Here is a 72,089-nt window from a genome sequence, read left to right on the forward strand (position 1 = left end):
TTGTATAACTGAGGGCATATAATTTATGTTTAGCTAAGGGAAAATCTTCTTGAGGGCTTCCAGGAAAGGGTTTACTGCTTACATTTGTGTGTGTGTGTGTGTGTGTGTGATTGCATGCATACACACATAGATACACATACAAGTATATATGTGCCTCTTTCTCTCTTGTATAAGGCAGTGATATGTGGAATTATGGCAGTTATCTTCAGATGACAGAATATGAGAGAACAAGTCTTAAGGATGGTGGATCCAAGATGTTCTACGTATCTTTCTAAGGACGCGTGATGCACTGATGACCCACTACACTCATGGAGGACTCACATACTTCAGATGACTCATTACATGAAAGCTGGCTTGTGGTTATAAACTCTATAGATATTTCTCTTTGCTCTTGACCTGATTTCATATTCAAGCAAGCTTCTTTATTGCTGTTCTCTTCTGCATGGTGGAGTTTCTTTTCAATTTTATTCTATGGTTGTAGTTCTTTGTGATTATGGCTTTTTGTTTGAGCTATAAAAGTTTATTTGTAGTCAAAATCATTGTACTACTGAGGGTTTTAATTGTATTCCTTCTGAAATCTTTAGTGCTCTTAACTCTGCTTTCTGGCTTAGAATCAATACTTCCAAGACTCCCACAGCTCCAAGGAAGAATTGATATAACAGAGCTTTATGGGAAACAGCAGCAGAAGGAAAATTTCACTTTGAATCACTGGTCCTGACAACTGGGTGCCTGAATGTCACCTAAATTACACAAAATCTTTTCTTTTTTTTTTTACGGAGTCTTGCTCCGTCACCAGGCTGGAATGCAGTGGTGCTATCTCGGCTCACAGCCACGTCCACCTCCCGGGTTCAACTGATTCTCCTGCCTCAGCCTCCTGAGTAGCTGGGATTCTAGGCATGCGCCACCATGCCCAGCTAATTTTTGTGTTTTTAGTAGAGATGGGGTTTTACCACGTTGGCCAGGGTGGTCTTGATCTCTGACCTCGTGATCCACCCGTCTCAGCCTCCCAATATTTTGTTAATCAACATTGGGCTATATTATATTGGGTAATGCTGGGGACATTACCATCAACCCCAAGACTTTAATAACAAATAAAATATTAAAATTAGGCTATAAAACAATTACATAGAAATGTTCCTCTTTGTAAGTGGAGGACTCTGCTTCACAGCATCATTTAGAAATCCAGGTTAATGAAAACTCTGGAATCTTTAATATATGGCTTCCCAGGTGGCTCTGGGCTTTGACATTGAGTCTGTAGTCAGAAGATGGGAGAAAAGGGTTGTATAGGGGAGATTTTTATGAACCACACATGAAATTGACACATATTATTTCTGGTTCCATTGTATTGGTTTGAAGTCAGTTGGAAAGCAGCCACACTTAATGGAAAAGGAGGCTGGAGGATGCTGTCTAGTATCTGCCCAGAAATATGAGGAAATATATTTGTGATTAATTAAGAAATATTTACACCATCTTCTGAAGATTTTCACTAAAGAGTAAGGCCAAAATAAAAGCCCCTCTTTAACAAGCTGCAGCCAGATATATGATCACAAGTATTTATAAAATCTTAAATCCTAGTGCTGTAACAAAAAGACTTCCAGAAGTTTGTAATAACCATCATTTTTAGCAAGCCAGATTTTCAATACCCATGTTTTCAGGTCCCTCTGAGAAAGAGAAAATGGATATTTTAGAATAATAATGTGTAGAAATTACAAATGAACCTATCAAGATTTTCCAAGCACCTTATTGCAAGAGAAAAATATAGAATACATAAGGAGGGTATTAATGCAGAAATAACATTTCTGTGCTGACCTTGTGAAGGAAAAGTCTTCTCAGCTAAGTTTTGAAAGAAGAGTAGAAGATATTCACAAGCAAAAGACAGCAACATAAGCAAAGGAAGGCCATGGTGTATTTTAAGAATACAAGAAGTTAAGTATGACTATAGTGCAAGATGGAGCAAGGTATGGAATTTACAGAGACTCTGGATCTTGAGGAAGAGACACTTAACTGTGAATCAAAATTAGTGTTCTCTCTTTCATGGAATAGAATTGTTGCTGAGAAGTGGCTGTCTAGCCTGGGACTGTATTTCCTTGCATAGAGGTGTGGCCACGTGACTGAATTCTAGACAATTAGAATGTGAGAAGAAACAAGGGTTTAAGTTCTAAGCAAGAATTTTTAATAGGTGAGCCTTCACTGCTATTTTCCATCCATTGGTTTGATGCAGAAGATGATGAGCTCTTAAGGGATGGCTGAACTGCAAAACAAAGAATCCCTCCACCCTGAAATTCCACATGAATAGAAATTGTCCATTAGCCAGAAACTCTCACCTTGATAGTCATATAAGGGATAAACAAATTCTGTTGGAAAATTTGTTATAGCAACTAGCACTATCCAAACTAATAATCCTGGAAAGATTGAAAAGGAGTCGTTGGTATAAGGCCGTATACCATAGAGAGGACATTGGCTTTTATCTTGGAGGATAGATTGAAAAATGATATAATTTTAAGTATCATAAAGACACTATTAAGCTCTTGTTTTAAAAAGACTAAATTAGTGACAGTGTGAAGAATGATTTGTATGATAGGAGAAACAAACAGCTAGATCATTTTAGTTACAATTCAAAATCAAAATAATGTAATCCTGAACTAAAATAGTGAGGTGGTGTTAAGTAAAATTAAAAAGGAGGGAGGTCTCTAAGGAATTTTTAAAAAAGAATAGACAATGCTTGGCCACTCAATCGATTTGGGGGAGAGGAAGGAAGAGAATTATCTTAAGAATGTTTCCACCTTGGGCAATTGATGGTACCTGTATATATATGAGGGATTGCAGAAGAAGATTTGGGGGAACAGTCTGGTTACATTAATTTAGTTTGAGAGGCTTATGGGACATCAAAGTGGGAAAAACTGATAGCTTCTTCAGATAATCTTGCTTACCTCTTAGGAGTGAAACAGCTATATGCACAGTAATTGAACCCATGGATTAGATAGATCAACACTGCTGAAATGTTATTGCATGAAGAGGAAGTTCAAGTATGGGAAATGGGGACACTCGTGTTTAAAGATCATGAGTTTGTTAATCTTTCCTAAAGCAAATGAAAGAGAAGACCAAGAAAGATGTGTAAGACAGCAATGTGGTTTTTATGAAACTAAAATATGACAGACTTACATAAGGAAGTGATGAATGGTGTCACAAATTGAAAGGAAATAAAAGAATTTGGAGCTGTGGTCGTCAAGTCCTGCCTCACAGTTCACATAGTATCATGTCCTTTTGTTTTTACCTAGTGACAGTGAAAGAATACTTACATATACCTTGTGGTAAAACACAATGTCTGATTGACTATGCTCCCCATCCTCCCAGTTCCATGAAGGAAAAAATGTCAATAATCAGAAGATATATCCCACAATGTTATGCCACAATCTGAAGCCTACTGGGCAGATGCTATCTGAATGGAAAGAAAGTAGGAACTCACAGTGTAGTTTCTGGTTTTACTAATGTAGTTACCATGTTTTCTTCAGGCAGGGGAGAGAAAGAGAGCATTCTTTTAGCCAGCAGGAAGGGGGTGAGCGTGCTGCTGCCTCCGGTTTCTCTGGGAGGAGGCACAGGCTGAATCTATCTATGAGGCTAGCCAGTTGCAGCTATGGTTTTATCAAGCACCACCTGATGAACTTGACTGCTTCATTTATTCACTTTGCAAACAATTACCACTTACCACAAATCCAAACCTCCCAAACCAAACAAAATGGTTAGATTTACGGCCTAAAGGTTTCTACTTATTTAGCCAATTGTTGAGTGACCATCTTAAGAGACAAATATTATAGAAATTGAAGCACACACAGAAAAGAATTTTCATAGATTTCTTCTCACTTTTAGTTCAATATTTAAAAGTTTACTTGAGCTCTAACAATTAAAAGGCCATTACCAATTACAGAAAGGTCAATTTTATTTAAATGGTGGGGGTAGAAACTATATTTCAGTTGTTTGCAGAATAAAAGGGAAGATAATGAAATACAGCAATACATTTCGATTTTTTTTTAAAGTTACTTCAATTACTGTTAACCAAGCTTACTCAAAAAACATTATAGGCAAATATCATGATCACTAACCATAATATGTAATGAAAACCTAAACTTCACCGTGAATCCATTGAACTCTACATTTATTAATTGGAAACATAAATTTTCCTGGAGGTATCACAAGCAAAAACAAGGAAAGAGACATTTTAATATAAAGTTCTGAGACCACTTTGAAACCCTATTAACTGAAGATCCTAAGATTCAGATATAAGGTGTATTTGTCAGGGCTCTTCAGAGAATCAGGACCAACAGGAAGCATACAGGTGATAGAAAGGATTTATTGTGAGGGATTGGCTACTGGGATTATGGAGGCTGAGAAGCTCCATAATTTGCCATCTGGAAGCTGGAGACACACAAAAAAACCAGTAGTGTAGTTCCGATCCAAGCCTGAAGGCCTAAGAATCAAGGAAGCCAGTGGTGTGGGTTCCAGAGTCTAAATGCCTGAGAACAACAAATGCTGATGTCTGAGGGCAGGGGAAGATGCATGCCCTAGCAGAAGAAGAGAGGGCAAAATCATCTCTTCCTTTGCCTTTTTCTTCGATTTCATCTGTCCTTCAGTGGATTGGATATTGCCTACTCACTTTGGTGAGACAGACCTTTACTCAGTCTGCTAATGCAAACAATAATCTCTTTGGGGAACGCCCTCACAGTCTATAAGAGATAGAAAAAAAACAATTTGTTTTTCCTATTCTCACCCACTACTCAGCACTCACTTTCTGACAATGGATGTTTGTGTATTTTTCTTCACATGCCAAAAGGACACCAACTGGGTATCCTATAATTCAATTTAGTTCTTACACTGTCTACCTGGAGTTAGAGTCAGATCCTACAGGTTAAGGGATCAGTCCCCCAAAAATGTCGCCCCCACTTCTGATGCCAATCACGAGGAATAAATTGTCACTTATACTTCTTACCAACAGGCTATAAATTGGGTTCTCATGACCCATTCCTAGGTTTGACTAATTTGCTAGGATGGCTCAGAAAACTCAGAGAAATACTGCCATTTACTGATTTATTATATAAATGAAGGATATGATAAAGGATACAGATGAACATATGAAGACATGCACAGGGTGAGGTCTGGGGTAGGGAGAATGGAGTTCCCATAACCTCTCTGAGTGTGTTACCCTCTAGGTTCCTACATGGATTCAGCAATCCTGAAGCTCCCCAAACCCAGTCCTTTTTTTGGTGGCTTCATTATGTAGGCATGATTCACTAAATCATAGGCTGTTGCTTATCTACTCAACTTTCAGCCTCTCTCCCTGTGTTCCCAGGGGTTGGGACTTTAAAGTTCCAACCTTCTAATTACATGGTTGTCTCTCTTGATAACCGCTTGCTCCTGAGGCTATCTGGGAGCTCATCAACAGTTATCTCACTAGAACAAGAAATATTCCTATCATACAGTAAATTTCAAGGGATTAATGAGGGTGTCTGCATCAAGAACCTGGATCAAAGACAAAAAATCTAGCAAAGGATGCATCTAACACTCCCATTGTTCAAGAAATTAAGAGAGTTTTAGGAGTTCTGTGCTGAAACCTAGGGGCAGACACCAAATATATATTTCTTATTACCTCATGATATCACAAATCACACTCAGAAATAATGTTCAACAAGCTATTGGGCATTTCTTGGCCCAGTCAGTTTGACACATACAATTAACCATCACAAAAGGGTTCATACTTCTGAAGTACAAACATTTGCTTATTCAGTCAGAGGCTGAGATTAGATGTGAAATTCATACTCCTTTATGAATGCTAAATTTAAACAAAGTAAAATATCACAAAAACCCAAAAAGGGTCAATAATGCCCTTAGTTCTTTAAAATCATTATGAATCTGTCATATATAAATCTAACCTGAGTTCAATATAGGTAACATATTACATAAGGTCTATAGATAAACATCACAATTACTTATACTCTATCTTGTTTGCCCCTTGCTTGCTGTGTCCTCTGATCACTTTACTCTTTATTTGTAACACCTACACCCAGGTCACCAGTGGAATCAAAATTGAAAACAAACAGTAACATGTGGCAACCACATATGGTTTCTTAGATGTTAGCTCTCCTTTCACAAGTTCGGTACTGGTGGTTGTCCAAAATTTTATCTATATTTTAGAAGGGTAATATTTTAATCTTGAATTTTCCAGTAATGATAGCTGCTAGTTATTTCTTTTGTGATATAAGAAAGTAATTACTAATGTTTATTGCAGGTTTGAAAATTCAGATGGTGACCTGAATTCATCTGCAAACTAATATAATACAAATTTATACCAAAGCAGGAATTTCATTTATAGATTGAGTCATTTATCTGCAAAGAGATAATCATAAAGAAAAAATTTTTCATAGCTAGCTTGATAAATATAATGTTACTTCAAAGAAAGTAACTTTCACTTGTTAGTCTGGCAAGCAGATTAAAACCTTTCCTTCACTGGGTACTGAATGTCTAATTCATTCCTTTGCAAATTGGAGTATTACCAGGTTAAATTTAGTCTGGGCTATAGTAGTTGAGAAATTCAACAATTCACAATAGATGGTTATAGATTTCATAATGCTCATAATTGTAATAAAATTTAAAAACCGGAAATAAATATCCATCAGTTTTCTATTTTTTTAACTTCTGAATCATTTCATGAAGATAAATTTCCAGGTGGGTTTCTGGGTCATAGTGCGTGAACATTTTGATACGCTTTATCATCTTGTCAAAATGCTTTCCAAAAGAATTTTATCACATTTGCTTTTACATGAACATTGATTTATATATCTACTTCTAGGATAATATGCATGAAAAATAAGATGTTTTTATTCATGAAGGCTGATGTGTGCTTAGATTATTAAGCTTTAAATTAGATGGCTAAAATGATTTTGAAGAATAGTTTTGATAAATATAGTCTCTATGTATTTGTAAGCGTATCTATATAATTTTTTAAATAATGAACTTAATTTAAAATTCTTCCTTACAAACATGAGGGCAAGGAACACCTGGCCCACCCAGGGTGGAGAACTACTTAAGGCATTCTTAAACCACAAACAATAGCATGAGCAATCTGTGCCTTAAGGACATGCTCCTGCTGCAGATAACTAGCCCAACCCATCCCTTTATTTTGGCCCATCCGTTTGTTTCCCGTAAGGAATACTTTTAGTAGATCTTATGACTAGCTTGCTGTCAATAAATACATGCGTAAATCTCTGAGACTGTCAGCTCTGAAGGCTGTGAGACCCCTGATTTCCCACTCCACACTCTATATTTCTCTGTGTGTGGTGTCTTTAATTCCTCTAGCACCACTGGGTTAGGGTCTCCATGACCAAGCTGGTCTCGGCATACAAATATTATTTTCATATGTATAATATTAATACCAGGAAATAATAATAGCATGAAGAATTTGAAAAGGAAAATCACAAATAAAGTACTCTATATAGACGTCATTTACATAAGATGTTACTTAAAGTGAGAAATTAAGATAGCAACTTTCCAGTGATTTGCCTTCTAGTTTGTACTGTCTTAACATACTCAAAATGAAGTAGTAGGATGAAAAATAAAGAAGACTTTATTTATTGTGACTTAGTAGAAGACTCACAGTGTTCAGAATATGTTAATGCTCGTAAGGGACCAGTATAATAGTGACATGAAGGACAGAAACAGCAAACTGCCAAATCGAGGTGATGATTGTAGGGCAATATATCATACACTTAAGCTTTTCTTGAAGCTGCTTGCTATAGTTTGGATGTTTTTCCCCCAAAACTCATGTTGAAATTTAATCTCTAATGTTGGAGGTGGGGCGACAATGAGGTGCTTGGGTCATGGCAGTTGATCCTATGTGAATGGGCTTTGTGCCATCCTTGCAGTAATGAGTGAATTCTCACTCTGCACTTCCCTCCTCTCTCTCTTGCTTCTTCTCTCATCATGTGATCCCTAGAAACACTGGCTCCCCTTCCCCTTCTGCCACGAGTGGCAGCAGCCTGTAGCCCTCACCAGAAACAGATGCTGGCACCATGCTTTTTTTGCAACGTGCAGAACAGTAAGACAAATAAACATTTTTTTAAATATATAAATTACTCAGTCTCAAGTATTCTTTCATAGCAATGCAGTGGACTAAGTGATTTCTAAATCTGGATATTTCTAGAATCTTTGTGTTCAAACCAATGCTAGGCCTTTTAGGTCAATTTTATTTTTAAATTGCGAAATTGTTAATTTGGCAAGGAAGTATGTAGAGTTAGTGACATATATATAAATAGAAGGCTAATTCTACAGATTATTGTCTTCTTAATTACCTTTTTTATTTTATAAAAGTTCTATATATTACAAAGTCATAATAAATATAACTTTTATAAAATACACAAATAACAAGAATTTCTAAAACCTTACTACATATTAACCTCTCAAACATAATGTTCTTCTTTCCAGTCTTCTCTGTGTGTGCAGTTCTATTTGTATTTTTAATAAAATCGCTTCAGACTGTTGATACAATTTACTTTCCTACTTTCCAATTATACATGACAATTGGATCCCTACAAATGTATTTCAAGGTTTGCAAATTATTTCTTCTAATAATTATATCATAGTATATTTAAACATTATTATTATATATAACATGGTGAGCAACCTTATACATCAAATATATGAGCACCTAGAATTATTTGGGTGAGTTAAAGTCCTAGGAATAAAATCATTAGGTAATCAGTCCTATTTGTTGTTGCTAACAAGTAGTGGTACAAAATGGAACTAGTGTACATGGAGAATGAGGAGTCTGGTATCTATTTTATCCATACAGGCTTGCAGATAGAATGCAGAAATAAATATGCAACAAACAAGCTTTCTGTAATTCAGCAGTTAGTTTGGCAGTACAAAAGTTGTCAGAATCAAAATGGATCAGTAATGATTCCATTAGGAAAATCCTGACAAATAAAGCCTGGAAAGGCCATGAAGAGAAGGTTCTCATGCTTACATGCCTGATAGGAAAAAAGACTCTACAAAGCCACAACCTTGCACAAAGGCCACCACAACCTTACACAAAAAGTCCTTCTGCAAGAACGTCTGCCCAGCAACTGCCTGTACAACCTCAGATTGGTATCACCCATCTTATTGATCTTTGTAGCCAATGATAATTTTTAAAAAATAATTAGGTAATCCTAATTTTTTCCGTTAAAAACCTTTGTCTTTCTTTATATTCCTGAATATGAGCATGGTGTACTACGGTAGGGATACTCTAATTGTAATGCTGTATTCTCAAATAAACATCTTGTCTTTTAGAGAGCCTCTCTCTTTGCTATTTATGTTGACAGCAGTGCTACTAGTTTTAGGTAAAATATTTTATGGCATAGTCTGGGCTGATATTTAGCAGTTATGTGCCTGAATGCAAGTTATACAAATTGGTTGACACTTATATTAGTGGGTTTTTTTTTGTGTGTGTCATTTTTATTGCTGCTCTAACAAATTACCACTGATTTAGCAGCATGTAACAACGCAAATTTGTTGCCTCACACTTCTGTATGTCAGAAATCTGGGTAGGCTTGAGTGGTGTATTAGTCAGGGTTCTCTAGAGGGACAGACCTAATAGGGTATATGTATATATATGAGAAGGACTTTATTGAGATGAATTGACTCACATGATAACAAAGTAAAGTCCCATGATAGGTCATCTGCAAGTTAAGGAGTAAGGAAACCATTGGTGGATCAGTCCGAGTCCCAAAATCTCAAACATAAGGAAGCTGATAGTGCAGGCTTCAGTCCTTGGCCAATGACTCGACAGCTCCTGGAAAACCATTGGTGTAAGCCAAAGAGTCCAAAAGCTGAAGAACTTGGAGCCTGAAGCTCGAGGGCAGTCTGATGCATCCAGCACAGGAGAAAGATGAAAGCTGGAAGACTCAGCAAGTCTGCTCTTCCATCTTCTCCTTCCTGCTTTATTCTAGTTGTGCTGGCAGCTGATTAGATGGTGCTTACCCAGATTGAGGGTGGGTCTGCCTCTCCCAGTCCATTGACTCAAAAGTTAATCTCCTTTGGCAACACCCTCACAGACACACTCAGGAACAATACTTTGCATCCTTCAATACAATGAAGCTTACAGTCAATATTAACCATCACAAGTGGGTTCTCTGATTTGGGTCACATGAGATTGAAAGCAGGTGTTGGTCAATTGGGCTTTTACTAGTGGGAAGCCCTGGAAAGAATCCACTTCCAAACACCTTTAGGTTGTTGGCAGAATCCATTACCTTGAGTATGTAGAACTGAGGTCCTGGCTTCCTTGCTAGTTGTCAGCTGGGGAACCACCCTTAGGTCCACAGGGGCCCCTGCATCTCAGGACCAGTGACTTGTCTGACCTCCATCTCTGATGCAACTTTTTGACTACCTCATCTGCTGTTTGGGCCTCATGTGATTACATTAAATCCCCCCTGGATAATCCAGAATGCTATTCCCATCTTAAGGTCAACTGATTGGTAGCCTTAGTTAAATCTAGACTAATGTTTGATCAAATAACCAGGGTAAAGAAAACTTGGGGAGAAATCTTTATAATTCCATCAATCACAGCATCTATTCTAATTGCTCAGCTCCCATGCCATCCCAGTCATATTTTTGATTATCATTCCTGAATATAATATTTTCCTGATAGCAGTAAGATATGTCAGAACCTTGGTTGTCAGCACTATTCCTCTACTCAGCATTCATGCTTGTGGGAGAACCAGTTGTAATCTTGGTATGACTAGGTATTGAACTCCATTGCAATTGCAGCTGTTTTATCATATGGATGGTTCTGAGTCACTCTCAGCATTCTATCAGAAGTTCTGCAAGCTAACTCCCTATCTAGGAGGCCAAGTCCTCAAGAATCAATCAAGTTAAACTTTACCATCTGTCCTGCCCATAAAAATGCTTGTTTGAAGTTCCAAGATTTGGAAAAATGGTGCTTTTTTGGTGCTTAACCTCGTGCTCACAGGTAATAATTTGGTACAGGTCCACAGTAGCTCCAAATGATCCCAAAAGCTGTCAGTGTCGTATGCTGTGGAAATACTTACTTTGGATTAGAGTTTGTGAAAATTCAAAGTCCATTTTTTGGAGAAGACTTGAGACCTTAAAACATCTCATGTACCCCCTAAATATACCTACTATGTACCCACAAAAAAAAATCCCTTGAGTCCTGGAATAACCATAGGATATGAGTTTCAGAGGGACCTCTCAAAAGAAGCGCATTTTCTCCCATTACAATAGAGCTGAGTCACCTTTGCGGAGTACTTCGAGAACTCTGTATTAGTCCATTTTCACACTGCTATAAAGAACTGCTCAAGACAGAGTAATATATAAAGGAAAGAGGTGTAATTGACTCACAGTTCTGCATGGCGAAGGAGGACTCAGGAAACTTACAATTATGGAGGAAGGTAAAGGGGAAGCAAGGCATCTTGTTCACAAGGTGGCAGGAAGGAAAATGAATGCAAGAGGAACTACCAAACACTTATAAAACCATCAGATCTTGTGAGAACTCATTCGTTATCATGAGAACAGTATGGGGGCAATTGCCCCCATGATACTATTACCTCCACCTAGTCTCTCCCTTGTCATGTGGGGATTATGTGGTTTATGGAGTTTACAATTCAAGATGAGGTTTTGGCTGGGGATACAGCTAAACTATATCATTCTACCCTTGATTCTGACCCCTTTCATATCTCATGTCCTCATATTTCAAAACACAATCATGCCTTTCCAACACTCCCGCAGAGTCTTAACTCATTCCAGCATTAACCCAAAAGATCCAAGTCCAAAGTCTCATATGAGACAAGGCAAATTCCTTCTACTTATGAGCCTGTAAAATCAAAAGCAAGTTAGTTACTTCCTAGATACAATGGGGATACAGGCATTGGGTAAATACACCCTTTTCAAATGGGAGCAACTGGCCAAAATAAAGGGGCTACAGACTGCATGCAAGTCCCAAATGGAGAGGGGCAGTCAAATCTTAAAGCTTCAAAGTGGTCTCCTTTGATTCCATGTCTCATATCCAGGTCATGCTGATGCAAGAAGGAGATATTCACAGCCTTGGGCAGCTACACCCTTGTGGCTTTGCAGGGTACAGCCTCCCTCACAGCCACTTTCACAGGCTGGCATCGACTGCCTGTGACTTTTCCAGGTGGACAGTGCAAGTTGTCGGTAGATCTACCATTCTGGGGTCTGGAGGACAGTGGCCCTCTTCTCACAGCTCCCCTAGACAGTGCCCCAGTGGGGGCTCTTTGTGGGGACTCCAACCCCCATTTTCTTTTTCATACTGCCCTGGCAGAAGTACTCCATGAGGGCTCAACCCCTGCAGCAAACTTTTGCCTAGGTATCCAAGTGTTTCCATACATCCTCAGAAATCGTGGAGGTTCGCAAACCTCAATTCTTGACTTCTGTGCACCTGCAGGAGCAACACCACATGTAAGCTTCCAAGGCTTGGGGCTTGTACCCTCTGAAGCAATGGACTCAACTGTATGTTGGCCCCTTTTAGCTGCAGCTGGGACACAGGGAACCACGTTTTGAGACTCCACAAAGCAGTAAGGTTCTGGGCCTGGCCCATGAAATGACTTTTTCCTCCTATTCCTCCAGACCTATGAAGGGAGTAGCTGCCATGAAAACCCTTAACATGCCCTGGAGACATTTTCACCACTGTCTTGGTGATTAACATTTGGCTTCTTGTTACTTATGCAAATTTCTGCAGTCTGCTTAAATTTCTTCCCAGAATATGATTTTTTTTTTTCTATTGTATGATCGGTCTGCAAATTTTCCAGACTTCTTTTATGCTCTGCTTCTTTTTTAAACGTAAATTCAATTCCAAATCATCTTTTTGCGAATGCTTAAAACTGAATGCTTTTAACAGCACCCATGTCACATCTCAAACCCTTTGCTGCTTAGAAGTTTCTTCTGCCAGATACCCTATATCATTCTCTCAAATTCAAAGTACCGTAGATCTCTAGGGCAGAAGCAAAATGCCACCAATCTCTTTGCTAAAGCATAGCAAGAATCACCTTTATTCCAGTTCCCAACAAGTTCCTCATCTCTATCTGAAAGCACGTCAGTCTGGACTTCATTTTCCATAGCACTATCAGCATTTTGGTCAAAGCCATTCCACAAGTCTCTAGGAAGTTCCAAACTTTTCAACATCTTTCTGTCTTCTGAGCCCTGCAAACTGTTTCAACCTCTGCCTGTTACCCAGTTCCAAAGTTGCTTCCACATTTTCAGGTATCTTTTAAGCAGTACCCCACTCCCTATGGGTACCAATTTACTGTATTAGCACATTTTCACACTGCTATAAAGAACTGTCCAAGACTGAGTAATTTATAAAAGAAAGAGGTTTAAAGGACTTACAGTTCTGCATAGCTTGGGAGGCTTCAAGAAACTTACAATCATGGCAGAAGCATAAAGGGGAAGCAAGATACCTTTATCACAAGGCAGCAGAAAGGAGAACGAACCCAGGAGGAACTACTAAACACTTATAAAACCATCAGATCTCATGAGATCAGGAAAACAGCATAAGGCAAACTTATTCTATCAGGGAAACAGCATAAGGAAAACTGCCTTCATGATTCAATTACCTCCACCTGGTCTCTCCCTTGACATGTGGGAATTATGGGGATTACAATTCAAGATGAGATTTTGGGTGGGGACACAGACAAACCATATCAAACTCTTTTACAAATTATATATAGTTTTTTTTTTTTTTTTTGAAAAAATATCACTGTGTTGCCAGGCTAGAGTGCAGTAGCATGATCATGGCTCACTACAGACTCAACCTCTCAGGCTAACTGATTCTTCCACCTCAGGCTACCAATACCTGGGACTAAAGATGTCTATCATGCCCATCTAATTTTTATACTTTTGGCAGAGATGGGGTTTCGTCATGTTTCCCAGGCTGGTCTCGATCTCCTGGGCTCAAGAGTTCTACTCACCTTGGCTTCTCAAAGTTCTGGGATTATAGGCATGAGTCCGCCACATCCAGTGTATAATTCTTTTTTGTAGAAGAAATGAAACATTTTATTTTGAAAAAGAGTGCAATTGTCTCTTGGAATCCTTGGTAGATTTGTTCCAGAATCCCCCTCAGATATCCCAATCTGTGGATGCTTAAGTCCCATATGAAATGGTCTTGTATTTGCATGTGATCTACAAACTTTTTCCTCTGTAGTTTAAATAATCTCTAGATTATTTACATTGTCTATTAAAATCCACACATTTTACTTCATTTGTGTGGATTCAACATAGTACTCAGCAAAGCAAATTCAAGTTTTGGTTTTTGAAGTTCTATTACATTATTTTTTTCTGAATATTTTTGATTTGCACTTGGTTGAATCCACAGATGCAAAACCCAGGAATCCAGAGGGAAAATTGCCTTCATGAAATATGAAACAGAGCATAAAAAATACCAAGATTAGCGTCTTCTGAATCAGAGTAACATGGCCTTTTAGTGAGTACAACTTTGCTTGCAATGGTTATTTCTCTTTTTACTGGCCAACGTAAACCTGTGGCCATCTTACAATAGGATATTTAAATTTAATTTTATCTTTTATTCCCATTCTTTCTCTCTTCCTCCCTACCCCTTTCATTTCTTTTCTTCCTTATTTTTCTGTTTTTTTTTATTATTATTAAATTTCTGGCAGGTTTTCTCAATTTATCTTTCTTACCCTAAATTAATTTTAAAATTTAGTTTCCTATTTTCAACTCCTCCTGCCTCCCCCAAATATCCTTTAAAAAAAAAGTTTCAACCAGGCACAGTGGCTCATGCCTGTAATCCCAGCACTTTGGGAGGCCAAGGTGGGCAGATCATGAGGTCAAGAGATCAAGACCATCCTGGTCAATATGGTGAAACCCTGTTCTCTACTAAAAATACAAAAATTAGCTGAGCATGGGTGGCATGCACCTGTAGTTCTAGCTACTTGGGAGGCTGAGGCAGAAAAATGGCTTGAACCTAGGAGGTGGAGGTTGCAGTGAGCCAAGATTGTGACACTGCACTCCAGCCTGGCAACAGAATGAGACTTTGTCTCAAAAAAAAAGTTTCTTATCCTTGTTAGGTAGGTTTTTTTTTTTTTTTTTTTTAATATTCCACAAGATATTAATTATTAATTGGGATTTTCCCCCACTTTTTTTCTTGCTACTTGCAATGTCTCTGTTTCTTTTATGTTTTGATTTTAGTTTTTCTGAGATCTTTCTTAAACGTCTGGGGATTTTCAGATAGTATATTATATTTATGCCAGAGGAAGTAAAATAGCAGATCTCAGCAGTAGGGTTTGTCCATCAATTTTCCACACCATGTGGTGATTTGTTTAAAATATGATTCTGTGAGGTATTTCCAAAATTTGTAGAGGTTTCTTTTTGTTCTTTAACTATTCAATTTCTCCACAGAACTTTTTTTATGTTCTATTACCAATTTTTTTGTCTCCTAGAAATATCATCAGAATAGTGAATATGTATTATTTAGTCCTCCCATGTGTCAATCAATGAATAACCTGTTTATCTATTGAATAGACATAAAATTGGACAGTTAATACACCTTAAGATTCTGTTTTTAAGTTACTGAGTGACACTCATATTTTAATATTGCCCAAACCCATTTTATGTTTTATAATGTATGTTATATTTATGTGTTCCAAATTCTAAAACTACAGTTTAGATATTTTACTACTGAAGTAAAAATAATCGTAGTGCTTGTAACATCCAAGATGTAATATCATTGTATTAGTCTGTTCTCACAATGTTAATAAAGGCCTAATGGAGACTAGGTAATTTATAGGAAAGAGGTTTAATGGACTCACAGTTGCTCATGGCTGGGGAGGCCTCACAATCATGGCAGAAGACAAAGGAAGAACAAAGACACATCTTACATGGTAGTGGACAAGATACCTTGTGCAGGGGAGCTTTTGTTTATAAAACCATCAGATCTCGTGAAGCTTATTCACTACTATGAGAACAATATGGGGTAAACCACCACTGTGATTCAATTATCTCTACCTGGCCCCGCCCTTGACACCTGAAGATTATTGTAATTCAAGATGAGATGTGGGTGGGGACACAGCCAAACCATATCATTCTGCCCTAGACCCTCCCATATCTCATATTCTCACATTTCAAAACCAATCACACTTCCCAACAGTCACCCAACATCTTGATTTATTTCAGCATTAACTCAAAAGTCCACAGTCCAGAGTCTCATTTGAGACAAGGCAAGTTCCTCTGCCTATGAGCCTGTAAAATCAAAAGCAAGTTAGCTACTTCCTAGATACAATGAGGGTATAGACATTGGGTAATTACATGCATTTCAAATGGCAGAAATTGGCAAAAACGAAGAGGTTGCAGGCCCCACACAAGTCTGAAATCCAGTGAGGCAGTAAAATCTGAAAGCTCCAAAATGATCCCCTTTGACTCCATGTCTCACATCCAGGTTATACTGATGCAAGAGGTGGGTTCCCATGGTCTTGGGAACTCTGTCCTTGTGGCTTTGCAGGGTTAAGCCCCCCTTCCAGCTGCTTCCCTGGGCCGGCTTTGACTGACTGCAGCTTTTCCAGGAGCACAGTGCAAGCTGTCAGTGGATCTACCATTCTGGGGTCTGGAGGACAGTGGCCCTCTTCTCACAGCTCCACTAGGCAGTGCCTCAGTGGGGATGCTGCGTGGGGGCTGCCACCCCACATTTCCCTTCCACACTGCCCTAGCAGTGAGGGCTCCACTCTCGCAGCAAACTTCTACCTCAACATCCAGGTGTTTATATACATCCTGTGAAATCTAAATGGAGGTTCCCAAACCTCAATTCTTGACTTTCATGTACCTGCAGGCCTAACATTGCATGTAAGCCACCAAGACTTAGGGCTTGCACACTCTGAAGCAACGGCCTGAGCTCTACATCGGCTCCTTTTAGCCACAGCTGGGATGCAGGGAACAAAGTCCTGAGATTGCATAAAACAACAAGGCCCTGGCCCGGCCTATGGAAACCATTTTTTCATCCTAGGTCCCCAGTTTGTAATGGGAAGGGCTGCTGTGAAGACCTCTGTACTGCCCTGTGGACATTTTTCCCATTGTCTTGGTGATTAACATTTGGCTCCTAGTTACGTATGAGAATTTCTGCAGCTGGCTTGAATTTCTCGTCAGAACATGAGTATTTGTTTTCTATCACATTGTCAGGCTGCAAATGTTCTGAACTTTTATGCTCTGCTTCTTTTTTCAACATAAGTTTCAATTCCGAACCATATCTTTGTGAATGCATAAAACCAAATGCTTTTAACAGTACTCAAGTCACCTCTTTAACACCTTGCTGCTTAGAAATTTCTTCTACCAGATGGCCTAAATCATTTCTCTCAAGTTCAAAGTTCCACAGATCTCTAGGGCAGGAGCAAATGCCACCAGTCTCTTTGCTAAAACATAGCAAGAGTCACCTTTGCTCCAGTTCCAACAAGTTTCTCATCTCCATCTGAGACCACATCAACCTGGACCTTATTGCCCATATCACTATCACCATTTTGGTCAAAGCCATTTGACAAGTCTCTAGGAGGTTCCAAACTTTCCCACATTTTTGTGTCTTCTTTGGAGTCTTCCAAACTGTTCCAATCCTTTCTTGTTATCCAGTTCCAAAGTCAATTCCACATTTTTGGGTATCTTTACAGCAACACCCCACTACCCTGTGCCAATTTACTGTATCAGTCTACTCTGATGCTGCTAACAAAGACATACCTGAGACTGGTATAAAGGAAATTTATAAAGGAAAGAGGTTTGATGGACTCACAGTTCCACATGATTGGGGAGGCCTCACAAATCATGGCAGAAGATTAAAGAAGAGCAAAGGGACATCTTACATGGTGGCAGGAAAGAGAGCTTGTGCAGGGGTACTTCTACTTATAAAACCATCAAATTTCATGAGACTTATTCACTACCAGAAGAACAATATGAGGGAAACTGACCCCATTTTTCAATTATCTCCACCTGGCCCCACCCTTGACACATGAAAATTATTACATTTCAAGGTAAAATTTGAGTGGGGACACAGCCAAACCAAATCAATTATTGACACATGCAATGCAATAGCTACCCCTATGTTATGGACATATATTTCTGTCAGTTCATCTCGGTAAACATCTGGCTTTCTAGGCAGTTACCTGAGCTTGTAGTTATGTAAAACTCCTGTTTGTTTGCTTGTTCATTTTACATGGATGGTTGTGATGGAAGATTGACATACTCTCCATTTTGAAATTTCAATGATGAATATTAGTCAAGTCTTAGCTATTACAAGTATCTGCTTACATTTTCATCTGTTCTACAATAAGACAATTGATCTTTATGGAAATTAAATATATCCAAAGCACAGTGTTCTTGACACCATGGGGAACAGACAGGAAAATGGTTCTGAGTCAAATCCTGCCCAGAACAAGCTCACAGTCTAATAAAGAAAGTGCATCAGGGACAGAAAGTAAATAGCTGTAATACACAGTAGAATATGGTAATTTCATAATAAACTTATCATTGCATTTTTTTTTTTTGCATGAAGTGAACGGAGAAAGTAACACACACTGGAAAAAAATTAGAGAACAATTTTGAGGCAGAAACTATGTTGACATTAAAAGATAAAGTGAATCAGGCATAGTGGCTTATGCCTGTTCAGTATTTCACGAAGCTTGGTGAGAATAGGTTGAGGACAGGAGTTTGAGACTACCCTGAGCAAGATACTGAGATCCCATTTCTCCAAACAAACAAACAAACAAACAATCAAAAACACAACAACAACAAAAAATTAGCCGGGCATCCTGGCATGTGTCTATGGTCTCAGCTATTCAAGGAGGATGAGGTGGGAAGATTTCTTAAGCCCAGAAGTCAGGGCTGCAATAAGCTGTAATCACACAACTGCCCTCCAGCATGGGTGACAGAGTGAGACACTGCCTCAAAAATAAAAACAAAAACTAAATATGAAGAGTATTCGGACCAGTAGAAAAATAGAAAAAAAAATGTACTAAGGGAGATGGAAAAGCATAAATGAATGCAGGGAAATCAGAGCACCTCAAGCACAGTTAAATTTGAATAAAGTTAGTCAGGCTGAGATTTAAAATTAAGATGTCATTCTTTTTGCTTCAGAATTAAATTTGAAAGGTGTTATACTGATATTTCAACTTTTTAACCTTGAGGTTTCACTGCCTCCCTCTCTTGTAGGCTAATACATGTGCAGGTTTGTTTTTGTTTTCTTGTTTTTGTAATTGTACATAAATGTATGAAGGGCAGGAATTAAAATCTGCATCCTGTGTGGTGATTTTTGATAATTCCTCAGCCCTCACAGCTGTTCAATTTGCAGTCTGAATAACTGAAACATTCCATCTTGCAAAGAGATTTACATTTTGGTATTCTCTGGAAGATACAACCAGGCATAAACACAGTGAGTGATGTGCCTATATAAATGTCTGTTGCAGTCATAAATGCACATGGTGGACCCTATTTTATGAGAACAAAGGGATAGAATTACAACTTGAATATCAAGAGTTGAAATATGTTTTACCTCCCACAATGAGAAAGAATCATAAGTCATAGCAAAGAGTTTACTTTAAGAGTCAGTCACTGTAAATCATTTTATAATTATTGAATACATGTTTTTAAAAATCCATTCTACTTTACTTATAATATTTATTTTTGCAAAATCTATGTTATTTATAATACAAAGCAATACAATAATGTTTCCATACATTCAATCTCATGGAAAAGGTGAGTAGTTCATTCATAGTGGTTATTAAAGACTGTGGGTAAGAAGGAGATAACATTAATTTCCTATAGCTGAAAATGTTTTATAATATATATATGACAGAATTTTATATTTGCTTCAGAAAAGTAATACTAATATCTAAGAAAACAACTAGCAGTTTGTCAATTACTTGTGACAGTTCATGAATCACTCATGTGGATTATACATTTACAATTTTCCTTTTCTTTCTTTTATAGTATTATGAAATAAAGCAAAAAATTAAGATTCTGTTTTATTTTCTTTTACTAATACACAAATCTGGCTCCTAATTCTTGTGCCAAAGTGCAGAGTGACTGGTGCATTTATTAAGCATATGTAAGCAAAATAGTCAGCAACTGATTATACATTTGTTTATGTGAAATCTACATGTTTTGATTACTTTTTCTTGTTTTGGTTAGTGATGTCTTTATTGCTGATACTTACCTTTATTTGAGAATGAAAAGACATAATATTTATAATTTGTAGATTATGCTTCTTACCAACACTTATATTAAAATATTTCCTGGAAAGGGAGTGAAAACTCTTAATTCAAATAGAAAATAAAAATTTTCTTTGGATTATACTAAATCATAGCTGTTCCAGGAACATAGTAATATGTTTATATTGCATGTGTAATTTACATTTCCTTTTATTTATTTTTCAGACCCTTTTTTCTTCCTTAATGAATGTATTAATTCTTCAAATTCCTCAAAATACAGTAAAACTTTGTTTTTAAAGTTTTTTTATGTTTTTTGATTTACATTTGTTTCTTCATTGGTCAGCTATGTTTTGGTTATCTTGGTTTTCTATGCTTCATATATGTAGTGGTTCTTAGTTCACTTATATTTAAGAATGGAAGACTGGTGACTCTTGTTATTTTTCTCCGTTGTATATACTGTTGTCCATTTTTCTACTAGATCTCTCCCACTAGTAGGACTAGGATTGGGAACCAACGTAGAGACTGTGCTTATCGCAATTAGGGTGAGCAGATGAGGAAATCACTCTTTGGATGCTAAAATGAGGAGAACTTCTTCCTTTGGCGTGGGAAGCCATTCCAGAAACTTCAAAATCTTGGTTCTCCCTGTGCAATTAATTAAGATTCAATAAGAGTACTAACTTGGATTCCTGAAAGTATAATGCTGGGCTGCTTAGGCTTAGTGTTCATTGAGACAAGGAAGAGGCTAGCAGTGAGGTTGGTGTGGGACACCTGACTAGCGTGTTTCATTAGACAGACTTTCAATTAACTCTGTTTTTAGTTGTTCTTCGTACTCCCACCTTGCATGGTATTGCTGTCTTTGAGCCAGGTAGCTCCCTGGGATAAGGACTTTTCTTCATCATAGACTGTTCGCATGTACACATTTAATCTGACTGATAGGTTCACATATTCCTCGATCCATCAGTGTTCCAATATGACTTGGAATTTCAGCCTAGAATTTATGGGTATCTTTTTAAAAATATCCTGTGCTTGCTTTGGCAGCACATATACCAAAATTGGAACGATACAGAGAAGATTAGCATGGCCCCTGCACAAGGATGACACACAAATTTGTGATGCAAATTTGAGAGGTTGTTTTGTCTATCATCATTTGCATTTGCTATAATTGTATTGGGGACTTAGGAGAGAGGAGAGACAAGTTATTTTCATTGCGCCATTTTGAACTTTAAAAGGCACTTTCAGACACTTAGTTTTAAAAGATCAGTCTACGCCAGGTGTGGTGGCTAGTGCCTGTAATTCCAGCACTTTGGGAAGCTGAGGAGGGCGGGTCACCAGGTCAGGAGATCGAGACCATCCTGGCCAACATGGTGAAACCCCATCTCTACTAAAATACCGAAAAAAACAAAAACAAAACAAAAACCCCAACAACAACAAAAAAACAAAACTGTAGTCCCAGCAACTCGGGAGGCTGAGGCAGAAGAATCACTTGAACCCGGGAGGTAGAGGTGGCAATGAGCCGAGATCACACCACTGCACTCCTGCCTGGAGGCAGAGGAGACTCCATCTCAAAAAAAAAAAAAGAAAAAAAAAAAGATTAATCTAGCAATTATATGGAGAATGGATTGTAGGATAGACTGGATGGTGTCAAGGAGAATAAGCAGGTTTAGGAATAAGATAATGACAGTTGTGGATACACAAGAAGAAATAATTTCTTCCCTTAGAATAACAGATACAATTTTAATGTAAATACAATATGTGAATATCCAGACTACATTCTGCTCTAAATTATTTTCTAATTCTATAATTAGGTTCTACTGCTAACTTTAATTGATAAATTATATTTTCTAAAATCTAATATGGAACCATGACATCTGGGTTTGCATGCAACCCATACAGAGGAATTTATTCAAAGTTAGAAGCTCTAATTCTTTATCTAATTCTTTATTTTTCTTTGTGTTTTTTCTATAACCCCAGAAAAATTATATCTGAGCTTAATCTTTTAACTCATGATTAACAGAATGTGCAGGCTTTTGATTCTGGAATAAGTACCTCACTCTTACTAGAATAACAGGGTTATTGAGCTGTTTTTATATTATTATTCTCTGGACTTCGTTTATATTTCTGGTAATTCCTCTGCAGCAAAATAAAATAGTCCCGGCTTCATTACGACCTGGCAGTGTTACCCTCTCCCAGATCATCGTGATTGTTATTAACTTTTTATGTTAATTCTAAGTTATTTTTCTTGTATTTTAAAAGTCACCTAGTTTATCTGCTTTCTTGCTTTTCATTTTGCCCAGATGCATTAAATCAGGACCCTCAACAAAATAAATTTAAACTGCCTTCTCCAAGGCCTAATAATATTCTAAGATCTAAATCCAAAGGAAATAACTAAATCCTATCTTTTTTGTTAACTTGCTGTAGCATTTAGCCTGGTTAATCACTGCCCACTTTATAGAAATCTCTCCTCTCTTAATTTCTAAAGCATTAGACTTTTGTTTTTCCTGCTATTCTCTAGGCAGTTTTGCTCTGTCCCTTGTGGACTCTTCTATTCTTGAAAGTATGGTGTCCCAGGGCTTTCTTCCACTTTTGACACTTATCTTTTCCTGCTATATAGCTTCAAGGTTTTACGTCATGCACTCATGGTTTAAATTTCTAAGTTCAAAACTTTAAGCTAGAGCATTCTCCTGGCAGGTACTTGCAAATTTTCTGGACTTTGATGTTCCATAAGCACCTCAAGACCAGTACATTAAGAAATGAATTCCACCTTCTCAACTTCTCTTCTTACTGCACTTACGTGCTGTAAAATAAACTAGTAATGAAAGTATTACAGTATGCATTGATGGTAAATTAGATACCAAGTAATTTCAGAGTATATATTTTGTCCTATTTATTATTTTGATGAAAGGACACACACATCCCCATAAATTATACACCTACAATGCACCCATAAATATAACAATTTAAAACACTTTTTAAAAAGGATGAATATATCTTTCCCACCTTGAGTTCTCATGTTGGATTGATCCCATATCAAATCAAATAACCACTGAATTTTGTGAAATAAAATACTAACAGCTGAGATTATAATATGTTGGGTAGTATGATAAATCCCAGGAAAATTTATCCATCTTTATGAGTTAGACATTTTGACAAATAAATCAATGAAAAAATGAAATAGATATGTACCAAAGATGGATTCATTTAGAAACAACTGAAGAGAAAGGTTGACAGTAGTCATATAGAAAAGAAACATTATTTTTAAAAATTTTATTCTTAACTTTTTTTCCTATGAATTCAAATGTCACAAGGTTTTCCTTATGAGGCAAATCTGAATAATTATTTTTAAAAATAGTTGTACTTTAACGATTGTGTGTGTATGAGCCGTGTGTGTGCTTATATGTATTTTTATATCTATATATTAAATGGGTTTATTGTTCAAAAATTTAAAAACACAGAATTATTTAAAGTAATATTTAATTTCCCCCATTATGCCTGACCCTACATTGAAATATTTACTGTCAAAATTTTGGTATGCATTCTAGATTTTTGAATTTTAGAATGCCCTATTTAGTGTACATGTAATTATTTTTGTTTATTAACATTTTAAATGTATTATTTCATTTCATTCAATTTCATTTCAGTGTTCACATGCTCTGAAAAGGGCTTGGTTTTCCTTTACCAACAATATTACAGATACTTTTCATCCCTGCTTCCTTCCCTTCCACTCCCATCTACTTGGCTACCAATCTATTTCATTGTTAAGAGGAGATGATTCCATTCTATGTTTGAACAATAATTTATTAACTAAGTCACCATTGGTGAACATTAGTATGTCTTCATTGATTTTACTGAGAATATTAAAACAATGTTGCAGCAAGCACCCTGACACATCTTTGAAAGCTTTTGTGATTACTTAGCAAATCTACAGGCAAAATTGCTTACTCGACTAAAATATATATTTAGAATGAATGCACTTGAAGCAAATTTTCTCTCCTAATTAGTTGTATCAATTTACCTTACTGCCAAGTATATATACTTTCTTGAATCTTTGATAACAATGGATAATTCAGATTTTTGAATCTTCTATTCTGATTCATTTCTTTAACAGATACTTTGAACATAATTTTATTTTTACTGGCCATTAATACTGTCTTTTAGTGATTTTTATGTTCCTGTGCTTTTCCTATTTTCTTTCAGTATATTTGTCTCATATATTTGCAGAAGCTCTTTCCTCATTATGGATAAGCACTGTGTCTTCTTTTATATTGCAAGCTTTTTTTCAATTGTCTTAGTTTTCATTTGCCGTAGTTGTTTTTTAATTTATTGCATAAAAGGAATGTTAATGTTGAATTCTACTTCTCTATTTTTATATCTAGATTTATATTTGTATGTGGCCTAAAATCATATTTTAATTTTTCTAAATGGTCGTATTAGATAACAATCTTTTCAGCTTCATGTTACAGTGTACCTAAACACTTGTGACTTAAGCAATAACACCTTAATGGTCTCAGCTAAGAATTTTGGAGGTAGGTAGTCCAGGACAGGGAAAACAATTTCATCGTATCATCAAAGACCTGTGTTCCTTCTGTGGTTTTTAGTTTACACCTTTAGAGTATTGGCTTGTTGACTTGTTCACACAAGATCAATGCTCTGTTTTCAGGTATCACATTGTGTTCCCTGGAGGAAGAAGTAATCAGAAAAATAGAACCGGCAACATCTTCCCCTTTTTACAGAGAAGTAAATGCTTTACTAAAAGTCCTAATACAGTTATGGTTATGTTTCATTGACAATACCTGACTACGTGGGGCCCCTAGATACAAGGAAGCTGAGAAAGTAATAGACGTAGGGCTGTAGAGTAGAACTATAATCTAGCTATCATGCTTTTAAACATATATCAAAAACATCTTACATGGCTTTTAGATGATTGTGTACCTGTTCTTCTGCTGTAGCAAGTAAGGAACATAACATTTTCATATTCCTTTTTCTCTTTCTTTCTCTCTCTATCACACACACAGACCACACATTTAGCCTCTGAGATTGATATGGACAAAAGAGAGTCTGGAAATGCACTAGCTAAACAAAAGTGGCTCCATGTTGGCTAAGGTTTTCCTTACCAGAGTTTATTGAATGATTATTCAATGAATAAATAGTCATTTATTTATTGACTTATTCCTTTGAAAACATCCTTTTATCATAAATTAACTTTCCATATAGAGTAAGCATCATTATATTTCTGGACTATGTATGGCTTTTTTTTTTTTTTAATTTCTACTAAGAACCAAACTGTCTTAGTTCCTGTAATTCTTCTTATTTGTACTGAGAGACTGTGAGAGCCAGTAACTGTGTTTCTGGAACTTGGCTGCCAAGAATCAGGAAGACACATTCCTATTTATGATTGCATGTCTATTTCTCCCAGCTGTGTTTTGTAGGCCAGAATAACCTCACTCATTAAGATTGTCTGACTAAGTTAAGTTTACGAACAGCCCTCAGGAAGAACTTATTTTCCACAAAAAAATACGTGTTGTTCTGAATTTGATCACAATCATACGGGTTCCCCAGAGTTAGATCTAGGAGCTTAATACTTCTCTCAAATCTTTACAATATTTCTGTTGATCAAAAAAGTTATCTCACGGTTTTGAAAGGTGAGCCACTAATTTGAAATACCTTAGAGCAGATCTATGTCCGGGCTGGCATTCTTTTAAATGTATATCTTAAATAAATCAATATGGCTTTTACGTGATTTGCATACCTGTGCTTCTGCTGTAGCAATTAAGAAATTTAACCTTTTCCACTTCTCTCTCTCTCTCTCTCACACACACATGCACACACACACATTATATGTAATTAGTTTTTAATTTTACAAGAATTGAATCATAGTTCTGCACACATGCAAAGTAAATGCTTTTCCTTTACCACCTATATTATAATTTCCATCCTGTCTATCTCTCTATGTATTTTATCATCTAAAAATCTCATTTTAAGAAAAGAGAACTCCATTCTATGTATAAACCATAATTTATTAAACAATTTACCATGGTGAGCATTTTATATATTTATGTATAGTCTTTTTATACATACTCTTGTATAGTAGAAAGACTTGTGGGCACAAAGTAAAACAAAGTAATTTAGTTTTTATATTTCTCATTTTCTAAGTCTTCAGTATACAGAGGTTGTACCTGGTCATCTCTGATGGTATGTAAAACTGAAACCCTCTGTTTTCTTGTGAGGTCCAATGCAGGCCAGTCATATGTGTGGAAGTGCTTTGAAATATTCTAAAGAATTCTTAAAAATAAGATGATATCATTGTTATTATTGCTTAAAGATAATAGGGTAGAGATCTATAATGGGACTCCAGAGGGGCATTATAGTACTATAATATAAAGTCTCAGGCTAAAGGAAAGTCTGTGTAAGTAAGCCAGACACTGATTACTAAAGCATTTGAAAGCCAAATTTTGGATCTGGACTTAAAAATAGAAGTTATACTATTTTGTCAGCATTAGAAAAGAAGTTGTTTATGACACTGGTTGTATGTTAGAATTACTAGTCATTTAAAAAAAAGAATTAAGTGACTTAAAAGATACTCTTGGGGATTTTGACTTAATTGATACAGAATGAGGTCTGGGTATGGATATTTTTTAAAAATAGCTATGCTATTTAAACGTTTAACCTGGGTTAAAAGTCAACATAGAATAAGTTGACTTTTCTACATTTATATTGCTTTTCCTTGCTTCTGACCCAGACCCTAACTCTAGATAGAATATTTATTATGGTTTTGTGTTCGTATCACCTTGCTATCTTAAAAGCCTATTTAAAATGGTGGGGCATTCGTATCCATTGTTAGACCTACTCACACTTGCTGGATGACCTTTAGTCACCAAACTGGAACTTGACTCTATGGATGTGTCTTGGCTTGGCCTACAAATTTCCTCTGAAGGTGATCAAGATGCAACATACAAATGATCAAAAATGAGTGGATTTTCTGCATAACTTTAAGTAATTTTAGATTTTGTATACTGATGATTTAACTCTTAAGTGACAAATAGAAAATCAGAGTTGGGACTCTACTTTCAATTATATGCTTGATTTTATGGTGCTTTTATTTAACTATTTGATAAGCCAACGTTACTCAGTTTCCTTAGAAAAATAGGAATATATGCATTCACTAAATTGATGGAAATTGTCCATCAATTCAGTCTGCTCATTAAAAATAATAATTACTAAACTCTCACCATGTGCATAATCCATCAACAAATACAGTGTTTCTCAGTTTATTAAAAACATAACATCAAATTTCACCCTTCTACATACAAAATTGATGTGTTTTATTTCCCAGATTACAGAAAGAACAAAATGAATGCTCAATAGAAATTTGTATTTTCAAGATTCTGCTGGTGTAGCTAAGCAATGTCATCACAATGTGAAGTGTTGCTGCCATCTGCAGTATGAAAGACTTATTAAACGTGTATATTACCTAGGCATATGTAACTGGATTTAAAAAGTAAGAACTGTTTAATTTCTCTATTAGTCTTTCTGTGTATTTTCTACAGCTAGCCTTCAACGTAATTAAAAATATGGTATAGTTTAAAACATTCGATGTACTTAAGTATATAATGCAGTTGCCAAAATGAATACTGACATTTTATTTTCTTTTATTATTTGGTTAAGCTACAATTAATACTGAAGAGGCAATGAAATGGTAGACCAAAACCACATTTATGATTTATTGATATTGGAAAATATTTTCCAAATCTTTTATGTTTAATAAAGTTTTTTAAATTAAATAATCCAATATAATGTAAACTTTTTCTCAAAGGTATTTTTTCAGGCTTACACATTAGCTACTTCATCGATTATGTGGAATAATAACCAAAAAGATATCCACAGAATAACACCACAGATATACGATCAGTGGATGAAAGATTTAAAGTTGTTTATATGTTACCTTTCTAAATAGAGACAGCACATAATATTGATGAGAATATTATTAATTCAGGTCTTAAAGGAATAAAAGCACCTCTCCCCTAGTTTTTTGGATTCTCATTTTATTTTATTTTAGCAGTTATTTCATCGTGCCATTTCCTGCCCACTCATATTCTTCATTCTGGAAGGTCGACAAAAAGCTAACAGTTTTGTAAAATCTGGCAAGTTACTTAACCTTCCTGAGCATTGATTTTTTTCATCTATACCTTTGGGCTTATAATGTGTGGCACTGGAATTAGATGAGAAATGTATGTAAGAAGTCTAGCCCAGTGTCTCATAATGCTTATTAATGCTAGGCTTTATGTATTTGTGAAACAAATAGTCTTACTGCATTTTAATTTTGTTTCAGGCAAAATATCAAATTTTAATATTTGAAATCTCTTATAGTTCTATTGTAATTGTTTTTAAAAATACAATATATTTATAATTAAATCAAAAATGCCTTGAAATGCATTTTCAATAATGCTGATAATAATATTTGGCAGGCAGTCATAAAATAGAGGCTCAGTTAGTTAAAACTAGTTAGTTTTTTCCATTTCTTTGACAAGATTTTTAATGAAAATTTTTTTCTTTTTAAGATACATTATAGATTACTTAAATTATTCAATTCAAATTATTTAAATAAGTGATGCCTAAATTTAACACCTAGACAGTTGGAATGAACCACAATACATGTCACTAAGTACAATTCCCACCTATTTTTAATGGCAAAAATTTCACAGCATAAGAAATAGACAAAATCCATTTACATTTATTTAGAGAAATTTTATTAAAAAGAAAAAAAGAATTTTTTCTTCTAAGATGAGCAAAACACAATGTAAGGAGAAATGATAAAAATCAAAGTGTAGAGAAAGGAAAAAATGCTTAATTTGAAAAGTCAAAATATGATAAACAATAATTTCATTTCACCTTGTTTTAGCAATTAAAGAAACAAAAATATAAAACTTACAAAACAGTAATGAGAGTAAATTATGAAGTAGTAAATGTTTATGTTATTTCTTCAGTTCATTTTCGTTTTGAAAATAAAATATAACAAATCTAAAAATAATAGGTCTGTAAACCTCTAATTAAGGCTCAAATGAATTAGAATTTCAGTGTGCAACCTGTCTAGGCTATAACCTGAATTCTTCAGATCATCTATCCAAACCTCTCTTTTGTAGGGAAGTCTAATTTATTTAACAAGTTTTATCTTCCTTCCTTCAAGATATTATGGCTTCAGAAAAATACTGTTTTGTTCCCCCTTAATAGTTGTCTATTCGCTCAGATTCAGTTTCCGAGTTTCACTACCGTTTCTAAACAATTGCCAAAGCCCCTAGAGGATGCTTTGGCCAAATACAAAGTACATAAATTCAGAAGAAAATATTATTTGAATCATGATCTAGCACCATTACTTGGAGGATACCTGGGGCACAGCTGAGTGGGAAGATGTGGCCTAGCCCAAGAGAGTCTGACCTCATTAAACACATTCTGATCTTATGCATCCTCTTCATTCTTCATTTTGACTACTATATTTCTATCTCTTCTGTGCCTTTGTTTGTGCTGTGCTCTTGGCTTGGAATGTTCTCCCAGCCAAACACTTCCTAGCTTTGACCCCACCTAGCATGGAAGACACATATTCAACTCATGGGTTATTTGTTAGCTACTCTCTAGGGGTACTAACCTTCTACCTTAAATGATATTGGATGCTTCCTTTTTTTGTGCCTTTGTGGTAAATTCTCTTTATTGTAGCACCTGTAACACTGAATTGAACCTGTTCTTATGAGCGTCATGGCCATACCTTCAGTTTCTAATGACAAAAATTGGAATGAACTGATTTTTTATACTAGAATTCTTAAAATCCTTTACATTCCATATCTAACGAAATGCCAAGTTTTGTCATTTCCTCTTCCTAACCTTGCCTTGCAAGGCTGTATGTGATTTAACCCCTGGCTACTTTTCCTACAGCTGTTCATTTCTCTCTCTCTCGTTTACTGTACTCCATACCGGCTTCCTGTGCTTCTCACACTTGCCCAGTTGCTCTCGACTCAGAGCGTTTGAATTTGCCTTTTTTTTTTCTTTTTTTCTTTTTTAATTGAGACGGAGTCTTGCTCTGTCACCCAGGCTGAAGTGCAGTGGCGCGATCTCAGCTTACTGCAATCTCGACCTCCCAGGTTCAAGAAATTGTTCTACTTCAGCCTCCCGAGTAGCTGGGACTACAGGCGCACGCTGCCACGCCCAGTTAATTTTTTGTATTTTAGTGGAGATGGAGTTTCACCATGTTGCCCAGGCTGGTTGAGAACCCCAGAGCTCAGGCAAGCCACTCACCTTGGCCTGCCAAAGTGCTGGGATTACAGGCGTGAGCCACTGCACCTGCCCTGCATTTGCTTTTATATCTGTCTGGTACACTCTTTTCCTAAATATTCTTAAGTCTTGCTTTCTTGTTTCTCGTCTATGCTAAAATGTAACAGCAGTTCTATTTCTATTTTGTTACCCTGAATTACTTTTTTTCATGGGTTTGAGGGTGTAAAATTCTCAACCTCCTAGGAAATAATTGATTGTTCACCCTTTGCATTAACAATCAAACGAGTAACAATCAAAACTAGTATTAAACCTGTTTAATCAATCAATGATTGATTACAAAAGTACACACGCTTCTGAAAGATAATCGGAAACATCTTCTTCACATAATTTCTGAAAATCAGATAATCAGTAATAACTTTAGTCCAGTGAACAGATTCCTAAGGGTCAGCCAGTCAACAATTAGTATAGTGAACATATTTACATAGCTAAGGTCAATACTCCATCATTTAAACTCCACACTTTCCCAAAACCCTATATAATTTACCTTCTTTGCTTATAAATTGTGTCTTGCAAAACCAGTTCTCCCTTGCCTGAATACATAATAAGTTTAGCTTTTTGTTTTAGATATTGAGTGGTAGATTCCTTGTCAATATTTGTGATTATCTGTGGTAACCTTATCATGTTGTTACCTGTTGGTTTACTATCAACTCTATTCTACGTAAGCTCCACAAAGGCAGGTACCTTGTTGCTTTTGTTTACTGCTATAACTTAATGCTGGCATTGATGCCTAGTACAGTGCATGCATTCCAGAAATATTTGTTGAAGAGAGTTTAAAGCAGGGACAATGTACCTTTGAGTATAATATCCCCATTGCCTGATATGGAGCCTAGTACATAGAAGTGGTTTCAAAAACATTAGCTAAATAAGTGAATGAATAAGAAAAAGTTCAGGAGTGACTCTAGAATACAATGTTTTGTATTCTTGAAAATTGCTAAGAGCAGATTTTAAGTGTTCCCAGCATAAAAAAAAGTGAGATAATGCCTATGTTAATTAGCTCAACTTAGCCATTCTACAATGTATAGATATATTTCAGTACATCATGTTGTACATGATAAATATTATATTTTTATTGGTCAATTATAAAATAAATGAAAATGAAAAAAAAGATTGTCTGTGTATTATTTAAAACATTTTTAGGAGCATCCTTGAAGTAAACCAGAAAGTATTCAAATCTTAATGCGTCCATATAGTTCTCATAAACTCACTTCTCTTTTTAGAAATATTCTAGTTGAAAAGATACCCACTTTCCTTTTTGACATCTCTTTTTGAAAGACTTAAAGGCATTGCAATTTCCATGACTAAAACTGAACCCATGCTCTTTGCCCTAAACCAGATCCTCTTTTAATATTTCCTCTGTCAGTAAATGGCAAAGGCCTGAAATCCTTTCTTGCTCACAGAGAGTAGGTAGGGAGAAACTGGTCAGGCAGTCAGTTAGGGTGGGTCCTTGGTTGAGTTCTTTCAAACAAAAGAACAGCCTGCAAGCATAAATAAGGGAACTTGCACAGGAGAGCTTGTCTAAGACATGGCCACACTACATAGATAAGACAGGCCACATGACTGACTTGCCCAGACATGTCTGCAAAGGAAAATTCCATCCACTGACACACGTGCATTAAGGGGAACAAAGCAATATGGAGTAAATCAAGGTAAGAGCCTGCATGCACACTAGGAGGACAGGGTGGAGCTACCAGAAATTTGCACTTTATGCAAATTAGATGCCCAGCCCTCATTGGTTTCTTATAAAAGCCTCTGTATTCAACTGTAAAATGACAACCCTTTTCTGGGACCCCTCTCTGAGGCAGAGAGCTTTCTCTCTTTCTTTTGCTTATTAAACTGTTGTTCTAACCTCACCCTTGGCATGTCGCATTCTTGATTTTCTTGGCTGTGAGACAAAGAACTTTGGAAAAATTTAGTTTGTAGTTTAAAAGAGCCCTTCCCAGAACAAAACTGCCTCTATAAATCTAATGAAAGGCCACCAGGTTAAAAGGATGAGAGGGGCCTGAATTCTGTTAAGATGCAGGTGTAATTAAAAGATTACCAGCCATTATACTGCAGGTCACAAGGTTTACAACTTTCCCGGTTATTCCTGTAAGTACCATTACTATTATAGAAACTAAGTTTGGCTTTTTGAAATATCTTTTCAGGCTTTTGCACTTCAAATAACCGAATGGTCCTGCCTAGACCAGCAATTCCTCTGTGGCTTCCACCCAGAAGTGGACTCAGTGCATGAAGACCATTTTCCACACCCCTTATGTTTGTATCCCCAGCCAATCAGCAGCACCCATTCCCTAGCCCCTTGCTTGACAAATGATTCTTGAAAAACCCTAGCCTTCAAATTTTCAGGGAGACTGATTTGAGTAATAATTAAATCCAGCATCACTCCCTCCTTCTCTGACCAAGTCAAATTGCCATACCTTAGCATCTTGTCCAGCTCCATTAAACACTTCTCATATCTGAAATGTAATACGTGTTCTTGTCATTATTGGATTAAAAGCCATCTCTTCAACTAAACTGTTACCACTATAAGAGAAGGGTCTAGATATTTGGCATGTAAGAGCAAGTAAATAAATATTTATTTCAATGAATGAATGAATGAGAGGTGTGTGAATCTGGTCAAGTCTTTCCCAGTAAACACAGTAAACAGAGTTGGAGTAAACAGAGTTGGAGCCTGTGTTCTGGGGTTGTTCTGGGGACAAGAAGCAGTAGTGCACTAGGAAACACTGTTGTACAAGTATGAGTCCTGTTCTAGAGCTGCATGCTTTTCACTAAAAATCATAAGGTCTTGCTAGTCTCTCATGGACTTACATTTGGTGGAAAAGGGAAAAGTAGAGCATAGAAGAGATAAGAAGATCAATTTTACCTTTAATAAGAAAGGAGAGACAGGATGGGTCTCAGTTTATTTTACTATGCCAACTTGGAATCAAAGCAGTACATCAGGTTTTTATTTAAATGCAGCCAATTTAAAAATGAGTGATATATTCTAAGAAGGATTTTAATCTTTAGTGAGTCTTCCTTAGGTGTAAGTGTTGAATCTCTGTCCAATAGTTTTAGGGTTCATTTAATATTAAAAAAACCTCCAAAGCAGTTTATCATGGTAAAATGCAGCACTTACAAATGATATTTTCTTTTTCCCATTTTTGCCCCATGGTGAAAATCTCAGCTGTTGCTGTTGTGACATCAGTTATAAAAATCTTATATTTTAGAAATCAAAAGTAAACGACAAGAGAAGATAGGAAAACAAGATTATCTTTAGTAAGAAAATTTGGGACATGAAGCAGGGGTGCTGGGTGGGAAGGGGGGAAGATGATTTCCCAGGCAGTCATCCTCATACTGTCTGATTTTCCTTTGCTGTCATTTCATTTTGTTACCCTACCAGAAATTTATATAAAGCAAGGTGCCTGGCATGTTATTTGTCCTCCATTTTATTAGTTAATAAGCATCAGTTTTAAAAGTGTAATTTACTTTAGCTGATTATAAGAAAACCATAAATCCCATATACTTGAGTTGCAATAGATTAAGAGGAAAGGGAAGGAATGCTGAGCTCTCCTTCATCATCACCAGAGTTCTTCAAGGTAATACGAGAGTCTCAAGGAGATCTCCAAAGATCACAGTTTAAGTTTGCAGTACTGGCAAAGAGCGAAACTAGATTCCAGGTTATGTCTATTGCACACAAGACTTTTGTTTCCTTCTATGACTGCATTGCTTCCAGCATGAAGGTGATACCAGTTACACTGAAAAAATAAATGGTATGACTGGGAGAAAGCTTGCATGTGATGTTAAAATACAGTTATTTTTTGGTAGTTAATACCTAAACCACTCTGCCTCAGGTACAAGATATGTTATGGTCGATTGAGGCAATATATAGTCTTTACATGCCAAAGGTCGGAGGGAGGGATTGTCAGAAAAGGTTCAGGTGTAAATAAGGACAAATTAACTGAAGAATACTGAACCAGAATATGGGGGAAAGAAGTTTTTCATTTTTATGTTATACAGCACGAAGCCCTTACTCCAGAGTCTAGAACTGAATTGATATTTGTGCGCTCTTTGGGGAATTTAACTACCACCCATAATGTTATTTCTAGGAAATGATCATCTCCTAATTTCAAATGACTCTAACTTGACTAACTTAGTAACAGATGTTCAGCATGCATTCCCTTTTTCTAAGTGAAGAATTGCCTGGAGTTTCTCAAAACACCATCATATGTACATAAATCTGTAGGTAGTATTTGTGTAAGTCTAAAACAGAGCCTACATGGCTACATGGTGCCTTGCTTAAAAGAAATCTGTTCCATTTGGAAAAGGGAGAGAATAATTATTGTCGTTCATAACAAATTTTCCTTTTGTGTAGGTTTTGGAAATATGTTGATAACTCGTGGATAGTAATCAGGAAAACTCCATAAATGTTGAATTGAAAGATACTAATTTAATTGAATGTACTGTACTCTTTTACATCTGCATTTGACTCATGGATTAAGATTTTATTTATTTGGTTTCTGTTGCTTGTTTTTAAGTCCTTGAGTTGTCTATTTTTCAGAGCCTTAGATCCCTTAACTGACTGAATTTTCTCTGCAAATAGATAAAATTCCTGCTAGACAACACTGTAGGACTTAGAGGTCTGTTTATATGCTTATTTAAATCTCTGGCATGAGTAGGTATATAAAGCATTCTTTGGTTTGTAAATACTAGTTTCTTTACGGAATGTAACTGTGCCTCTTACCACTAGAATGAATTCATACCATCTATCTTCCTCTTCATCTTTAGATGTATTATTTACCCAGCTTTTAACTTTTCCAGTGTAAAGTAGTAATATCTCACTACAATAAGAAGATTAATAAACAAAGTATAAAGGGACTACTTTTGAAAAAATGTTTTAGAAACTCAGTGCTTTTGATTAGTAACCAGCCTTAGTACCAGAAAAACTTCAAAGTGTTCTCTAAACATTGAATTTTCATCAGTGATACTGCAAGCCTTAGTTCTCATCTTTCATGCTTACCATTGCAATAACTTCAAAAGGATAAAAAGAAAGAATGGTAATCTCTCAAAGCAACCTTGTGCTCAGGCCAGTAATCACATATTTAGCTATCATGCATTCACAACTAGATAATTGCCTCATTAAACTGTTTTAATAAATATAGTAATTAACTTTTTTTTTTTTTTTACAGAAAAGCAAACACTCAAATCATTCAGAAATGAAATCCAGAGCCCAAGGGATTTCTAGAAGAAAATGAAAAAGAATTAGATAGCGTCAAATATAGACATCTTCAAAGGGAAAGAGATCATTTAAACTTGCTTTTTACTTACTGAAATACGCTCTGCATATTTTATTGTTTTCATTATCTTGGTTATTATAATCCAGCCAGTGAATGTTCAAAGAACATAAAATCCTACAAATAAATAAACTGAATATAAGTGAATTTACAAAAAGAAAACAAGATCAAAAGTTTGACATGCAAGCTTTGATTCTGTAAAGCAATTATATTTCCAACGGTGTTCCAGTATTATGATTTATCAGAAGAAGAAAACTTTAAAAGGTTTAAGCTTTACAACATTTTATTTTCATGCTGAATTTTCAGAGTATAAGTAACTTGCAAACCTTATCTGAATCTGCATAGTATTGTCAAAGTGTTCCAGTATTATATGATTTATCAGGAGATAAAAATTTAAAAGTTTTAAGCTTCATGACATTTTATTTTCATGTTGAATTTTCAGAGTATAAGTAACTTGGAAACTTTATCTAACTCTGCATAGTATTGTCAAAGTTTTGGGTGATAAACCCTTTCCAGAATTAGACAGTAGGCATTCTGGGTCAGTGTAGGAAGTTATAATGGATACCAATATTTGAACAAAAATTAGATTTATTATCACAGATAATGTGGTCAGCAAATAGGTGGTTGAGGGAGTACTAAAAACTATACCAGAGAGAACTTAAAGAGTGAGTGGTGAGTTGGAGGAGTGGTGGGTTGTGAAGTGGTAGCCTGGAACTAGAGGAGACCAAAAATTAGATTTCATTTGTGAATTTAGATTTGTATTTAAATCAGGAAATACCCTTATACCAGCAGCTTTCTAAAGCCTTCACCTGAATAAAATAGAAACAGCATTTAAAAAATAACAACATAATTCTTTCTATAAAATTATATATAGAACAAAGTAATTTACCTAGGTAATACATGTAAGAAATAGTTTTAAAAGCTATATTGGCTGGCAAGAAAAGGCAAGTATTTTACAATACGATGGTAAAAAGAAATAAAGAGAAATGAATGGGAGTCATTAACTATTCTCAGTGAACATATTTCTCCCTTAAATGCTGGATTTTAAAAGTTATCCTTTTAGATGATTAGGGTATTATCTAGATCAGTGCTTCTTAAATTTATAGTGCGTAGAGGAAGCACCTGGGCATCTTTTTCAAGTGCAAGTCCTGATGCATCTGGCGTGGGATCTGAGATTCTTTGCTTTGAGCAAGCTTCTAGGTGGTGCAGATGCTTACACTTTGTACCACACTTTGAGTATGACCTAGATCAACCTTTATGGAACCTACATCTCATCAATCTCTCAAAGCATATGGACTAAGAAATACATGCTTTTTCAAGAAGAACGTATGTTTAGAGGGTTCTGAAACAATAAGAAAAACTGGTAAGGTTTAAAATACAGAGAATTGTAGTTCCAATTTCGGCAGTACATTTTAACCATCAGCTTGTTATGTAAAATAGATGAGTAGGGCAGATTAAAAATGATTGGTTTCTAAATATCAATGTTAAGTGAGGGGCTTAATCAGAAAGACCTAATGAAGATCTTGGGGAAAGGGTGTGTGTGTGGATGGGTTGGTGTTGAAGTCAGAATGATCAAAGATGGGAAAACAAGCAAAGGAAGGGTGACAAGTTAAAAGCACTGTCCAGTGGATAGAGGAGAATATGGAAGAGATGACATTAGGCAATAGGCAAGATAGACTGAACTGGTTAGATTTGCAGATGAAATGGGAGTTGAGAGTGACAACTTAGTCAGTTTAAAAACCTAGCACTATATAGATGTTAGTTCCACCTTCTACCAATAATAGGAGACAGGTAAGTTAAAATAATTCCTCCGAAATCCTGGAGAAATAATCATAATATACATACATGTATATGTATGTGTATATGTATATGTATATATGCATATGTATATCTATGTCTGTATTAAATTCTGAGTTTCCATCAGTGAAGTCATCGGGAATAATTTTTAGTTCATATATTTTCCAAATATCATTAGAAGAGACTCAGTAAGTAGGCCATTAATGTAAATAATCAGATTTAGCATTCTGAAACCCCAGAAAACAATAAAACATGAGAAAGACTTTAAGCTTTATAAAAATTTCTTGCTTACCTAAAGTGCATAACCTGAATCTAAACATGACACAAACTGAAATTAGACCACAGTTTACAAAATAATTGGCTTATGCACTTAAAAAAATGCCAATGTCGGCCGGGCAAGGTGGCTCACATCTGTAATCCCAGCACTTTGGGAGGCCAAGGCGGGCGGATCACGAGGTCAGAAGATCAAGACCATCCTGGCTAACACGGTGAAACCCCATCTGTACTAAAAATACAAAAAAATTAACTAGGTGTGGTGGCACATGCCTGTAATACCAGCTTCTCGGGAGGCTGAGGCAGGAGAATCACTTGAACCTGGGAGGCGGAGGTTGCAGTGAGCCAAGATTGCGCCACTGCACTCCAGCCTGGGCGACAGAGCGAGACTCTATCTCCAAAAATAAAACAAAAACAAAAATGCCAGTGTTATGAGACTCAGGAAAATGCACATGAGTGTGCACATGTTCATGCACACACACACCCCCCTTAAGAACTGTTCCAGGTGAAAAGAAGCTAATGAGATGTGACAAAATGGACATACTTCATGATCTTGGATTTTCTATTGTTAGAAAGGACATCATTATGGGAAATCGGTGCAACCCGAATAAAGTCTGTAGATTAGATAATAGCACTGAATCAGTGTTTAGTGCCTGATTTTGACAATAGTACTGTGATGTGTAAAAAAATTCCTTGTTTTTAGCAAATGCACATTAATATAATTAGGGGAAAAGGCATAATGTCTGCAACCTACTCTCAACTCTTATGCTATTTTAATCACTTATGTGTGGGCCTGTGTATACACATATTTTTATGTATTTATAAAAAATACATGTCAAAAATACATGTCATTTATATATCAAAAAATAAAAACTCCATAAGTCTTTATGGCTGCATTGAAAGCAGTAGGAAATTAGATAAATATTAGAGGGAAAACTAAGAACAGGATATAGGTCACGCATTTTGACACAGTTATTAGTTGACTTCTTTTCTTCTATCATCAATCTCCATACACCAAAGAAGAAAAGGTTTTCAATATAATTGTAAGTTGGAAAGTAATAACAGGAACATAATATGTTAGAAATAATGACAACTGGTACCTATTAACTCATCAAATCATTTCATGTATCTATGTTCATATTGAGAAGGCAACATCCTTAATATCATCTAGCTCACTATCATTTAATGAACCAGTCTGGAACTTTACCCAGGATAAATCATGTGATATTTATGTTTGCATATTTTTTAGTTAAAGTGAAAATAAGCCAAAAATCTAAATTGAACATAAAAGCAAGGGGAAACTCGGTTTTTAGGGAAATGATGAAGAGGATGGGATAGCGTATCAGTTTTTGAGAAAGGGGATATGAGATCACTGGAGAGGGGCTGCCTAACAGAAATGCAGGGTTCTAAATTCTAATTTTTGAAGAACATTGGTCCTAAGCTATCTTTCTATGAATAAAATATACTCTTTGGGGGTAAACACTGTGTAAATGGAATAGGCTATATTGTAATTAACAAGCAAGAAGGAGAATAACAAATCACTCATGCTCTCGAAGCCTATACTTACAAAGAGAAAGCAGGCACCGATCATGGCTGCTTTGACTGTTACATCTAGATCTGCAGGAACATGAATTCCAAAATTGTCAGCATTTGTGAAGACATCATTTACAAATCCTGACCAGTACTTTGAAATCTTCCCAATTGTAAGCTTTTCATTAATGGTTTTCACCTTTAGAAAGAAAATAAGGAGTATTAAATTTGAAAGTGAAAAAAGTTGGTTTTGTACTTCCAAGGATGTTTATTTCATGAGAGATTTGAATTATTTTATTTGTCATCTCCAAATGACACTTCCATGTTACTCATTCCATCATATAAGCATAGGTTTGTAAATTTAGCTTTTCAGTTTACTTTTTAGAAACTTTGCTTTTCTGACAGTTTTCTAGTCCATCATAATTCTTTTTCTTTTTTTGTATGCAGGATAAATAATTAAGGCTCAGCCACCACAAGATGGCAGCAGGTACATAGTTCAATTGAATTATCTAAGCATGAAGGCAATTTCTTTACCTGTGGTCCAGATCTTAAACCTGAATTCCGTATCTTAAAAATATAAAAGAAGATATGTTTGAAAAATATTTCAGAAGGAATTAAATTAATTTCTAGGCATAATTTGTAAACTTTCAAATTTCAGTTGCTAAAATTTTATAATTATTAAAACATTTAAATATTATTAGACATTGTTAAATCACATTTTTATATTATACTCAGACATTTATTAGGTCAATCCTTTGTAACAAATCCTAAATCCAATTTTACATTAAAAAAGTCCTCCTGGCTAATGTGCCACATAGGAAGTTAAGACCAACTGGACATCAAAGTCTATCAGTCCTTCTCAGCTAGAAGGAGTTCACAAATCAACTTTATCAGTTATTCGTTTGTTTACTCTGCTTGCCATCCTGATGCTGAAAGTAATTCAAGAGAAACTATCACTTTTTTCAGGGTAGTGAAAGATAGAGAATAGAGAGAGTTACTTAGGACATTTCTATAGCATGAATGCTAAAACTCATGTTTAATATCTTTCTCAATAATATTACTCTTAGGAAAGTCATGCCAAATCCTTTGGAAACAGGGTGAAGTTAGAACAGTTCAGTTTGCAAAATTTCCATGGTATTTTATGTGCATAGTGTTTCCTGAAATCCTGAGAACTGAATGCCCTTGCTGAGATATTTATGTATGAATGCATGAAAAATAAATATACACTTTCAATTAAGCTGTCTCCTCTACCTAAGATGTATGTCCAGGACAACCTGTTAAGATAGTTTATATGGCTGCAGATCAAATTTGCAACTTTCTATTTTTTAAATATTCAATTCATACACATATAAGAATAAATATTTTTTTATTTTTTGTTTGTTTGTTTGTTTGTTTTTTACAAAACTAACTTAGCAGGTCTTGGAAACACAACTTTTGAGTTACTGCTGTTTTAATGCAACATGCTGCTGAAATGAGACCTACTGGGATATGTGATCACAAGGGCCATAGGAAAGAAGATACCTAATTTAGGTGATTCTAAACTATATTTATTGGCTTTATGGCATGTGTCCTGTGATTCTACATTAATAAAACATACTGAAAAGAGAATGAAGTGCTAATTTTCAAAATCAGGAAATATTGGTTATCTTAAAAAAGTAAAACTATATGTCCAAAAATTTTTGATGTTCAAAGTCTTGGACACATTAAAATCGCAACACATTTACTATTCTAATCAAAGAGATACAGTAGCTTTGTCCATAAAACACATAGAATTATATTTAGCTAAATATGCTTTTGTTATATTAAATTTATTAAAATTATTTTGAATAATACTTACACTGGTCTATGACATATACGATGGCCAAGGTGATAAATTTTGTAATATTATTTTTTAAAAATCCTTGGACTTTATATCTCTGGATTTACATATTCCTATTCTTAGCATGTACAATATGGGCTGATTACATTATATTACAAATATGTTATTTTTCTGAACTTATCTGAGATGAAATTAATTTGAACATATAAAAAATTGAATTATATTGCAAAAAAAAAAATCAGGACCTAAATGAAAACTTCTTTCATTTTGTCAATTGTACCTCAAAATTCACATCGCCAAAACAGCCACATGTCGCACAAGGACCAACAATTTTCAAAATGTCTTCTTTGTTTGCATTTTGGATTGTGAATTTAGGCAGAAAGGGGTCCCACTTCTGTGCAACGTAACCAACTGTAGTACCAGGAGGGGCTTGGATTTCTAACTGCAAGAAGAGATAATGACAAAATAAGATTTTCTTAGGTTATCATATTTTAATTTTACTATAATGTCAATTTACCTGTAAACAATATACTGTTATAAAATTATTTTGATATCCTATAAATCATTCTAAATATCTGCTTTTAAGGATACAGATTTTATAAAATATTTTACAGAGAACAAAGAAATTCACTGTATAAACATATGTTTAGCACAGTGCACTAAAAGTCTTTGTCTTATTTCACTAAAGAGAATCTACCCAACGACTATCTTCTGACCCTGGGACAGTGGCTTCTTTGTCATTTTATCCCAAGTACAACAGTTGTTCAACCACTGAAGCTGTTCCTATGCAGTAACTCACATCTACTCCTTCTAATTGTAGCCACAACACTTATCTCTTTTATCAATTATTGAGTATTCATACTTTTTTCAGTCAGATTATAAACTCCCAGATTATCTGCATTTAATTGAAAACAAATGCTTCTTGCAGAGTTGTAGTCATTAAACACCAGTTTGATTGCTGGTTCGTGGCTTCCACAGTGTTGGAGACTAGTAGTTGGATTTTTGCATTATCAGGCATTACTTTAGTATTTGACTCCATTACCGTTACATATTTATGTAATCAAATCAAATATTTTGTAAAATAAATTGGGGGCGGGTACACATTTTTAAAATGTTTGCATTTAAACCAAGCCATCTCTCCATCATCTGATCTCATTTTGACTTTTCTTATTAAGTTCATAGTCTTATGCATATGTCTGTGACATTCTTGGATAGATAAAAGTGATTTCAACTAGACTGCTCAGAATTAATATAGATTTGTTCTGGGGTCACTTTTAAAGTTATTAATTTGCTATTGACCAAATTTTTTAAAAAGTTACTAATAGGTATCAAGATATATATTATGTTTAATTTATGACCCTGGACTACCATTAAAGAAAACATTAATTATCAAAAATTTTTAAATGAGCATAATTCTGTGATCATAATGACTACACTCTCTTGGGGCATATTAATATTAAATATCCTCAGTAGACGGATGGAAATTCTTGGGCTCCATGCATGAGCACTTCAGTCATCTTATCACTTAGTCAGATGCTTGCCTAAAGATAGTTGGAGAATTAGCTTTGATATATGTTATTAGAAACTTCCCTAAATAACCATCTTTCATATTAATATTTTCCCATCATCCTAAGGTCAGTACTTATCCACAGGTTCTAACAGAGAAGATTGGGCCTAAGTTAGGACACCTGGATCAAGTCCCATCTATGATATTTCCTGATTTCTTGAATGTATAGTCATAGGTTAGCGGCCTCCACTCTCCTTCCTTGACTGCAAAATGTAGAGAGTAATTATTTCTAGCTCCTAGAGATTTCATGACTCTATTCTTGCTCATGAGTAGAATATCCTGGTATCAAAGCCAGCAAAGTAAGTAAAGTTCTGTGTCAATTGAACTGCGTATGTCAATGAAAGTTATTATTATAGGTCTACTAAATAATAATGTAAATCTATTATATATTAAAATAAAATAATTGAATTATTTCCTGTAGAACAATAACATTGTCTTGCCAAACCTTGGGTTTTGTCATAAACGGGTAAATGTGTGAGATTCCATAATAAATAATAATAGCTATCCAAGAGGACACCTTAGAGGAATTTAGTATCACTTAGCACTTTCTGGACTTTGCTCCAGTTGGAGAAGACAAAGGGCATATATGCCCAATCGTGGAACCTGTAGACATTACAATTACATGACTACTATAGAGATTCCAGAGGTCTATCTCATTTACATGATACATGAGCTGTCCTCAACAGTTTACATCACAAAAGCCACCATAGTTTTTGGTTGGAAAGGAAAAAAAATTTAGTGAATCACCAAATCCTCAAGCTGATCTGATCCTAAAGGAACAACATACTATTAATAATTGAAACAACTGACAGGTTAATCGCCTCATTGCTCCAAATGAATTCCTTTTAAAGAAACAAATGCTAATTTTAAAAATCAAAAAAGGCAACCATAGCCAGTAACTAACCTCTTGGAGGTAGCAAGGACACCAGCAGCTGTTACATCTCAAGGGCCTATTCACTGTAATGACCTCTCGACCTGAGTTATCTGTGATCCTCAGGGTGCAAGATCGCAGAGTGGAACAGAAAGTACGATTGAAGCAGATGCTTTCCTCCACTGCAAAGTAAATTCTTTGTCCCAAGCTGTTTTTAATCTCATATTTGTTGGAGGTCTCAGTACCAAGTATCACTGATGGAGCAAAATAAACCATTTTTTATAAAAACATTTTTTTCCTTAGTATTGATAACTGTAAATAAAGAGGAGATGTCATTAAAAGAATACAGTGTCTGATCACTTATTAAGTATATGGTATCTTCTTCACACAAATTTATTTCTGTGCTCTAAATCTGTAGGACTTAGCCATGGAAATAAAAGTAAATGGTGAGAATAAAGCTATATAATTAATTAATATTTATTCCAGATATATGACCTACTTGAGAACATATAGTGTACCTTTTCACTAAAGGACAAATGCTTTAAAGAGTAATTTATAACTCAAAAAATAATTGTATTATTTATATAGAACTATTGGCACCATATGGTGATAATAGTGATTTTGTCTAAAATATTTGCTGGTAATATATCTAAAGTTGTATGCTATCCGGCTATTTCAATTTTCACATATATTTAGGAATAATATAGAGCACCAAAACCAGAAAATACTCAAGTAATTTGAATCCAGTTAGTCATGCTTGTAAATTTGTAGATTCTTAAATAATTTTCCTATTTGGTAAATCACTGATAAAATGATAAAACAGTAACATTTTGTTTTGATAACTTTTTGTTATTTAGTTAAAACCGCAGTTTCCATTTTTGAAATTATTAAGAAATTTAAATGATTAGCATCCATGGAAATAATCAAATACGTTTTACTATTTTAAAGTAGATGTAATGTCAGAATTTGAATGGCAATATCACCAAAGATTCAGAGTTTTATGCTTCTATTTTATCTAAATAAGACTAATAATTTTACTTTTAGCTTTTAATTAAAAAAAGACCTAGTACTCTTTTTGATCTAATTCTGTTTTGCACATTTAACTTTCTCGTTTATAACATCTTTAGATGTAAAGAAACTTGTGAAAACTAAAATATTTTCAATAGTTTTAATAAATGCATAATATATATAATGCACTTACTTCCAAGCAGCTCCACCTGCTGGTGTATAATTATCAGGTCTAACTGTAAAGGATGACATAAAGGAAATAAAAAGTATTACATCACATCGAAAACCTTTGGAGATACTACTATTACCCTATTTACTACGTTGCATAAAATTAGGTCATTTTCATGCTTTCTATTAGGAAAACGGTTGAAAATATCTCACATTTTATAATGTGAAAGAATGTAACTTTTTTTTTTTTATTATTTAAGTAAAAATTTAGAAGAACCCTGAAAATTCCAAGGCAGCATTGAGCAAGAATAAGAATAGGAACGGAGCTGGGAGCAGTTCCTATATTTACTCCAGAAGTAAATCCAGTACTTCTGGAGGTCAAGGTAGGCAGATTGCTTGAGCCCAGGAGTTCGAGACCATCCTGCGCAAAATGGCAAACCCCTGTCTTTACAAAAAATACAAAAATTAGCTGACTGTGGTGGTATGTGCCTCTAGTCCCAGCTACACTGGAGAGAGGCGGAGATGGGAAGATCGTTTGATCCTGGGAGGTTGCGGTTGCGGTTGCGGGGAACCATGAGCCCAGTACACTCCAGCCTGGTCCCCAGAGGAAAACTCTGTCTCAATTAAAAAAAAAAAAAAAAAAAAAAAGGAGGCGGAGACAGAACTACATGTTAACTCTGCGATAATGAGAAAATTAGAGTTGATCTTGAAAACAAGAGTTTGTGAAGATTTTTAAACAATCTCTGAATTATAATGTTTAAGATGTTTTACAATTCAATTTTTTTTTTAAATATAGGAAACAACACAATAATGATTTGAATGCCTGGCCTCTCCTCTTAACCTCTGCCTACCTCTACTATCACTCTGTCAAACTACAACTCATTTCTTTCAGTGATGGAATATACTTGTTAAACCTGAAAAGTTATTGTATATATTTTTCTCTCATTCACACTTTCCTATGGACTAAAAATAAAAATGAGTTCCTGCGGATGCCAACAAAATACCAATCTAAGTCAAATAAATGTTATGGCACTAAATACATTACAAAATTTGACTTATGTAATTAAAAATAAAGTTAATTTACAGAGATAAAGTATCCACAGATAATTGAGAAATGACTATTAAAATAAAAAGTCTGCAATGCAAATTGTTTTTTAAAGGAAATATGAAAGTTCTGTTCTTATAAAGTAATTTATTTGTGCTTATTTTATTTTTATTTTTATTTTTTGAACAGAGTTCAGCTTTGTGGCCCAGGCTGGAGTGCAGTGGCACGATCTTGGCTCACTGCAACCTCCACCTCCTGGGTTCAAGCAATTCTCGTGCCTCAGCCACCTGAGCAGTTGGGATTACAGGTGCTCACCACCATGCTTGGGTAATTTTCTTACTTTTAGTAGAGACACAGGGTTTCGCCGTGTTGTCCAGACTGGTCTCAAACTCCTGACCTCAAGTGATCCACCCACCTCAGCCTCTCAAAGTGCTGACATTACAGGTATGAGTCACTGTGTCTGGCCTATTTGTGTTTATTTTCAATCTGATATTCAGTACTTGAAGATCCAGTAATGCAAAAGCATGAACACTGAATATGCTGCTGATCATTGTATTTTCTAATGCTTCATTTTTCATTCCACCTTAAAATTTTCTTCCCCATATTCTCCCTTCGCATTAATAAACTCACCAGTAACTTTTAAACTAACCAGTCATTACTAAAATTTGGTATTGAGTGGACATTACAATCTCAGAACATTTGAAGCTACGTGATTTCCCTCATTGTCCTTGTATGTCCTAAGGTGGAGGTAAAACTAATATCATTTTCTCTATTTAAATCTTCTTATTGATAAAATAATATGTGTGGCTACTTTTTTAAGGTTCGCAAAAAATATTTTTCCAAAAATAATTTATGATCGAATATATTCTAAAACCTAAATTAACAATAATGACAAAGCTTTTTATTAGAAAAAAAAATACTTGACCAAGTCTTTAGTAATGTACTGCATTAGTTCTGTTATCTTCTGAGGAAAATGGAGTGGTAAGCCTCAACAAGGATGTACATTATTATTTAGCAGTTGATCTATGCACAAGTAACTTAGAAATAAAGATCTGTGTGGTCAAAAATAAAGTGGGAGTTTAGGTACTCTGAATACTGATGTTGTGAATCAAGTTTTAGTGTTGAAATTTAGAAACTATTAATTGAAATCCACCTGACAATGAAAAAGAAGTAGTACCTCTCTAATATCCAACAACAGCAGCTTTTTAAATTGAATAACTACCATAAGGTAGTCACTGTGCTAGATGTTTAGACAGTGTCTGATTTAATCCTCACAAAAACTTGGAGAGATAAATATCATTAATTTTAAACGTGAGGAAACAAGCCCACAGAGATTAAGTAATTTGCCCACGATCACAGAACTTGTAAATGGCCATCAATTCTACCATGCATTCTACTCTGTTTCTTTACTGACATCACTATGCTAAATTTAAGGGAAATAAATCTCAAGTGACAATATGAAACTTGAATACCTTTCATATTTTCTTACTTTTATACCCTCCCCACCCTCTGTAATAACATTTGATTTGCTTTCTCTGTGAAATAATCTCCTGGATTTGGGGGAGTTGTTTTTGGTCGTTCTTGTAGTTTTCTTTAAATAGCACATAGCCACTTATAAACCATGGCCCAAAGGGACATTTTTCATTCTTTTTCTATTGATTGATAGACTAGGAATTTTGAAAACTTTAAACAGATTGAATTATACATTTAGGTGTCATGGCAAGTAAAACTTAACTCCTTAAGTATGAAAGCTGTAGAAATGAAAATACAATGAGAGGGTTAGATGTATGGCTTAAGAATTAATTTTCTTAAAAAATCACGTTGACAGGTATCAATTATTCCATTTGATATACGTATTTCAAAATAAATGGGATATTTATATGTTTTGTAGACTTTACCTCATTATTCTTACATACAGGTGACTAAACTATAATAATTATTCTTTGACACTTTGACACTATACAATAAAATGTTATTGACTGTATGAACATGTAAATCTAATTTGTAATGAATCTATCAATTTTATTCTTAGATTTAATATACATTCTATAGATAAACACTCATATACGTATATTTTCTTTTTTTTTTTTCTATTTTTTTCTTTTTTTGAGATGGAGTCTGGCTCTATCGCCCAGGCTGGGGTGCAGTGGCCGGATCTCAGCTCACTGCAAGCTCCGCCTCCCGGGTTCACGCCATTCTCCTGCCTCAGCCTCCCGAGTAGCTGGGACTACAGGCGCCCGCCACCTCGCCCGGCTAGTTTTTTGTATTTTTTAGTAGAGACGGGGTTTCACCGTGTTAGCCAGGATAGTCTCGATCTCCTGACCTCGTGATCCACCCGCCTCCGCCTCCCAAAGTGCTGGGATTACAGGCTTGAGCCACTGCGGCCGGCCCCGTATATTTTCAAATTGTTTATGGAAACAAGATTCTCAATAGTAATTGGATGGACTTGATTAAAAGAGAATAATGTTAAAATATTTTATTTAAATTTTTTAATTTAGAAAGATATTTATTGTATATTTCCTGTTTATTCATTGATTAATGTACTCTTTCCAAATGTTCATTATTTTATTTGATTTTTGTGACTTTCAGAGAAAACGTAGCATCTAAAAATTCATTTTGTATTGTGCCTCTTCCAGACTCATGGCATAACACTTTTGAAATGCTCATTCATGGTTTTATATGTGCACTGCTTTAAAGTAAATAAAATAAATGTTCTTTTAGTATAAAGTGAGGAAATTATCTTTCTCTTTAGAAGTAGAATATTCAACAATTGGTGGCATATTTTTTTTTTCTTGGAACGATTAACAAAGGTATATTTTTGGAAAATTTATTCCATTTTAGAACCAAAGCCAATGGGTTCATATCTCTACTTACTGAACGTAACAAAAATGTATTCATGTCAAGCATCTGGCTCCGGGTGTGTCATCATTCATGAATGGAAGAAGAATATGTGATGACCATATGTGATCATCAAACCTCAGCCCTCTGGCACTGGTATATCACTTTTATACTTGGCAAAACCTTGTCTGACAACATTCCCAAACAGCTTGCAGCAGTTAATCAACTCTAGTCAGCTATTACAGCTGATCCTTTCTGCAGATGGAAGATGGTAGGTTCACGTTTCCAGCTCTTTTACATATCTCCCTGAGCTCTCCAGTCTCTAAAGTACATTTGTCTGCCAGTGGGTTTCTGGAGAAGGCATCTGCAATTATAAACATTTTACCAGGAACATATGCTGCATGCAGCTTAAACCCTATCAGGCATAACAGAAATCTCTTGTACCTTAAGGGAATTAACACAGAGATTTGATTTTGATAAAGGAGATAGACTTTATAGTTTGAAAGAATGCCAAACAAGCTGAAAATTGCAGCAGATGTGCTGACATCTCAATATTAGTGTAATTGTACTTCTAATCTTTTTTTAGGATAAAATACAAAAGCAAAAATAATATACATACACGAATAGCAATAGCTATTTATATGCCATAAAATTCAGATAGTGATATTTTGATTGATTTATTGTAAGGTTTGAATCCTGCCTACTCTACAATGACTGGAACAGTGACTATATCCAATAGCAATATGCTCTTTTAAGCAAATTGGCCTGGAGATGCAGTGGTATCAGCAGACAATGTTCACTTTATAACTGCTTTCTCTTGGATTTGTGTCCTCCTCTTGAGATTCAGTTGAGGACATTGAGCTCTCAGCTCATTGCTGAAGTCTCTTTCAAGTACTTTGATCCTTAAGAACCTCTCTCTCCTCTATACACCTGAACAAATTACAATAGTGTGCTTATCAATCATTTGTATATAGGCATGCACTTTGCATTAACTTTTTTTTTTTTGTCTTGCCATTTAGGTTGCAGAACTTTTGGGTGACAGGGGCTAGGTTTCATGCTTTTTATATGTCTCGAGTATAGCAAGCACTCGACAAATATTCTTTAATTAAATAGCTGTAGGTGACTAGATACATTAGAAAATTTTTTCTTTTTTTTTTTTTCCCAAGTCAGAGTCTCACTCTATCACCCAATCTGGTGTGATCACAGCTCACTGCAGCCTTGATCTTCCTGGGCTCAGGTGATCCTCCCACCTCAGCATCCTGAGTAGCTCGGACCCCATGCAAATGTCACCATGCCCTGCTAATTTTTGTAGAGATGGGGTTTTTATCATGTTGCCCAGCCTGGTCTGGAACTCCTGGCTTATCCGCCTGCCTTGGGCTCCCAAAATGCTGGGATTACAGGCATGAACCACCATGCCTGGCATATTGACAAATTCTTGAGGAAAAATTTGCTGACACCTTGATCAATGAACAAGTGGCTAAACATGCTAAACAGCTCCATCAAAAATATTTAGCCTCATCATTCTGTCAAATAAATAAGGAAGATAAAAGTAGTAATAAGACACACTTTTAAAAATAGTATAAATAAATAAAATTAATATTTTACAATTTTATGATTTATAATGCTTTTTTCACTTCAGTAAATTATTGGTTAAAGTCTTTCAACCTTGATTGAAAAGTCAGAAAGAAAGTTTGTATTAATTTTAAGGGTAGAACTATCTGTAGGAATAGAAAGATAAAAACACCTGGCTTAAATATTCTAGACCCGGAGGGAGACTGACTGTTGGCAGGAAACTTCTTGGCAAAGGGCGACTCAGCTGCCATGCTTGGTTCCCTGGATTGGAAGATGAGGCAGGAAGGCTTTGGTCTGGGTCTGGAACTCCAGGAAGAAAACTAGGCAGACCTCTTCTTTGGTTCTGGGCATCTGCAAGAGAATGGAAATCCCAATCCATATTTAAATTTAGGCCATTTTATTTAGTCCTTCTTAAAATATTTGTTACTTCTTGATTGATAGGATAGTTTATCTCCTGCCTCTCATTTTAATGCCCTTTTCCTTATTTTCACTACTCACTGCCGTTACCACTTGTCCCCTAAGTTAGAAAAAAAGAAGAACAGGAGACTTCTGGTAGTAGTTGTGAGAAAAAGTTGAATTTAGCCAAAATAAATGACTTTAGAAAAAATATGCGTATGTGTATACGTGTGTGTGTATATGTAATTACTTGCATATATATATACACTTACTGCATATATATTTATATGCATACATAAATTATATATTATATAAATATACAAAGCAAAATGTGGAGAGTAATTATTGGTTACTTTATACATATATAAATTATATATTATATAAACATATATAAGTATATACATATAAATTGATGTTACTTGAATATATATGCAGTAATATATGTCTATCTATTTATATATATACTTATTTTTATATATTTATGTTTATATAAGTCTATATATAACCAATAATAGTTTGAAGCTATGCAGCCTTTTGTAGCTCACCCACTATTACAAAATATAAACGATATCAGAACCAAATAATTATATAAAGTTTGACTAAAATTTTTAGAGAGGATACCTGTTTTCTAAATTATTGCCAGGTAAATATGTTACAATTTAATCGTCTTTTACTTTGAAATTTGGGGGTTTATTATTTACTTTGCATTGCTCTGTATAATTTTATGTATAACCCCTAATAAGGTGGTATATGCAAAGGCCTTTTTGTTTAAAAATATAAATGATAGCTTTTCTATGATTTTTTTCTTCTCACATAACTACCATTTGGATATATCTCTCATCAGATATCTTTTTTTTCAAAGAATATCAGTATATTTACTTCTCATGTTTAGTAATCAATAAAGTGTTAGAGCTTTCACAAGTGCATTCAGTTAGTTTATCCACATTATGCTGTTTTAGATTGGGTATAGATGTGAAGCAAGGTTTGTGACAGGTATTTTCAAATATAAGAAGGGCCATTACGAAGACAAGCAATTCAGATTGTCCTAAAGACATATAAAAGAGAAGGGCAAGGAAATTGCTTCTGCGTTGACAACAAGTAGGAAATTTATAACAGCTACACAAAGATTTGAATAAGTATTCTCATTACTCACATACCAAAATTGAAGTGGAATCTCTACAATTAGCAGCAAATTACAATGTTCTCACTTCAGCAATGTGTCTCAGACTCATGAAGGTTTGTATGTGTGTGGGGGGGGTGGTGGGGAAGAAATATCTTTATCTTTTAAATCTGTGAAAAATAAATTCTAAAAATGCATTTGGGTTTCCTTTGGTGGTAGTAAATTTCTCATCATTAAGAAAACTCAAGCATATTCTGAATTCATTCATTCATTCATTCATTTATTCATGAAGTAAATTCATTCATTTATTTATTTAACCTTAAGGTTATTAGAATAAACTGAGTTTATTATTATTAGTGTAGGGCCATTCGGTTTATACTGGTCTGTGATATGTAGAATGTAGACATGCTTTATGGTTAGGATCGAATGGAATAACTTGTCAAATGGCCCCACTAAAATACAGCCTAATACTGATAATACTATAGCAGTTTGGTTTCCACAAGGACCCCCATACTGAACTTCTCATACATCTGGGGCAGATACAAAGGATATAGGTTTTAGACCTCCCCTTGCTCTTGAGAACATCTCCTCAATGGGATCCTAAGAAGTAAACCCAGAGAAAGACTATGTAACACTATGTCAGATTTGGGAGAAGAGCTAATGGCCATTAATATAGCAATAATGACTCAAAATATTAAAAGGTAATAAACAATAAACATTTTTTCTTTAGCATTAGTGCAAAATGTACCATTATCACTTTCAGAAAAACATAGAGGCAAAATTATGATCTAGGGAAAACTAGTTCACAATGATAAAATCCAGAATAGTGGTCCATCTTGGGAAAGAGAGGATGCATGGCTATTGGCTAGAAAGAGAACTTAATAGAATCTAGAAATGTTTATATCTTGATCTTGGTGGTGGTCATGAGTGTGTCCTTATTTTAAAAATCATGGAGCCTAGGTTTTGTGCTCTTTATGTCCTTCACTGCACATATTATCTCTCAATTAAAAACCATGTGTAGGGATCAATTTCTAACAATAGCTGGTATAAGATTATTATTTTCTCTCTCACTGTAAACTTAATTGTTAAAGGGACTCACAGATTACCCCAATTTTATCCTGTAAATTATGTTTGCTGTAACAAAATGCCGTAGGTTATGGAGGATTTGGCAAGTCACTGTACATTCCCACCCAGGCCTGGAGGGCCTTAGACTTCACAGCAGGTCCAGAGGCATTAATGCACTTGAGGCTCAGAGGATATTATGTCCAAAGTCTTTATTTAGGAGTAGAGTATGGGTGAGTCTCTGCCTGAGACTGTTGAGAGACATCAGTATTCTGCGCTCACCTGCTGCTTCTTCTGGGATTTTAGTTCACATTGAAGCAACCTTTGGAGACAGCTCTTGCTCACTTCAGATCACCCTGTTTGAGAGCAACTTGCTCTTAAATTCTGTTAATTTCTACTGAGTCAGGGGGTTCCAGATCACACAAATGTCTCTTCAGTTCTAATGGCACCCGGCATTTAGACTGTCTTTTGGTTTAGTAGTGCTGATTGATCTGCCTATGAAATGTGTGAAATGTACACTTAGTCTGCGTTCCCTGGGAAAATGGGAATTGCCAATATAGTTACTGGGCAAGAAAACATTATGTTATAAATTATGTCTTTATATACAGTTGAAGAAAACTATCTGCAAAAGTGTTTTACTTAGATAATGGTGATAATTTGACTTGTCTTAAACAAGGTATCTAATTCACAAGAAAGCTTTGTTGTCACTTATAGTCTCCTAGGTAGTATGAAGTCTCTAATAGGTGTTTTATCCACTCCATGTATTAAATATTTTGAGCCGGGTGCAGAAGGAGGGTCAGTTTTCCACCTGAAGTTTTGCTTCTAAGTTTAGACTTGGGTCTTTATCATTATGGAACATCACTGCTTCCTGGTAGATTAATCATATTTTGACATAATATTACTTTCCAGTCACAAGTTTCTTCAAAGACTCAGACCACCAGATGAAGAAGGAACTCCTTTGAATTTCTTACTGGCTTTGAATTTCTATCTACTCTTTTAAAAATGTATAACTAGCTTATAAATATTTTATACACTCTGCAACTCTTTACCTTGCAGGCTACAGTATTGCTGTAACTCTTATTTTATAAAGTGACAAAGTATTTTGGACTAAATGTTAGTGTCAGTCTTAAATGAAAGGAAATATTTGTCAAGGTTTTTTGTTTGTCTTCAGACAGAAAAAATGATGACACATATATCAAATTCATGATTTTGCTATTTCACATGTATATTTTACAATTTGTGTGAGCTTTCCCAGTGATTCTGAGGGACCGAGGGACTGGTCTACATTAAAGATTGATAAAAATGGAAAGATTATCTCATTTGTTTCATATTAAACAGTGTCCAAAAGTATGTTTTGATAAAGGAAGAAAGTAAGCATACACATTTGTTTGAATGGATCACTAATTTAGGATACTGCAAATTGATGGGCCCTACTATCCTATCTGTAATTAATTTAAAAGGTTTTCACCAATTATACTAATCATAATTCTTCATGCTAAAACTTTTAATTATAGCCTAGGCTTTAATGGTTCATTCTGACAATGAAAGGAGAGCACGTTATAATTTTATTTTTTATACAGTTTCACAAGTGTTTTTAGTGAGATTGCAGCTTACTTTAAAAACAACTATATCTCTTGTCTTTTGAGAATTTCTTTAAAGTAAGATAACAGTTATGATATTTTTGCAGTTTTAGGAATTTGAGAAAAAAACTCATCAGTCCTACTCCCAAAAGTCTGCTAAGTGATCTGCGTGCTTAAAGTAGATATTTTCTGTTTGTTTTCTATCTTTAATTTACCACAAGGAAATTTCAAGGTATTTTTGCTTTATAATTCAGAAATACTTATTTCTAGCCAATCAAATTTAAGAATCAATAATAACACCTGTCAGATTCTTTATAATAAACGGTTATATCACATAATTTGAATAACAAATGGGAAATTAAAACTTAGAGAGTGTAACTGGATTGTTTGTAACCCAAAGGATAAATGGGATGGATTTATGGGATGGATATCCTATTCCCCTTTATGTCCTATTTCACATTGCCTGCTTGTATCAAAACATCTCATGTATCCCATAGGTATATATACCTACTATGTACCCACATAAATTTTTAAAATTTTAATTTTTAAAAAATTATTAAATTGCACTTTAACACTTTCTGAATTATGTGTGAAAAGTTTTCTTCAAATCCTTTTAAACTTAAAATATCACCCTGTCCTTACGTTTAACATTAAAGATTCTCATTCTAAACTTTGCTATGCAGCTTTTCTTATTAATTCACTATGTTTGTGTTCATGATAACTAAAACATCATTTACATCTGAACTTTTACAGTCTGTCAGATAGAGTGTTTTTAAATTTAACTCAACATGCTCCTGGGAGTTAGAATTTTAAAATCACAATGTTCAACAGTGACAAATAACAGCTTTTAAGATACCAATCTAACTGGTTGTAACACATCCACAATTGTTTATTTTTAGTCATAATATAAGAAAAAAATTATTGGTTGGTTATATTTACTCTTACCTTTAGAGGCCATGAAGATGTCTGAGTCACTTCTTCAAAGGCTGCCAGGTTGGAAAACAAAGGCTTTTCTTGTTGCAGCAAGGAGAGAAAACGCAGCATGAATAAAACTTCAGAAGGTGTTTGTCTACCACTTGTCAGCTTACATATAACAGAGGAAGGGAGTCCCTTGCTGTTTCTAGACTTCCGGATTTTATCGGTTTGGACAACAGAGTGAGATGAAACTGTCATAAAAGTAAACACTGTTCAGAAACCATCATATAACTTTGGTGGCTGACGGAACAATTTAAAAATAATAAAAATCAGAAAGGAAAACACACAACACTCATTTTAAGTGTCTTTTTTTTTTTTTACCAAGTTGTTTTTGTATTTCTTAGAACATACATGCTTTCATTCAGTCTTATATCAGAAATATCCTGTATTTCTTAATTTCTAGAAGTCTCCATTCCAGATTCTGTGATAAAACCTCCTATCGTGTAAATTTTTGACAGTTCTAAATACAATTCTTTACATGTTGAAAATGTTTGAACATTATTATTCTTATTTTTCTTTTGGCTTTATCTCCATCCCTTCAACTCAAAACAAACAAGAAGAGGATATATTCCCTACGACTATAAAAATACATCTTTATTTTCATTTTTTAATTGAATTTGATTAATCAGAGACATTGGAATATACAAACCTTCAATAGCCTTGCAAAGCGAATCAAAATTTAGATGATATTTAACTGCATTGAATTCTAAGGAAAGAAAACAAATGCTGTAACCTTGACTAGACAGCTCGTATTTCTAAATGCAGCTGCCCAGGTGACCATGCAGATTTTGCTCACCAAGTCAATTGCCCTAGATGGTATGATTCACAAAGGTTGAACATGCAGGATATATTGCGTTATCAGCAATAGTGTCTATTTCTAAAAATAGTTAAGAGACTTCAGAGACTTAAAATGGGTGTTGTGAGACTTCAGAAGGTATACCTGGTGATGAAAAATTATAAAGTCAAATCTCACAGTTTGCAGACTGCCAAAAGTTTGAATTTTCCTTATTTGACAAAGAGGAGTGGTTTTGTTGTTGTTGTTTTCTTAGTGTTTGGAGTTGAAAAAAGCTACCATTATTTAATATGTCGTTTGGCAGAAAAGATGTGTAAATATGATTAGTATTTTTAAATTAAACTGTATGTTTCCTAAGTTTTTTTAATGTTTGTCAAGAGCATTTGGAAAAACGTTAATGCAAAAAATTAAGTTATTAACACTATCAAATAAGATGTTTTGAAATGTGGTCATAATTCACCAGTTAACTTTGACTGCTCTACACAGCACAAATTTTGAAATAAAGATAAATATCTAAGTGAATTAAACACATTTGTGAACTCTCCAAGGACAACCATATATGACATGGGCATATGATGACATAGGCATATGATTGACTGATGGGATCTTTTAATATTTAATCTGCAGTGAAGGCTTTTCAGATCATCAAACCTGGTAATGCTACTGGTGAGGTATAGTCAAAGCCTCTTTCTTCCCCTATGCACTCTCCCTGTCTTGCCAAAGATAATACCAATATTGTATTTTTTTTCTTTTTAAAGGCTCAGTGTTTGCCAACCTGAGATCTCCCTTCCTTCATTCCTTTCTTTGTCTCAACTTTTCTCAAGGAGAGGCTCACAAACTCTGTTTAATAGGACTCTCGCATGTTTCAAGTGTTCTAACACTGTGTGTTCACGCAGCTGAGAAATGCTGCTCCACAAGCTGGCCTCTCTCCTGTTGCTATTGCTGCTGCCATTCAACTTCACCTTCATAGTACTCAGTGCTCTTCTCCAAACATCTGTTGCCTTCCCAGAAGAACCAGGGCAACCATTTTTTACTCAAGGTGGTCACAGCATCCTTTGGGCTCTGTGCCATGAAGCCCTTGACCTTTTCAAGAAGCATCAGTTTCACTTTGCCACCAGCCTGTGGTTTTTCTGGCCCCCTCACTTGATTGCAACCCAAGGTGGCATGTCTAACAGACAGTACTCAAGGTTTGAGATCACATCGAGGGCATTGCTGTAAGAAACAGGAAACTTGAACAGCAGAAACCACAGGGTCAATGGGCTTTGCCTCTTGCCAGGAAACTCCCTATTGGCCACCGCTGTCTCCTGAGCCACTGGCCTGCTGCTCTGCTGTATGGGCTTGCTCATTTACTCAGGATGATCTGCCTTTCTGGTCCTGTCCCTCCTGAAACAAGAGGAGCCTCTGATATCCCCCCTTCTCTTCGGTTCCAGCCAAAAGGAAATGGAAACAAACTGCACCATAATTCTTGCACAATTACCTTCTGCCCATAGACTATTTTCAGGACATATCACAGCTGTTTCTAAAGAGCTGTCCATTCAATATTCCAGTGATGTTCATAACTTTACTCTTTATTTAGTGGTTAGTATTTGACTTACATTTTAATGTCTGAAAGACGCATCCAAATGCTTTCTCTCAGCACAAGGTGAGAGAAATGTCAATTAAATCTTTATAGTGACAGAAAAGAAATGTTGCCTGTTATGAATCAAAACAAAGACTAATATTCTCTAGAATGGAAAATGGAGAAAGATATAATCTTACAGGTCTGGGGCAAAACCAAGGACAGGGATGAACTGGCTTTAAAAATACTTTACTGGACTTATGGTTACTATGCCTCTGACTTTACTACAAAATGTATGTATCTTAAAAATTATATACATACATACATCTATAAACATATACATACATATATATGCAAATATATGGAATGAGAGATAATTATTTGTTTTTTGAGTTATATAAATATTATTTTAGGTCAATTCTAAAACAAATTTTATTCACTTAAGATTATATTTTTTAAAAATTCACATTAATACATAAAATTACATTTATTTTAAACCACTGCATGTTATTTCATTTTATAAATATAATGAACATAATTTTTGGCCATTGCCTTTTTAATGGACATTTAAATTGTTTTCATTATGTAAAACAATTATTCTTATGCACATTCGTAGCAGTCTGTTGAAGGCATATATTCAGAAATAAAATTTCTGGTTTACGGGGTAGGAAGAGCTTCACTTTTACCAGATAGCACTGAATTGATCTTAAAGTACTTGTGCCAGTTTACATTCCTAACATTAGTGGGTAAGAGTTCCTACTGCCACATGTAGTTCCAGTACTGGCTTGGTCAGTGTAGTAGAGGATTAAGTAGGGGTCTTTCATTTATGAGAAAGCAGCATTCAGAGGTCTTGATTACATTATAATCTGGGTAACATAAACACTTTGTGTTTTTTTCCTCTTTTCTTATACTGCATCATAGAAGAATAATAGCACATTTTATGAATAATTTGTTATAAAAGTGACTGTAGAGGTGGGGAATGGTGTGTAAATGAACTATACTTCAGTGATAAATAGCTCCTTTCATTCAGTGATGCTACTGGCATGATCTGCTAAAATATGAATCCACATAAGAATTCAACCAGGCAGCACCTAAGGCATGCATTTCTATGCTTAAGTCTTATCATTCCTGTATTTATAATTTTCTGTAGTAAAATTCTTTGTGGAGCAAGACAGAGTATGTGTAAATAAAAAATTATAGAAATAAAACAAATATGGGAGTAAATATTATAAATAGTTTTTCCACAGTCATGTGATTTATAACTACCATATTAAACATGAAACACCAGTTTCTTAATGTAAATTGGATATTTCTGTTCTGGGAATGTGCTTTTCTATTAGCCAGTTATTCACCCTTTGTAAACCTCCTATCAATGTACATTTTTTAGTATCTGATTTAAACCTGCCCTTTTCATTCAGTGCCTTATTCATTTATTCATTCAGCAAACATTTACTAACTTTTTACCATGTACATGATATTGGGGAGCATACTGATGTTTAATGATGTGAACCCCACTCTGGGGAATATGTACTCTAATGAAGTATCATAATACAAGGATGCAATATTGCAATATTTTTTATTTTTTTAAATTGTAAGTTAGTTACTACCTACAGAAAATAAAATGATATAACTCATCCTCCCTAAAAAGCAAATGAAATTAGAATGAGTAATGTATCATTCAAATGAGAAATTCATTGTTTCATACATATGTGTCAGATTTTTCCTTAATCTGTTACTTTAAAACAGGAAAGTGATAACTATTAAGATATTCTTTCTTACATAATGAGGATAATAAACTGTATCACCCTTCTTAGCTTCTGATAAGAGATAATTTTTTAATTCCCTCTTTTTCTGCCTACCTAAAATTATATTGACTCAATATCCATTCTTTAGAATGAAAGAAAAAGAATCCTGGATACATGGTAGAATCTGTCTGAAATTAAGAAAAAGATAATTCTGGAGCAGATATATCTAGGTCTCCATGTACCAAGGTGACATGGAAAAAAACTTCTAATTTGGAGTCCTGTGCACAGACACAACATGGTACAAATGATATTTCATTATCAGTAGATTATAAAGTCCAAGGCAGAAGCAAAAGTTTCATCTATAGAAGTTCTTTTTAAATGTTCAACCTTATATATTTTCTTGGAGCAAAACTAGTGCCTTTGTCTTCTGGCATTTGCATGATTTGTTACTCACAATATGAACTTTTAATAGTTCATGATGATACTTTCCTCTAAAGAGTCTAGAAAGAAGAGCAAATATTCTGAGGGGTTCTTGCATGTAAACATTCTAGGCTATATTACAAGAAAACGAGATGGAATTTGCAAGCAGAAAACTGCCCTCTACAGAGTCGTGAAATAGCAGCGACTACTTTTCTAGATATTCTTCAGAGTATATGTTTATGTATGTGTCTGAGAGAGAGAGATGAAGGGACGGAGGAAGGAGAGAAGAGAATTTGGAGCTACTAAGTAAATGAAGGGAAGAATTAAGAAGACATTAACAATTTTCAGAAACCCCAATTCTTCCCACCAATAATTGCTTTACTGTTTTTAAAATCTCTTTATTTTACCGTTATTTAAATTATATTTACCTTTGCCTTCGTTCTTGTGTTTTGCTCAATGTAGTCACTTTGTCTTCCCAACATCTGTCTGCATCTTCAGATATCACCGAAATACTGCAATGTGCCCTTTGGTAGCTGCAGCCGACAGCCCAGCAGTGCTCTGCATACAACTGCCTTCATTGACAGCAGCCATATCATGCACAGCCAGTGGAGCTGCAATTCAGTGCCAGCAAGCGTGTATAAATTGTTTCTGCAGCACATTTTCTTTGCATTTCCAGCAATGAAAATAAGTTTCTCTGAGGTTGGATCCCCCAAGAGCAAAGTTTTCAAGAAATCGAGATAATTATTATATTAAATATACATTAAATATATAGGCAAAACACATTAGAGTTAATTTATGCTTAATAGTTCATGTTTAGTGTTTACTTCTGGTGCTATTTATAGGCTAAATCACTGAGAAAATGTTACTGCATTTGAAGGCATGCTTTGCTAAGCAGTGGCTAAAAGTGTGGGATGTGTCCTATATACCATGTAGAATCTTGCTTCCCTGAATGAAAGGTTAAAGTTTGGTGGAAAAAGGTCTGTTTGTGCTGTTTGTGAATTTTTTTTTCATTGTTGTTGCCTAATGGAGAGAAGCTGCTAATGCAGGTCCTGGCCCATTATATGCTTTCCTGAAATGTTCATTGAAAGAATGATGGAATAGATGTCACTCTAAGCATTATTTCTGGCTTCAGTCTTCCTCCTTAACAATTTTAATACAAGAATATATATATATATATATATATATATATATATATTTTTTTTTTTGAGACAGGATCTCACTCTGTCACCTAGGCTTGAGTGCAGTGGCGTGATCAAAGCTCACTGCAGCCTCAACTTCCTGGGCACAAGTAACTCTCCCACCTCAGCCTTCTGAGTAGCTGGAATTGCAAGTGCACACCACCACTCCCAGCTAATTTTTTTTTAAGAGATGGGGTTTCACTGTGTTTCTCAGGCTGGTCTGAAACTCTTGGGCTCAAGTAATCCTCCAGCCTCAGCCTCCCAATGTGCTGGGATTACCGCATGAGTCACCATGCCTGGACCTTGAACTTTGAAAAATAGATAAAAACTATGAACTGGCTCCTGACTTCAAATTATAGTCTCATATATATATATATATATATATATATATATATATATATATATATATATATATATAAAATAACTGCATTTTTGGTATGACTAGAAATATAGACTGCTATAATTTTTGGAAAATGTGCTATTAAGATATTCTTTGCAGAACTAAATAATGATCAAATGGACATGGCAAAAATTTAGGCTTTGAGATTTTTAGCTTACCTCAGATTCGTATTCCTACTGTACCTTATTTACACACACAATTTATATGAAATTTTTGACCGGGCATTTTGACCCATAGCTCTTAAGAGGTATCCATCAAATGTCAATTCAAAAATATTTATTGAGTCTTTTGGAATTACCATGTACTGTACTATGTTTTGAGGCTAAAAGATCAAATAAAAAATGCAATGAGTAGTCCAGTGAGAAGCAGCTAAATAAACAAATAATCATGATGCAAAGCATAACATGTACAAAGTCCTGTAATTAAAGTATGTATAATATAAAGAAAAGGATAACACTCTCTCTGGTGTTGGGGTTTTCGAGACTTCTTATGGGATGAGATATCTTACCTTGATTCTGAATAGTACGAGTATTGTGCCAAGTAGAGTAATAAAACACAAGCACTCTAGGCTGAATGAATGGCATCCATAATAAATATAGACATGAAACTACAATGGGGTTATTGTATAAATTAAGCAAATTCTTAAAAAGATGCATGTAAACAGATGCATGTAAATCAATTTAAAATGTATTAAATACTCAACTAAATTATCTTTGCCTACTTTATTTATAAAATAATTCATACATTCATATTTCACTTTCTATGAACACTCTTCAAATTCTGTTTTGTTTCAAGTGAAGTACATTTTTGTATAGTTTTTTTTAACTGCCTTAGTCATGCCTTTCTCAATTTATTAAATAGATTCCAGTGCAATGTTGTCCATAGAAATACATTGTAAGCAATGTAGGCAATTTAATATTTTCTAGAAATCACATTGAAAATAAAAAGAAATAGGTTAAATTAATTTCAATAATATATTTTATTTAACCAACTATTTTAAAAATACTATTATTTCATCATGTGGCCATCGGCACATTTGAAGTGTTCAGTAGCCACATGTGACTATTGACTACTGTATTGAACATGAAAATCCTTGTGTATTGATCTAGCAAAAGACTTGGCTGGTGACAGATTACATGTTGTTTATTAACTTTATGTGTTTGTTTAAATATAAGTGTTTGAAAATAATTTTGAACTTCAATTTTTAATTTATATTTTAAAAATAAAAGTAGCACATTAATATGAAAAACTAACTTTAATTATACTGTAAAATGAGAAATAAAAATTAAAAATATTATCTCCCCCCTGCCATCAGTTCTTTTCCTTAGAAATAATTGCTTCAATTATTGTGTATCTATTTTGGGTCAAAAATGTGCTTATAATTATATATGGAATATATATATATTATAATTTCTACACATATGAAATCTTATATGATTTTGTCTGTACACTGCCCAATTCAATAGTAAATAGAGATAAATTAGATAAGCTACCATTAAATACTAGATGGAGACGCAAAAATTAAGAGGACTGACAATATCAAGTGTTAGAAGAATGTAAAGCAATATCAGCTCTTACATACTCCCGGCAACTGACTCTATGTCTACAAGGCTGTTGAAACAGTTTGACAGTATTTAGTATATTTGAAGAGATACATACTCTATGTCATAGCAATTCCACTTTTTGGTGTATAGGCTTAAACCTTGAATAGTTTTACCATGAACACTATGTAAAATTATTTGTAGAAGTATTGGTCATTACCTCAAATAGAAAACAACCAAAATGTCTATTTACCAAACATGAGACAGTTGCATACCTATATAATGAAATATTATTCATCAATGAAAATAAATGACCTATGGCTACATGCATATGACATGGGTATTATAGTCATGGTGTCAAATGTAAAAAGCAACTCAGAGACAACTGCTTATAAGTATGATTCAATTTTTATATAATTTGAAATGGCTTAAACCAATGGCATGCCTGTATACTAAAACTATACTTTAAAAAATAAAACAGGCATATGACTAATACAAACATCAGACTGATATTTATTTACCTTAGTTGGGGAGAGAATGATATGAACAGGGTAGGGACCTACAATTAGATTCTTAGTTCTAATTGTAGAACTAAGAATATAACTTGGAATATTCTAATTCTTACTGGTGTGGTTTGTAGATTGGTGTTGCCACTTTGGAGTGTAATCTGGCAGTATTTGTGAGTATACAGAGGGTGCATACCTCAGTGAAATTCTTCCATGGGCTCATAGAGGACACTCATAATAGCTAGAGATAGTGAGAAGTTGTACGCAACTCAGGTGTTCATAACAAAAAATGGATAAAAGTAAAATGTGATGGAGGCCCACTGTAGAATAGCATACAAATAGTAGAAATAATGAAGTAGATGTGCATACAGTTACCTAAGTAGATACTGACAAAAGTGTTTAGTAAAAAAGTAAGAATACAACAAAGTTCAATCTGTTGCTGGTATCTGACATTCCTTTTTTACTTCTTAATGATTTTAGATCCTGACTTTCTGTCACCATTTGCAATACAAGAATACCTTGTTTTACTGTTGTTCGTAGATATGTGTTTTTTTGTTTGTTTTTTTGTTTTTGTTTTTTTGCTTTTCACAAATTAAAGGTTTGTAACCCTGCATTGAGCAAGCTCATCAGTGCCATTTTTCTAAGATCATGTGTTCACTTCGTATCCCGTTTTGGAAATCTTGATAACATTGCAAATATTTTCATTACTATTGTATCTGTTTTGATAATATGTGATCAGTGATCTTTGATGTGACTACTGTAATTGTTTTTGTTGAAATACATGAACCATCAACTTATAAAATGGCAAACAATAAATGTGTGTATTCTGACTGCTCCACCTATTGAGTGTTCTCCCATCTCTCTCCTCATCCTCAGGCCTTCCTATTCTCAGGGACACAAGCTGAACAGGCCAATTAATAACTCTATAATGGCCTCTAAGTGTTCAAGTGAAAGTAAGAGTCACATGTCTCTCACATTTAATCAAAGCTAGAGATGATTAAGTTTACTGAGCAAGGCATGTCAAAAGCCATTATAGGTTGAATGCTAGCACTGGTTAGCCAAGTTGTGAATGCAAAGAAACATTCCTGAAGAAAATTAAGTGAAACAGCATTACTGCTGACATGGAGAAAGTTTTAGTGGTCTGAATAGATCAAATCAGCCACATTATTTCTTTAAATCCAAGCCTAATCCAGTACAAGGTCCTAACTCTTCAATCCTGTGAGGGCTGAGAGATAAGGAAGCTATAAAGAAAAAGTTTGAAGCTAGCAGAAGTTGACTGATGATATTAAAGAAAATAGCCAGCTCCATAACATAAGAATGCAAGGTGAAGCACCAAGTGCTGCTGTAGAAGCTGCAGCAAGTTTTCCCAAAGATGTAGTTCAAATAATAGATGAAGGTGGCTACATCAAAAAATAGATTTTCATTGTATATGAAACAGCTTTTGACTGGAAGAAGATACTAGATAGAACTTTCATACTTAAAGCGGAGAAGTCAATTCTAAGCTTCTGATCTGGGCAAAGTAAATTGAAAGCCTTTTGGAAAAGGTTCACCATTCTACAATAGATGCCATTGAGATCATGATTTATGGGAGAAGGTCAAAATATCAACATTAGCAGTTGAAATAAAGAACTCTCATGGATAACTTTGAGGGGTTCAACACTTTGGTGGAGGAAATGATTACTAATTCTCTTGTGGTGGAAATAGCAAGTGAACTAGAATTAGAAGTGAAGCCAGAAGATGGGACTGAATTGCTCCAATCTCACAATAAAATCTAATGAATGAGGAGTTGCTTCTTACAGATAAGCAAAGGAAGAGGTTTCTTGAGATGCAATTTACTCCTGGTGAAGATGCTGTGAACATTGTTGGAAAGACATAAACATGTAGAATATTACATAAAAGTTGGTTGATAAAGCAGCTGGGATTGAGAAGATTGACTTCACTTTTGAAAATTCTACCATGGGTAAAATGCTACCAAACAACATTGTATGCTACAGATAAATCTTTTGAAAAAGGAAGAGTCAATTGATGTGGCAACATTTATTGTTGTATTGTTTTAAGAAATTACCACAGCCACCCCAGCCTTCAGCAACTAGCACCCTGACCAGTTAGCAGCTATCAACATCAAGGCAAGACCCTCCACCAGCAAAAAGGTTTTGACTGGCCGGATGCTCAGATGATTGTTAGTATTATTTACAATAAAATATTTTTAAGTTATGTACATTGTTTTCTAGACATAATGCTATGCATACTTAATAGACTGCAGTATAGTATAAATATGACTTTTGTATGCATTGAGAAACCAAAATTATTTGTGTAACTTGCTTTATTGCAGTGGTCTAGAACTGAACCAGTGATACCTCTAAGGTAGGCCTATATTACCCTTACCTTAACTGTTAGAAAACTCCATGTACATAAAAATGATCCCAACATTTGCATGTCCTCTTAACTTTTCTCCAATGATCTTGTCTCTTCTTCTACCTTGGCCTGATTTAAATAAACATAATTTTATAGCTATAACTTAGATTTGTTGTAACTTGTAATTGCAGTCCTACTACAATATCAAATTCAGGTACCTATTGCCCTATTTTCTTCCTCTATTTCTGGCCCACTCCCTCTGGTGCTCCCACTGAAATGAGCTTTTGATGCACCAAGGTCTTTGATCTCACTTATTTTTTGCCCCCTTGATGTCCTCATTCTCTTAGTCACCCAGCCTAAATTCCAGAAAGAATTTTTATAATTTCACTCCCGAATATAAGCATATCTTGTTAGATAGTACTTACTTGATCAAAGGAAAAAAAGAACAATCCTGGTTTATTCTGACTTTTCTCCTTTTCCAAGTTTGTGCCTAAACACATGTAAAGCAAACAAAATAATACTTACTGTTCTCACTTTCATATTCAGAAGCCTGAAAATCAGGTGGGCCCTCAATACTCAAGATGTCCATGTCACCCAGTCTCCTAGATGACTATTTCAAACTTCTTTCACAAGAACACAACACCTCCTATCCTATGCTTGTTCTCAACCAGTGACTTTACATAAACTGATAAATGGAAGCTATCAGAAGATGACTTTTAAAAACTCCCCCCACCATGTCTCCCCACCAGTGTCCAAGTCCACCTACATGTAGTTTGCTTTCCCCCGTGTTTCCCAAGATGATACAGCCAGCCTTCTCCCTCCATGGGTGCACTAGGTCTCATCCTCTCTTCTTACACTCCAAGACAGTGCACCAGCAGTTCTCTCTTCTCTCCTACTTCATCAAGTTTTCACTTTCCACATGATCATGTCCATAGTAGGTGTACATATTTATGGGGTACATGAGATGTTTGGATACAGGCATGAAATGTGAAATAAGCACATCATGGAGAATGGGGTGTCTATCCCCTGAAGCATTTATCCTTTGAGTTACAATCCAATTACACTCTTTAAGCTATTTAAAAATATACAATTACCTTATTATTGACTATAGTCACCCTGTTGTGCTATCAAATAGCAGGTATTACTGATTTTTTTTTCTATTTTTTGTACTCATTAGCCATATCCAACTCCCTGCCTTCTTAAATGTTTTTTTCTTGACCGACTGACTCCCCCTACTTGTTGCTATCCCGTTCTTTGCTCCACTTTGTAAGCAAAACTCTTCAGAAGAGTTTTGTACTTGCAGTCCCTGAATTTTTTACTCCCATACTCCCTCAACCCACTCCACTCAAGCTTCTGCCTTCACTATTCCACAAATTGCATTTGTTAAAGTTAATAATAATTTCCCTGTCCTTGAGTCCAATGATTAATTTTTGTGTCTCCTCTTGTTTGACCTACTGACACCAAGACACAGTTGGTCACGTCCTCCTTCTTGACACACTTTCCTCAATAGGCTTTTAGCGTTCCACATTTTGTTGGTTTTACTGATCATTCTTTCTCAGTCTGTTTTGCTGGCAACATCTCTTCTTTCAGACATCTATTTTGCAGTGCCTCAGTCTTCTTCCTTAATCCCTTATCTATATATTTACTTCCTGGGATATCTCGTCTAGTCTCAAGGCTTTAAATAAAATATACATCATGACTGTTCCAATTTATTTCTCTAGCTCAGGCTTCTGTTTTGTATTCTTTACTTGTATAATAACACTTCAAACTCAGCAGGATGAAAACTGAACTCCTAATATGCTTTACCCACTCAGTCCATGCCAACTCTCTCTCTCCAGTTAGGCCAAATCTTGTGGCCATTAGTGACTCCCCTCTTTATCTCATACCTTATATTTTTACTTCTCTGAAGAGTTCACAGAAAAAAAAATCATGTACCTTATATTTTACATAGAGAATCCCTTGGCTCTTCCTTCAAAATACATAAAGACTCCAACCAGTTCTCAGCACTCTACGACTTCTATCCTAGTCCAGTCATAATATTTTGTTGCCTGTGTTATTGCAGGCATCTCATAAACAAGCTTCTCATTTCTGACCCATTCCCTACAGTTAATTCTCAAAATGACAACAGAATTGTTGAAACATACAACATCAACCAATCTTACAGGTATTTCAAGGTACACACCAATACATGCATCAAGTACATTAGTGTTAAACAATACCTAAATAACGGATGGTTCTGATAATGTTGAATTAAACAGGTTTGTGATTAACTCAATTTCTAGTTCATATGCCCCCCAAAATTTTAAATGTGAAATAAATATAGCTGATTTTTAAAAAACCATCCTATCTGATAATATATATATTCCAGTATATAAGTTCATAATGTGCATATTACTTTTATATTTATTTCAATTTCTGATTTATTTGGGCTTATTTCTACCATGTTATTTCATATGTTACCTATTATTTTCCTGATTCTTTTAAAAAAGTCACGTTGTCTCCTTTTGAATTGATAAAGTTTTATTAATTCTTCCTCCTTATTTTCTTTTTCTTTCTTGGCTTGGAAGTTAAAGGTTTTATTTGCATTCTTTTAGAACCTCAACCTTACAAACTGATCATGCATATTAAATAAAGTCAAAAGTTGTTTTCCACAATCATATTTCTTAACAACATTTAAGTCTAAGTCTTATTATAGAATTTTTAGAGCTTATCATTAGCCTTTCAACCACAACATTACCATATCATTGATGGTTATATTTGTCATAATGTTGTGTTTTCATGAAGGGTTCATGGGTTCATATTTTCTTAATTCAGGTGTATCTCAAAATTTCTGTTGCCTTTATACTTGCTTGGCATATTGGTTGAGTATAGCATTCTTGGTTTACATTTCATTTCCCTTTACACTGTAGACTGTTCTATGGTCTCTGAATATTCATGTGGATGTCTAAAGGCAATCTGCATTCTCCACCTCATAAATGTCTTGCTTTTACTGCTTACATGACTGAAGAAGTCTATCTTTACCCTTGAATCTCAAGAGGTGGGCTACTATATGTTAGATTTCTTTCTTAAGAAATTTTTTTGTCCCATTGATTGTGTTCTCTACTTAGCATACAAGAATTATTCTAGATTTTAAGTTTTACTTTTATTCCCTGCTCTGTGTCTATAGTTTTTTTTTTTTTTTTCTAGTTACTTTAATCACTTGGTCTTGTTTCTCTGCATTCACTTTATAGCCTCAAGGCTGTGTTATCTGTTCTACTTATGTTATTTAATATTATCTAGGTTACTTATTTTACCTGTTATTTTCCAATTATTCTTTAATTATTTAATACTGCTAATTCCCCTTCAGTTTTGTTCTTAGCTCTGTATTTTCACTTTAGTCTGCTATTTTATTATTGTAAACTTAGTATACTGATATCTTGAATGTGTGTTTTCTTTAAGTTCTTCTCCAAGAAACAGTACAATATGTTTCTTTATTTTGGTAGGTAATATTTTTCTTCCAGAGCTGATTTTTTATTTCATTTTTGTATGCCATCATTCCTTGCTCTCTCCCTGGTCATTAATCTTCCTCTTTCCTTCCTCTCTTTCTTTTATCTGTTTTTTTCTTTCTCTTTTATTCCTTCCTTTTATAATGGTATATTTGCAGTATGACATGCTGCTTTCTTTTTTCTATATCATGGTCTTCTAATTGTTATGATGCAGTGTGGGTAAATTTTTCAACCAAATTTAAAATTCACAGAGCTTCAGTTTAACACTGTTATTTTGCATTGCATTACTTTTAATGTTGCCTAAGACCACGAAGTTTCAAGAGGAGAATTCAACCTAGGTTCTGTGATATTTTATATAAAGGATATGTTTTCTGTGCTCCTTTTTCCATTTTTTTTTTTGGTGAAATATGTTGTATCAAATTTCAATACACTGAGTTGGCTGTGCAGCCTGCTTCTGTTCTGTGGTGGGGGCTCTTGCATTCAAAATAAAGTGGACTCTAGAGCCCTCCTTTGCTCCTGAGGTGGTTAGCCTAGGTAATTCTCTCATCACTTCTTCCAGCAGCCATTTCCACACTCTCTCCTCACACTGGAATGAAACACAAGTGGAAACCATTGTTTTTTATCACAAAATTTCAAGAATGACTGATCAGTTGACTATGAGGTTAGAGTTTGAGGGTTTAGGGCACTGCAGAGTAGAGGGGACTGAGGTTGGCATCAAGGTCCCTACTAAATCCATGGCCTTTAGTGCACCCATTTCACCTTCTTCCCCCCTTTCAGAGGATTTGTGTTGTTGTTGTTTTTTTTTTCAATGCATTGTCTTCAATTGCTTTGCTTTTCCCACTTAACTCTGGGAAAGATCGTTCAATCTTTCTTTTTTTTTTTTTTTTTGAACATTCTTCCTTCTGAGAAAAAGCCCTGAAGAGTGTTGAATATTTTTCCTGAGTCTTCTGAGGCTTGGGAGATGAAGCTATCTAAAGCTTTGTCTACATTTTTTTCCTGGACTGTCTACACATCTCTTCAAGTTTATGTTTCAAGTTGAAAGAAAATGTTTTAAAATCATAGGATTCAACACATACAGGACATTCTTAAAATCACGTAGAACAGTGTTTCCTAATCAGTAACTTAGGTAGTTTTTCTGTTTCTGTGTTATTTTTGATAGTGTGTACTGTTAGTTACTTGGTCAGAAGAAAGCAATTTGCAACTAAAATGATGTACCCAAATTATGCAACTAGCTACAGAGATACACTCGACTCTAGTTTTCTAAAGGCCCTTCTTACTATGCTTTCTATTGCAACCTTTTTTTTTTCTCTATTAAACTCCATAAAATAATACAGAGATTTAAAAAAATATGCATTTTAGTCTGGGTTCATTCACAAAGTAAGTTAAGTAATAGATTTTTCAGCTAATATTTAAAGTAGATTATAGACAATCTAATATACTTCAGCTAGTTAATCAGGAACAGGAATTTTTGTTTGCAGATTCATATTGTTAAAAATGGAGATATTATGCCCAATATTTAATGATGAAGCAAAACTTTCATTAACTTTCAAAGGTCTGTCGTGTGTCCAACCATCAATACGCTATTATTACTTCCAATGCCTAATTTCTTATAAGAAAAATATGTTTTCTTTTTTAATCCTCTGTCACTTTCCAAGTCATCATTTTTGAGAATCTACCAATCAAAGGAAATTGTGATTCTTTGAGCCTTTCGGCTGTACTCTTTGTAACCATGGAAACCAAGCCAAACTGTTACCAAGGTTACCCTTCTGAAGCTGTGATTTCATTCTCATTATCAGCTTTTCCTAGGATTAATAAATTCATTGAAAATTTAACATAAATAATGCTATGTTTGTGTATGATATATTGATGACCATATAATTATTTTTAATTATCTTCCATTTAAAATTATATATAACTAGATTTGCAGTTCAAGGTGGAGAAACGAGCACACTCATGATTCTGAGCAATTGATGATCTGAAAACAGAATTAATTTGACCTTAATGCTGAGAATATTTTCCCTTTAGTGGTTCATATTTAGTAGCTTAAGGTTACTTGTAATTTTTTCTTTCATGTATTGTATGCATACTTTTTTTCTGAAGTATTGTATGCCATTATATTATAAATAATATTATTGGTCTTCACTTTTTGTAATCCACCTATGGATAAAACCCAAAGGTCTTGGTTATACATAAATAATAGAAGATAAATTATATAAACCTTGAAAACATAACAGCAGTTGTGTATGTGTACACACACGTATATGGAGAAAGTGTAATCTCCTTAGATAGCTAATCTATATTGAGAATAAATGGATACTGTTAAATTGATAAATCAGGAATCTGAAGCATTATGTTAGGTTAATCTTATAAGTGTTTCTATGTATTTATAATATTTAGAAAGTTGAATATTTTTAGAGCATTTTAAGATTATTTTCTGGCATCTATCCCAAGAGAAAGGAATAAATTGTTTAAAAAGACAATGGAACCAGAGTTTGGAGAATGGAATATAAAACTCATATTTTAAAAGTTTTATATGGTTTGATACCATGTTTTGAGCACTAAGCACTTTAAACAAATTTAAAATCAAAATATTTCTTGTTTTGCAATCTGTAGTAGCATTTCTCACAGTAAAAGGAAATGTCTAGGAATTTTTATTTCTCTCCTAATTGAAGATGAACATAAGCATATCTGCTAGATTTTCTACT

General features: G+C 34.8%; 1 protein-coding gene and 1 non-coding gene across 3 annotated transcripts; one reads left to right on the top strand and one right to left on the bottom strand.

Moving 5' to 3' along the window:
* The first annotated feature begins 21,220 nt into the window (after positions 1-21,220).
* On the top strand, positions 21,221-21,331 carry LOC114676479 (U6 spliceosomal RNA). Its single transcript, XR_003727551.1, has one exon. It is a non-coding gene; the product is annotated as a U6 spliceosomal RNA (small nuclear RNA).
* A 4,975-nt stretch (positions 21,332-26,306) lies between these two features.
* Positions 26,307-55,520, bottom strand: PLSCR5 (phospholipid scramblase family member 5). 2 transcript variants are annotated; one of them, XM_015131969.3, is made up of 8 exons: positions 55,374-55,520; positions 50,479-50,621; positions 44,841-44,883; positions 43,673-43,893; positions 41,482-41,643; positions 39,420-39,581; positions 35,817-35,899; positions 26,307-26,477 (listed from the first exon to the last, which is right to left on the bottom strand). In XM_015131969.3, exons 1-7 carry the CDS (start codon positions 55,384-55,386, stop codon positions 35,861-35,863), a joined length of 783 nt encoding a protein of 260 aa, XP_014987455.3. In that variant the 5' UTR covers positions 55,387-55,520; the 3' UTR covers positions 26,307-26,477; positions 35,817-35,860. The 2 variants fall into 2 exon arrangements, with proteins under 2 accessions (XP_014987455.3, XP_014987454.3); XM_015131968.3 differs by lacking the exon at positions 26,307-26,477 and adding an exon at positions 35,620-35,729 and having other exon boundaries at positions 50,443-50,621.
* Positions 55,521-72,089: the final 16,569 nt, after the last annotated feature.

This window comes from Macaca mulatta, chromosome 2, assembly GCF_049350105.2.
Source record: "Macaca mulatta isolate MMU2019108-1 chromosome 2, T2T-MMU8v2.0, whole genome shotgun sequence".
Taxonomy (NCBI): Eukaryota; Metazoa; Chordata; class Mammalia; order Primates; family Cercopithecidae; genus Macaca; species Macaca mulatta.

What these genes read in the sequence shown, in the direction of transcription:
- PLSCR5 (XM_015131968.3), bottom strand. An exon ending in GCAGGTGGAGCTGCTTGGAA is followed by an intron (nt 43,894 to 44,840) that starts GTAAGTGCATTA and finishes TTGCTCCATCAG; the next exon opens with TGATACTTGGTACTGAGACC. An exon ending in TCGGTGCCTGCTTTCTCTTT is followed by an intron (nt 35,900 to 39,419) that starts GTAAGTATAGGC and finishes ATTTATTTGTAG; the next exon opens with GATTTTATGTTCTTTGAACA.